Below are 68,108 nucleotides of genomic sequence, written 5' to 3'. Positions count from 1 at the left end.
AGCTGTGATGTTCCCAGGCTGGTTCCATCCACCAGTCAGATGTCCTGGTGTCATCCCCGGTCCCAAAAATAACCAGGAGTGAGCTCGAGACCACAACCCAGAATCCTGGGCTGGGTGGGGCCCACTGTCGGGATGGGAAGTGCCTTGGACAAGTGGCAAGGAAACAGAACTCTGCCTCCTCCCTTTGTCCCCATGGTTGCTGCCCAGGCGGCAGGAAGGGATCCCTGGATGGAGTGTGTCCAGAGCCCCTCCCACAGGATGTCAGGACTCAGAGCTACAGGGCTGGAAATCCTGGGCCTGGCCACAGCAGCAATCTGAGCTAAAGACCTAGCAGGGCAAGGGCTGTCTCAGGGGTCCCTCCCATTTCAGCTCTGCTTGGAGGAGGGAGGGTCTGGGGTGCACCCTGTGCCCACTCCCCACTGCGATGATCTCAGGCCCTGGGCTTACTGAGAGCAGCACAAGCTGTGCTTGGCTGCATAACATCGTCCAGCCACGGCTAGAGGTAGCGGCATCTGTCCAGGTGCCCCAGAACCTGTCCCCACTGGGTTGGCATACAGGGGCAAGTGCAGCCAGGTGGGCAAGGACAGTCTGCAGGCGCTTCCCTGGGTGGCAGGAGCATCCCCTCAGGCACTGAAGGGCCCAGTTCTCACCTTTCTTCTGTGATGTCTGATTCATTATGAGCTTGTAATGGAGATCTGGAAGCAAGCACAGGCTCTGCTCAGCGCTTGTGAAGCCACAGCTGTTCTGAGAACAGCCTGGCCTCGCCGCTGCCGCGCCTGCAGACACTGGCTGGCTGGGCCCTGCCCCCTGGGTCCCACTCTCCACCACACCTTTGCCGTGGGCATCAGGCCAGGAATGCCCCTGCCTGTTCCCGGCAGAGTCCACCCGGCATACCCGCCTCATCCATCTGAGATGACTGGAGGGCATCAACACGGCAGGCAGGGCCTGGGCTTTAGGGGTACAGAAGTGAATTCCAGAACCCCTGGCCCTGGCGGGGTCATGATCCTGTGGGCATCAGGGACTGGGGGGGAAGCTCAAGAAGACATGAGGAAGAGGGGTCCTCAGGCTCAAGAAGACATGGGGAAGGGGGGTCCTCAGGCTCAAGAAGACATGGGGAAGGGGGGTCCTGACAAAACAGACGCCTGCTGATGGGACACTCGGCACTCAGGTGAGGCAGCACTAGGGAGTGGAGCAGGAGAGGCAGCTGCGGGCACTACTGCCCTTGCTGGAGCCCTCCTGAAGCAGAAGCGAGGAGCGAAGCCACATCCTGGCAGACCCTCGTTCTGCTGGGGGAGTGGGGGGGTGGTGGACGGGGGGGGGTGGTCCGTGGGGGTGAGGAGCTGCTAAGGGTGCAGTTGGGAAGGCCTAGCCCGAGGACAGCGTGGGCACAGGCGAAGCGGTGGGGGGCATGCCTGCTCCTGATCCGATGTGTTTAGCTGGAGGAAATTCACTGAGCTGCGCACTCACACTTGGGCACATTTCCCAAGTTTTTGTTTGTTTTTGTTTTGTGTTTTGTTTTTTTGAGACGGAGTCTCGCTCTGTCGCCCAGGCTGGAGGGCAGTGGCGCGATCTCGGCTCACTGCAAGCTCCGCCTCCCGGGTTCAGCCATTCTCCTGCCTCAGCCTCCCGAGTAGCTGGGACTACAGGTGCCGCCACCTCGCCCGGCTAATTTTTTGTATTTTTTTAGTAGAGACGGGGTTTCACCGTGTTCGCCAGGATGGTCTCGATCTCCTGACCTCGTGATCCAACCGCCTCGGCCTCCCAAAGTGCTGGGATTACAAGCCTGAGCCACCGCGCCCAGCCCCCTCTATAAAGTTTTTAACAGGTGGGTCTGACCCTGCCTGGAGAGAAGAGGACTGGCCGGGTCAGCAGCTGAAATGATGCTGCCCCAGGAGACAGGCAGACAGGGTCGGCATTGCCCAGGGCCACGCGGGTCTCCCTGTGGGAGGAGGGGACAGCTCGGCATGGCAGGACCCAGGGCGGACTTGCTGTCCTGTGATCCCCCAAGCCCGGGCGTGTGCTGGGGTCTCTCCTGTGTCTCCCTGAGCCCGGACCTGTGCTGGAGTCTGTCGTGTGTTCCCCCTGAGCCCGGGTGTGTGCTGGAGTCTGTCCTGTGATCCCCCCGAGCCCGGGCATGTGCTGGGGTCTGTCCTGTGTCCCCGAGCCCGGGCGTGTGCTGGAGTCTGTCGTGTGTTCCCCCTGAGCCCGGGCGTGTGCTGGAGTTCATGGCTGTGTCCCCCCGAGCCCGGGCGTGTGCTGGAGTCTGTCCTGTGTCCCCCTGAGCCCGGACCTGTGCTGGAGTCTGTCCTGTGTCCCCCCGAGCCCGGGCGTGTGCTGGAGTCTGTCCTGTGTCCCTGAGCCCGGACCTGTGCTGGAGTTCATGGCTGTGATCCCCTAGCCCGGACCTGTGCTGGAGTCTGTCCTGTGTCCCTGAGCCCGGACCTGTGCTGGAGTCTGTCCTGTTTCCCCCTGAGCCCGGACCTGTGCTGGAGTCTGTCCTGTGTCCCTGAGCCCGGACCTGTGCTGGAGTCTGTCCTGTGTCCCTGAGCCCGGACCTGTGCTGGAGTCTGTCCTGTGTCCCTGAGCCCGGGCCTGTGCTGGAGTTCATGGCTGTGTCCCCTAGCCCGGACCTGTGCTGGAGTCTGTCCTGTGTTCCTGAGCCCGGGCCTGTGCTGGAGTTCATGGCTGTGATCCCCTAGCCCGGACCTGTGCTGGAGTCTGTCCTGTGTCCCTGAGCCCGGACCTGTGCTGGAGTCTGTCCTGTGTCCCTGAGCCCAGGCCTGTGCTGGAGTTCATGGCTGTGATCCCCTAGCCCGGACCTGTGCTGGAGTCTGTCCTGTGTCCCTGAGCCCAGGCCTGTGCTGGAGTTCATGGCTGTTCTGCGCTGCGGGAGCGGCGGCGTTCGGGGTGCTGGGGAGGAAGCGCTGGCCTGGGGTCCCGCCCGGCTCACCCTTGTTCTCCCGCTTCAGGTGCTCGATCTCCTCGTGGAGCTTGGCCAGCATCTCCGAGTGCTGCTGCTGCAGGAACTGCAGGCTCTTCTCCAGGTCCAGGTTCCGTTTCTGCGGGTCGCTGGGCCGGAGCTGCGGGCTCTGCGGCCCCCCGGACTGGACGCCCACGGAGGGGCGCTGGCGCCGGCGCCGGGAGCCCGGGGTGGGCGAGCTGGGGGGACGCGTCCCCGCCACCACCCCCGCAACGCTCATCTCGCCATCGCCGGGACCTTCCCGCGGCCGCTGCACCCGGCTCGGCCAGGCAGCCCGGCCGGGCGCCCGTCACCGTGGAAACCGCGCGGCGGCGGGCGAGGCGGTTGGCGTGGGCGGGGCCTTGGCTGCTCCTACAGGCTGAGGAGCGACTTCCCCGGCGTCCGGGGCCCGGCGGGGGCGCGCCCGTGACCCCCGACCTTGGGGAGGCCGAGGCGGACGGATCACTTGAGGTCAGGAGTTCGTGACCAGCCTGACCAACATGGCGAAACCCCGACTCTACTAAACATACAAAATTTAGCCGGGGTGGAGGCGGCGCCAGCAATCCCAGCTGCTCGGGAGGCTGGGGCAGGAGAATCGCGTGCACCGGGAGGCAGAGGTTGCAGTGAGCGGAGATCGGTGCGCAGCCCTCCAACCTGGAAGCAGAGCGAGACTCTGTCTAAAAATAATTAAGCAAATAATAATAATAAAAGGCACCCAGGCATCCTTTCCAGCCTGGATGGAGAGTGAGACCCCGTCTCTGTAAAAATTAAAAGAAAAAAAAAAACGGGCATGGTGGCTGGCCCCTGTAGTCTCATCTACTCGGGAGGCTGAGGCGGGAGGATCGCTGGAACCCCGGAGGTGGAGGCTGCAGTGAGCTATGATGGCACCACTGAACTCCAGCGTAGGCGACAGAGTGAGATGCTGCCTAAAAATAAAAGGCCGGGCACGGTGGCTCATGCCTGCAATCCCCGCTACTCGGGAGGCTGAGGCAGGAGAATCACTTGAACCCAGGAGGGGCAGATTGCAGTGAGCCAAGATTGCGCCATTGCACTCCGGCCTGGGCGGCAGGGTGAGACTCGATGTCTCAAAATAAATTAATTAAATTAATTTTAAAAACTAAAAATAAAAAGAAATGCGTCTTTTTTTTTTTTTTTTTTTTTTTTAACAAGGCCCCCCCTCAAAAAAAAAAAAAAAAAAGAAAAAAAACACACACACACACAGCCAGGCCAATCGTGATTTTACCAGATACCAACAAACCTGGAGGAAGAGAACATAACCTAACCCCAGCCTGCTCTGGCTACCCTTTCCCACATCTTACTGCCACATCGACAGGGCTCCTGTATAATAACAGGGGATGCAAGCGAAAGAACTGCTCATCTCAGAGCTTATTTGAGAAATCTCTAGGAAACCCTAAAGACAACAGGGAGACAAAAACTAAGACACCAGAGATTTAAGCCTCGGACACCTACAGTTAACAAACAACACACATGGCACAACCCCTAAACCAGACCAACATAAAACTTCACACAGAAAGTCCATTTACCTCTTCCTGGTTCAGCACCACCAGCCGTCAACAAAAACTTGTAAGGCATAATAAAAAACAAAAAACACAGTTTGAAGACACAGCAAACATCAGAGCCAGACTTAAATATGGCAGAGATGTTGGAATTATCAGACCAAGAAATGGAATACAACTATTAATTGATATGCTAAGGGCTCTAATGGAAAAAAGTGGACAACATGAGATCACAGACTGATAATGGGAACAGTAGAGGTAGACACTCTAAGAAATAATCTAAAGAAAATGTGAAGGCTAGGCATAGTGGCTCATGTCTGTATCCCAGCACTTTGGGAGGCCGAGTTGGGCAGATCATTTGAGGTCAGGAGGTCAAGACCAGCCTGGCCAACATGGTGAAACCCCATCTCTACTAAAAAATACAAAAATTAGCTAGTGTAGTGGCATGCACCTGTAATTCCAGCTACTTGGGAGGCTGAGGTGGGAGGATCACTTGAACCTAGGAGGTGGAGGTTGCAGTGAGCCGAGATCATGCCACTGCCCTCAAGCTTGTGCAACAGAGTAAGACTCCGTCTCAAAAAAAGAAAATAAAAGAAAGAAAATGCATGAAGTTGGCTGGGCACAATGGCTCACACCTCTAATCCCAACACTTTGGGAGGCCAAGGTGGGCAACTCACTTGAGGTCAGGAGTTCAAGACCTGCCTGGGCAACATGGTGAAAACCCATCTCTACTAAAAATACAAAAATTACTGGGAGGCCGAGGCGGGCGCATCACAAGGTCAGGAGATCGACATCATCCTGGCTAACATGGTGAAACCCAGTCTCTACTAAAAATACAAAAAATTAGCCGGGCGTGGTGGTGGGCACCTATAGTCCCAGTTACTTGGGAAACTGAGGCAGGAGAATGGCGTGAACCCGGGAGGCAGAGCTTGCAGTGAGCCGAGATCGTGCCACTGCACTCCAGCCTGGGCGACAGAGTGAGACTCCCATTTAAAAAAAAAAAAAATTAGCCAGGCATGGTGGTACATGTCTGTAATCCCAGCTACTCAGGAGGCCGAGGCCAAAGAATTACTTGAACCCAGGAGGTGAAGCAAGCTGAGATCCTGCCACTACACTCCATCCCAAGCAACAGAGTGAGACTCTGTCTCAATAAACAAAAAGAAAATGTAAGAAGTCAAAAACACAACAGAAATCAAGTCAGGTGCATGGCTCATGCCTGTAATCCCAGCACTTTGAGAGGCCAAAGCAGAAGGATCTCTTGAGCCTGAGAGTTGGAGACCAGCCTGGGCAATATAGCCAGACCCTGTCTCCACAAAAAACTAAAAAATTTGCCTGCATGGTGGTGCATGCCTGCAGTCCCACCTACTCAGAAGGCTGAGACTGCAGTGAGCCATGATTGCACCACTGCACTCCAGCTTGGGCAACAGAGAGACCCTGTCTCAAAAAAAGAAGGAAAATGATATAGGAAATTTGGATCTAAAGAAAGGGAAGTGCATTAGAGAAGAAATAAATGAAGATAAAACATAATCTTGTTCTTATTTTTAACAGATGACAGGGTGTTCAAAATAATTATAGCAACATGTATTCAGTAATTCTGGCTTATTGATAGTGGAATGAATGGCAGCAGCATTATTGCTGGGAGTGAGGATCTCCTGAGTGGAGAGAAAGTCATCCAGGCAGGAGTGCAGTGGCACGATTACAGCTCACTTGCAGCCTGGAACTCCTGGACTCAAGCCATCCTCCTGCCTCAGCTTCCCTAGTAACTGGGATTAAAGGCACACACCACCATGCCTGGCTAATTTTTTTTTTGTCTTGCTATGTTGCCCAGACTGGTCTCAAACTCCTGGGCTGAGGCAGTCTTCCTGCCTCAGCCTCCCAAAGTGTTGAAATTACAGGTATGAGCCACTGTGCCTGGTGTATGGTTGCTTTTGAATGTCCTAGTCCTAAACATCTGGTTCCCAAGGAGAAAAGAAAAATGAAGGCAGGAGGAGGTGCTGATCCATAAAAACCTCCTGGAAGGTGTGTCCCCAGGAAGGGGGTGAGGGTTGAGGAGGGAGGTTGCAAACATAGCCGTGGAGATTGCAGCAGTGGCTGCCTGCCTCTCTGGCTGCATTTTCTTTTTTTTTTTTTTTTTTGAGACAGAGTCTCGCTCTGTCGCCCAGGCTGGAGTGCAGTGGCCAGATCTCAGCTCACTGCAAGCTCCGCCTCCCGGGTTCACGCTATTCTCCTGCCTCAGCCTCCCGAGTAGCTGGGACTACAGGCGCCTGCCACAACGCCTGGCTAATTTTTTGTATTTTTAGTAGAGATGGGGTTCCACCGTGTTAGCCAGGATGGTCTCGATCTCCTGACCTCGTGATCCGCCCGTCTCGGCCTCCCAAAGTGCTGGGATTACAGGCTTGAGCCACCGCACCCGGCCTTTGTCTGCATTTTCACAATCAAAAGCAACCATCATCAATCAGAGCACAGATCCCCAGGATTTGGAGGATGGGACTCTTATTGCCCGCTCTGGTTCCTGCAAGCTACAGGGAAGCTGCTCCAGAAATGCACGCATGGCTGCTTGCACCACCAACTTAAATGCTAATTTCTTCTGAAAACACCCTTCCAGACCTGCCAGGAAATACTGTGTAACCAGATATGTGTGCATCCAGTGGCCCAGACAAGTTGACATACAGAATTAACCATCACAAGTCCACCCCTTGTCAACCTGGCACCCATACACATCTCCTTAAACCCTACTTACGCTCCAAATAAACACAGTAACCAAGTGTTACTGTGTTAGCAGTGGAAGGTGTCCGAGTTAATGGTGTTAGCAGTGGAAGGTGTCCGAGTTAATGGTGTTAGCAGTGGAAGGTGTCCAAGTTGCTGGCAGCGAATCCGATGGGTCTTCAGCAACGACAGTTCTTGGCTCCTCAGAAGAAGGAATTCGACTGAGGGGCATAAGGCAGAAAAAGAGACCGAAGCAAGTTTCAGAGCAGGAGTGGAAGTGTATTTTAAAAGGCTTTAAAACAGCAAAGAAAGGAAAGTACGCTTGGAAGAGACCTAAGTGGGCACATGAAGGTCAAGTGTTTAACCTTGATCCTAGGACCTTCTAGACTGGCCCCTTTCCCGTGACCCTTCTCTTAGGGTGGGCTGTCCGTATGTATAGTGCCCTCCTTACCCCTGGGAGGTGAGCGCTCACAGTGTGTTTAGGAAACTGTATGCATGCCATCTGAGGGTTTTGGGTGGGGTGCCCCCAGAAGGTCATACTCCACCACTTTGTCTCCTAATGCACATGCCTGGGAAGTTGCTTCTCCCTCGAATCTGCATTCAATTAACCCTTTAGTGAAATAGGTGTGGCCCATCAGGAAGTGGCCTCTCCCTGGCACCAGCTGCCAATTATCACTTTTATTTTTTATTTATTTTTTAGAAGGAGTCTCTGCCACCCAGGCTGGAGTACAGTGGTGCAATCTCGGCTCACTGCAACCTCTGCATCCCAGGTTCAAGTGATTCTCCTGCCTCAGCCTCCCAAGTAACTGAGATTAGAGGTATGCGCCACACTAGCTAATTTTTGTATTTTTAGTAGAGATGGGATTTCACCATGTTGGCCAGGCTGGTCTCGAACTCTTGACGTCAAGTGATCCTCCTGCCTCAGCCTCCTAAAGTGCTGGGATTACAGGCGTGAGCCACTGCACCCGGCCAAAAGTAGGAATTCTTGACTGGGAAATAATTTGGTATGTTTTGGCACCTTGTGACTTGAGAAAATTATGTTAGGAATTCTGGTTTGGGGAGTCAAGGGAAGCTAGCTTAGCTTTTACAGTGAAGGCTACATGAGAGTCCTCTCTCCAGTGTGGTGGCTCGCACCTGTAACCCCAGCACTTCAGGATGCAGAGGCGGTCCATCACTTGAGCCCAGGAGTTCAAGACCAGCCTGGCAACACAGTGAGACCCCGCCTCTACAAAAAAATTTAAAAATTAGCAGGGTGTGGTGGCGCATGCCTGTAGTCCTGGCTACTTAGGATGCTGAGGCAGGACTGCGTAAGCCCAGGAGTTACAGGCTGCAGTGAGCCGTGACGGTGCGGTGCACTCCAGCCTGGGCAGTATAGCAAGACTTTTGTCTCCAAAAGAGTTCTCGGCCGGGCGCGGTGGCTCACGCCTGCAATCCCAGCACTTTGGGAGGCCGAGGCGGGTGGATCACGAGGTCAGGAGATTGAGACCATCCTGGCTAACACAGTGAAGCCCCGTCTCTACTAAAAATACAAAAAACTAGCCGGGCATGGTGGCGGGCGCCTGTAGTCCCAGCTACTCGGGAGGCTGAGGCAGGAGAATGGCGTGAACCCGGGAGGCGGAGCTTGCAGTGAGCTGAGATCGTGCCACCGTACTGCAGCCTGAGTGACAGAGTGAGATACTCAGTTTAAAAAAAAAAAAAAAGAAGAGTTCTCTCTCATTTATATTGGAAATGTCAGGGTTATTGGTGAGAGCTGGCCTTTAGGGGATCTAACTTGCTCTTGGATGTCCAAGGGGAAAGGTATAGATTTCTCCTGACTGCACAGGGCCTCTGCGTGTGAGTTGCTTGCACAATCAGAATCTGACTTACCTCAGATGACAGGGGCGCTGGCATATCCTAGAGGTGTAATGTGTTGGTCGTGCAAGGGAGTGGGCCATGAATGGGCTCCAGGGAACAGCACTGCCTCGGGGCAAGGAGGACAATGCGGATGTGCAGGGGGCAGGGGTGATGTCAGGACAGCCTGAAGCTCTGCCGCCAGAGGCTCCAGGCCACTTGGTCAGAGAAGCATCTGGATTTGGCCTGTTAGCAGGGGAGTGTGGCCCAATGGCAAAAAGTCCTAGGAGCTGAGGTGGCGGCGGCAGTGGCAGTTAGGGCAGACCACTCTGGAGGCATCCAGGGTTGGAGATGAGAATGTGCAGGCGCTCCTGCCTCCAGCCTGGCGTCCCTCCTCCTTGTGCCCCAGACAGAACTGCTTCCCAAGTTGCTCCAACTACAGGCCTTCCCTGGAAGTCCCCAAGTGCCTCCTGGCCAGGCCCCCCCAACTGCATTTTGCTTCTGCTCTCGTCCCAGCAGTCCCATTTTCTCTAGAGTGAAAGCTCTCGGCAAAATTTAAATCCCAATTTATTGGCGAGGTCCCTACCCCCCACCTGGAAGTGGCTGGAACCTAGTTGCCTGCTGCCATCCTCGCTCCCCAGGCAGGAGCCACTGAGCACCAGCTGGCTTTGTGGCCATCACTGTCCAGGTCCCAGCCACCAAGACCCTGCCCCCTCACTCAGCTTTGCTGTTCTTGGTTCTCAATACGTTTTTGTCTGCACCCCCGCTCCTGGCCAGATAGTTCAGCCCCCAGCAACTCCCGCAATCCTCGGAGCTTCTGGAAGCCATAGACATGGCAGCACATGTTCCTGGAGGTCAGCTTTTGAGAACAGGGTCTCACTCCGTCACCCAGGCTGGAGGATAGTGGCGTGATGAAGGCTCACTGCAGCCTTTACCTCCTGGGTCCTGACGATCCTCCAAACTCGGTGTCCCAAGTAGCTGGGACCACACATGTGAGCCACCATGCCTAACTTTTTGAATCTTTTGTAAAGACGGGGCAAAGTCACTGTGCCTCTGAGAGAGGAAAGAACAGGAAGCCAGAGGCCCAGGCCCGTGGACACTGCAGGGAGGGGCCGACAGGGTGCCCAGCAGTTGTGTCTGCAGCCCCCGTGTGCTCAGGGACTCTGCACAGGTGAAGCTCCTGCAGACTGAGCCCAGGTGCCAGAAGACTCAGAAGCAAGGACAGGTTTATTCAGATCCATGGTCGAGTTACAAGCTTGATTTTTGGTCACAGGCCCTAAAATGCCATTATTCTCAGTTCACATCAAAATACAAAGCCCAACATTTACAATTTGAAAAACATTAAAGCAAACCCCTAAACTCCCACACCAAAAACAAAGGCTTGGTTTGGAAATCGCCACTGAGATGCTGTTGTCCCTGGCGTGTCATCTGTGGGGTGAAGGAAGGTGAAGACCCCGTGCTGGTTTGTCAGAGAATCTGCAGTTGTCGTCATTTTGAATACTTAAGTACCATCAAATGGCTGCCATGTCTTTGAGCACTTGATGCTAGTGAAGCGACAATGCTTCTGACCATCTTTGGCTGCAGAGCAGAAACTGGCAGAATCCGACCCCATGGACCCAGCAGTGTCTGCAACACCTGAGGACCAGCACCCATCTGTGACAAGGCACAGGGGTCCACGTTGGCCACTGCTCTGGGCGATGTGCTTGACGGCTTGGGGTCTGCGGTGAAGCACCTGGGCTCTGGGAGGGTCTTAGGCTCCTGAAACATGGAATTCTACGGCCCAGTCTTGGAACAGCTGGGAGAACATGAAGAATGCCCCTCACAGTGAAGACTCAGAGGAGAGCCACTCTCAATAGTTTTCTCACGACTCTAGAAACTGATTCTTCCCTGGAGTGGAGGCTGAGCCACCGTCCTGGTCCCACACAGGGAGAGGAGGTGCCACAACCCGCTCTGCCCACCTCAAGGCCAGCCAGTCGGGAGGCCAGGCCAGGCGGCTGTTGGCAGGCTGACTCCCAAGCTTAGCGGCAGAGTACCCAAATGGGCGCTGGAAAAAGGCCCCAAGAGCTGGCTGGGCGGAGTCCTTGGCGGAGGGAGGGAGGGGCCGGCGCCGATCTCTGCGCTGTCACTGCGCTGTCACAGAACGTGGTTGTTGAGGCCTGGTAGCCACTCCTTTGCCGGGCCCCGCCTGCCTTCCCTTCTTTTTTTTTTTTTTTTTTGAGACAGAGTCTGGCTCTGTTGCCCAGGCTGGAGTGCTGTGGCCAGATCTCAGCTCACTGCAGGCTCCGCCTCCCGGGTTCCCGCCATTCTCCTCCCGCCATTCTCCTGCCTCAGCCTCCCGAGTAGCTGGGACTACAGGCGCCCGCCACCTCGCCCGGCTAGGTTTTTGTATTTTTTAGTAGAGACGGGGTTTCACCGTGTTAGCCAGGATGGTCTCGATCTCCTGACCTCGTGATCCGCCCGTCTCGGCCTCCCCTGCCTTCCCTTCTTGGTTGCGTTTCCTCCAGATGCCTCTGCGGCTGCAGGAACCCTGCTCCAGAACCCCGAGGATGACCGTGGTCCCTCCCGGAGGGGCTTCCCAGGTCCTCTCAGGCCCAAGGTGGGGCTGTGTGGCAAATCCCCCCAGCCTGCTCTGAAGGCAGCTGACACCCTCAGGGCTGGTGCAGCTTCCCCCGCTCGGTCAGCAAGGTCATGGCAGAGGCGTAGAGGACATAGCCCAGGGTGAGCAGCAGCGCGCACGGGAGGGGCCCGACGCAGAACAGAGAGGCCACCAAGAAGGCCAGCAGCAGCGAGACCAGCGTCCGGTAACTGCCCAGGAAGCGCAGGCTGAGCCTGGGGCCACGGGTGTGGCCAGCCACCTGCCTCCGCACCACGGGGCTCAGCAGGTGCCTGCTAGCCAGCCCGGGTTCTGTGAGGTGGTAGCGACAGAAGCTGCCGAGGAAGTCATCCCGGGAACACAGAGCCGCCATCTGTCCTGCAAACTGAAGCCCAGACAGAGGCATGGGGTGTGGGGTGGTGGCACCACAGGCCTCAGGACAGCAGTGCCCCACCCCCACCAGCCAGCCCGGGACTGCACCCGGGGCAGGAGCATCCAGAACCCTCTCTGAAGAGGCCAGGCCGGTCCTCCTGCCCACTCACTCTGCGGTTGATGGCAGACGACAGCCTGAAGAGCGTGCGGACCAAGCTGGCGATCTCATAGCTGCGGATGGGCTGCAGCTCTGGGTCCCCCTGGTACTCAATTTCAAACCTTCGAAGCCCATTGATGATCTAGAAAGCCAGGCCATAGCCACGGGTCAGAAAACACAGCCCCACATACAACTCAGAGGAGCCTGATGGCCTCTGCTCACGAGGGAGGAGGGAGCTAGGGATGGGGCAGGGCCCAGCCCGTGCTCCTCTGAGACATGGGCCTCTCACCTGGTACCGCCCCAGGGGCGTGAGGATGAGTCCGTCCTCACCCACAATGCAGTCGGGAAGCTGCTTTTTTCCATTCTCATCCTGGGTGGTGCCCAAGGCGAGCGTGAACTGCCTGAGCTGTGCTTCACTGAGCTGCCAGAGAGAAGTGCCTCTGCCCTCAGCGTCAAGATGAAGGGAGGGGACCAGTCTTCACCCCACCAGCCTACAACAGTGCCAACAAGGGGACCCAGATATGATGCTCGAGGTGTGGGCCTGCCTCCCACAACACTGGGTCCGTATGTGTGGGGCCTGGGACTGGTACGTGGCTGAGCACAGGCTACGTGAAGTGGATCTTTCGGGGAAGGGGACCCTGATGGCCGTGGGGCAGGTCCCATAGGTCGTACCCGGAATATCTGGCGCAGGTACTCCAGGGCCTTCTCCAGATATTCATCTGTCTTCCGGATGCTGTCTTGCCCCATCTCGTCTAGATCGTTGGCTTGGTAGGAGCCGTTGGTGTCCATGGAGCTAAAGCCCAGCCACGAGAGGAAGGAGTGGCCAGCCGGGCTCTCCGCACACTGGTCTGAGATGGACTTGGCTGTGTGTTTGGCCTGTGTGATGAGCTGAGCAAGGCGTAAGACCTGCAAGGGAGGTGCGGGCAGGTCACCAGGTCACCAGGTCACCAGCAGGACAGGCCTGTGCTGCCACCCAGACAGGCTGGCCGGGAGCCCCAAGAGCAATGCACAGCCAGACTGCTGAGCGTCGGGAGGAGCAGCTTCCGCCAGAGGACTTTTAAAGACTAAAGGATGATCATCTAAATTTGAAATTTCCCAACAAACACTGCCTTCGTTATCAGGAAAAACTGAGACTTTACTAAAACGGGGGAAGGAGATGTGGTGACAAATCTACACCCAGCCTCCCTCCTTCCTGCCGGATCACAGCTCTTCCCCGGCTCTTCTCAGCCCCATGGCTCCAGGGGCCCTAAAGACAGGCACCGCCGGCCCACTCACCAGGGTGCGGGCTTCAGGCCCAAACATCGGGGTGTACTTGCAGTCCTGGCCCTCCAGGCTGTAGACGTGGTTCTTCACCTTGAAGGAGGCATCAGTGACTGCTGGTGGCCAGGGTGACAGGAAACTCCCAGTGAATGTGGGGGCCGTGAAGAGTCGGTGCTGGCGGTGGGAGATGACCAGCTCTGGCTCCAGGAATAGCTGCTCACCTAGAAGGCAGGAGACGGTCGAACCTGGCACCCACTTCCCGGAGGCAGAGTACCTTAGAATTCTGGGGTGCCTCCGAGGTGTCTGGGGAGCCGTGACCCAGGGGTGTCCTCTGAGGCCCTGCCTGGCAGCATCTCCCACACAGTAGGTGGCTGAGGAGGGCAGGTGGGGGAGCTGGTGGCTCACAGAGCCCCCAGCAGTGTCTGCAGGAGGTAAACAACAGCAGGAGGAACAGAAACCAATGCCCAACCCAGCCAGGATGAATGCACGGCAGAGTCCAGGCTCACCTCTTCAAGTGGCCACCATGAGTCGCTGGGGAGAAACAGCGGGGCCACGGGGCTGCAGCTTGGACCGTGCAGTCCCCCTCTGTGGGCACACCTGCCATCCTCCCCGCGAGTGCCTGGTGGCTGCAGGGCAGGCAGGATCCAGCCGGTTTCAGACTTCACCATACAGATGTGTCCCAGGAGTCTCCACAGCACCCTTTGCTAGGGCCCACTCTGGGCATGTGGGTCCCTCTTAAAGACCGGTCGCCTCCAGCTAAGGGCCTGGCCCTGGTCTGGCTTGGTCGACGTTTACCCGGCTGGCCCAGGCTGATGACTTACCTTTCTGAATCATCTCAGCCAGGTTGGGCTGGGCAAAGACTTTGGCCACTCGGAACACCATGAGCGCGTGCTTGGGGCTGACCAGGTCTGTGCGGAGTGCGCGGTTCAGGAAGCCCACAAACAACTTGGTGTACATCAGTAGGTTCTCCTGGACAAAGGGCGCCCTGGGGACCGACGTGGCAGGTCAGGGCCAGTCTTCCAACTGGAGGCGGGGGCTGTGCTGGTCTATGTCCTTAACGCCCTTGCTCACCCTTGGGCTTTCAGACTCTCCCTGGCCAAGGTGACAAGCTGTCACAGATGACAACTCGGGGGGCATGGGCAGGCAGGGAGGGCAGGACAGAGGCAGGTAAGACCCAGGCCCTCTGAGGACACCACATCCTTAGCAAGGCTGAGGCCCCTTTCCAAGTGAACGGAGGCCACCATGGCAGAGGCCGGCCCAAAGCCTGAGGGGGCTGAGGGAGGATCCCCCAGAGGGTCCAAAGGGGAAGGCCTTGGGTGAGGGGAGGGGTCAGTGGCCATGTGAGGTGCCACAGAAGCCTGGGGGTCTGCTGTAAGAATCAAGCAGGGGATGAGGGGAAGGCGGCCTCCCTCATTCCCTGCTTGATCACCACTGCTCTGCTCTGTGCTGATGAGAGTCAAGGGATAGTTTGGGGATGGCTGAACACTCGTCTGGGACAGAAGGGAGAGGGGACAGGGCAGGATGGGTCACCCACCGCTTCCATAAGAAACCAATTCGAGGGCCTGGCAAAGTTGAGTCTAGGAAGGGCTGGTCTGTGCTCCAGTCGGCAGGGGCTGGGAGAGGACCGTAGGCGGCCACGGGGGCCAGGGCCAGGCTGACCCCAGCACAGGCCTCTGGCCTGGCCTCCACCTACCGGAGCCATATCCAGCTGGGGGAGCCAGTGCATGTCTGTGAGAGGGGCTGAGGCTCACCATTTCTCCGACACACACCGGGGCTGGGAGTCGCTGCCCGGAGCCTGCTTGTCAGGTGCATACCGCCATGGCTGCAGGTAGCTCAGCCACATCTCTAGGACCTGTGGGGGAGGTGTGTGCTGAGGGCTCAGTGGCTGGGAGCCGAATCCTCTGGTGGCCTGGAGCCCAGGTCCCGGGCGGCAGCTGGGTGGGACTGGCTCTTCCCACGTCGCCCAGAGGGCGCAGGAGAGACGTACACAGCCCTGTGGGGTTTGGCTCTCTTGCTGGCCCTCCAGAAGCCAGGGTCATAGGTGGGCTTTTCCCAGCACAGGGGGCACAGTGCTCCCTGGTCAGGTAAGGGTAGGAACCTGCCCTGCACCAGACAGGTGGGACAGGGCAGGGCTTTCCTGAGGGTTGGATTTGGAAACAAACAGAAAGAACAATGCGGCCCTCCAAGACCCCCTCCTTGCCAAGGCCTCTGTGAAAACACTTGCTCTCCTCCTTCAACTGCCCCAGAGGACCGCCCACCTCAGGGCACACAGAGGACACAGGCACATGTGTGACGGGGCCAACACTCACAGCTCTGAACGATGCGTCCAGGGGCCAGTGGCCAAAGCAATGCTGCAGGAATAGGTAGAGTTTCTGCTGGACGAACCTTGGGACAGCGGCCCTGCAGGGGATTGGGAGGGTCACCTGTTGCTTGCCCAGTAAGGAGGCCCTGCTCACAGGTGAGCCCGCGGCTCCCATCAGTGAGGGTCGGCTCTGCCGGGGGAGAGCACTGGGCACCTCCAGGAGGTTCAGCCCCATTCTTCAGAGGAAGAAACCAAGGTTCAGAGAGTTTAGGAAACATCCCAAGGACACACAGCACACAGGCGGCCAAGTCAGTGCTGCTCCTGCACACACCTCACCTCACTCCCATACAAACAGCCCACTCTGCTGGCCCTGATGGGCCTGGCAGTCAGGGCTGCCCCAGCTCTTCTCCTGACAGGGTTGAAGATGATTAGATGTAAGAGATGGAAGCACAATGGGGCCTCTCTGGCCAGTCTGGAGAGAGAGGCTCTGGGAGCCAAGTAGGTGGGGAGAGAAGGCACCTGCCTAGGCCTGGAGAGACCTCACGTGCTCTGTGAGCGGAAAGGGACTCCCCTCACCCTGCCCTCCATGCCCTGGGGACAGGCTGCTGTGGGCGACACCTTAGGAGGGGAAAGCGGGGGAGACAGCAGTGGTGGGAAGCCGCAAGGGACATCTACCGTTTGAACTCCTCCAGGGGACTGGTGGCGTGGGAGTGGGCGGACGGCGAAGCCTGCTCTGGCTTCAGGCTGTTGGCAAAAGCGTGCAGGTGCTTCAGCAGCAGGCGCACCACCAACACATGCTCCTCAGTAGGCGTGAACGACTCCTAGGTGGAGAACGAGGGTGAGGGCCTGGGAAGGAGCGCGGCACCCACAGCACTAGGCCTCCAGGTCTGACCACATCCCACCCTGAGCCAGCTGCTCTGCTTCCCCACAGGAGGCACGAGCCAGGCTGGGAGTGGGGCCACTCCCTGGGGCACCACTGTGCCTGGCACCCAGCAGACGTGCCTTACACTGCTTGGTCTGAACGCTGACCAGCTTGTGGTAGGGAAGTGCTTGGCCCAGCGCCCACAAAGCCCACCCTGGGGAGGCCTCACTAAGACAGACACATCTGCAGAGGGCCCCTCAGCCCTGCTTCTGCACCGCTGCAAGCCCGCAGTGGGTGGCACAGGCTGTGCCCTTGGGCACTGGTGCCTGTCTTGATCCTTAGGGCAGGAGAGAGCCAGCATCACCCCGAGCTCTGGATCCAGGGTCTCCCACCAGCCTCCCAAGTGTGTGCAGAAAGCACGTGGAACCCAGCTGTGGTGCCTCAGACCTGTAATTCCAGCACTTTGGGAGGCAGAGGCAGAAACATCACTAAGAAGTTAGAGATTAGCCTAGACGACACAGGAAGACCAGGTCTCTACGAAAAATTTTAAAAAGTTAGCTGGGTGTGGTGGTGCACACCTATAGTCCTAACGACTCAGGAGGCTAGGGTGGAAGGATCACTTGAGCCCAGGGCTTTGAGGCTGCAGTGAGCTAGGATCGTGCCACTACACTCCAGCCTGGGTGACAGAGTAAGACTTTGTTCAAAAATAAGAACCCCATGGCTTCGCTTTCCTCCCCAGATCCTTCCACCTGCTCATCCTGGACACCGCCAGGTGAGAACTCGGCCCAGCAGAAGCCCCGGGCGTCACTTCCTCTGTTGCCCAGGGACCTGTGGTCAGGAAAACCCCAAGACAAAAGCACAGTCAGGGATATTAGGCCAGACTTTTTTTTTTCCTGAGACAAGGTCTCCCTCTGTCGCCCAGGCTGGAGCACAGCGGCACTATCTCGGCTCACTGAAACCTCCGCATCCAGGTTCAAGCGATTCTCCTGACTCAGCCTCCCGAGTAGCTGGGACTACAAGTGTGTGCCACCATGCCCAGCTAATTTTTACTTTTAGTAGAGACGGGATTTCACCATGTTGGCCAGACCTCAGGTCTCCAAAAGTGCTGGGATTACAGGCATGAGCCACTGTGCCCAGCCTAGGCCAAACTTTGATTTGTAACATACAAGCAGGATCCTGGAGATCTAGCTGGAGAGGAAATCTTTTTGGTGGCCATGTGCTTCCTCCGGTTGCTTAGCATTGGGAGGGCAGGTGGGAGCATCAAGAGTTGACGAGGGCAAGGGAGTTAGGATGCTGAGGGCAGGGCCCTGAGTCTGAGTGGACATGCTCGCTTGTCCCCCAGCCCTTTGGGCCTTCATACATCTGTGCTGGTGCAGGGCCCAGCCTCCGGGTATATCCTGGGATGCTGCAGACCCCGCACGGGCCACTGCCCATATCGCTGCCCACTCAAGTCTCCCCGTCAGAAAACTGTCCCCACAGGTCCAGGTGACACGCCCCAGAGATCAGTGGCTGAGTCTGAAGATGGAGCTACAGGGTGGGAGGCATTTTCTTCTTTTTTTGAGACAGGGTCTCACTCTGTCACCCATGCTGGAGTGTAGTGTCGTGATCTCGGCTCACTGCAGCCTCTGCCTCCAGGGCTCAAGGGATCCTCCCACCTCAGCCTCCCGGGTAGCTGGGAACACAGGCACACACCACCACACCAGGCTAATTTTTGTATTTCTTTGTAGAGACAGGGGTCTCGCCATGTTGCCCAGGCTGGTCTCAAACTCCTGAGTTCAAGCAATCAGCCTGCCTCAACCTCCCAAAGTGCTGGGATTACAAGTGTGAGCCATCGCGGCTGGCTATTTTCCTCTACTATCTGTATCGTTAAGTCTTTGGGCAATGAATTTGCATTGTTTTGGAAGAAAGGTCCAGGTGCAGTGACTCACGCCTATAATCCCAACACTCTGGGAGGCCAAGGCAGGCAGATTACTTGAGGTCGGGAGTTTGAGACCAGCCTGGCCAACATGGTAGAACTATGTCTCTACTAAAAATACAAAAATTAGCCGGGTGGGTGGCACGTGCCTGTAATCCCAGCTACTCAAGAGGCTGAGACAGGATAATTATTTGAATCTGGGAGGTGGAGATTGCAGTGAGTCAAGACCATGCCACTGCACTCCAGCCTGGGCAACAGAGCGAGACACCATCTCAAAAAGAAAAAAAAGACAAGATGGAAGGAGAAAAGTATGAGACATGATACCTGTACCTATACTGCCCAACTAGAAGAGCACCAGTGGGTGGGACGTTAGACCAGGGTCTTTCTCTTCCTCCAATCTTACCCCAGGCCCTCCCCCCAACCCTGGCCTAGGATCGTGAGCCCTAACATCCTCCCTGCAGCTCAGGGGAGGGGACGACCTCCACATGGGAACTGGAAAACTGCCTTCCCCTGCTGGTGCACTTGCTCCACCTCACCCGATCCTTCCGAAGGGTCAGAGGGCCCACTGTCCGCCCCTAACCCCCGGCAGTCACCTGGAACCCTCTCAGGCTATTTTCCCACAGGTGTGCTGAGCCAAACTCCTCCCTCAGCTCGGCACCCCTCCTGGGCCATGTTCCCACATGGAGTCCCTGGCCACAGTCACACCTGCTTGCTTCTTAGGGATGTGTTCCCCAAAGACCCACATTTCCCACTGGGCTGAGACTCACAGCACCTCAGCTCACCCCACCTAGGTCTCGCTGGTCACCCCTCCCACCATGGGGTTTACCAGATGCTTTCTGGACACTGTCCTCCCTCCCTGGCCCAAGCCCTCTGAGGTCCCTCCGCTCCTCTGGAGTGGCTCCTGCGGTATGAGGTGCCCCCGTGTGCTGTGGCCACCAGCCCAGCCCAACGGCGTTCAGGGGCCGACACGTTTTCTCATCTTGTGCTCTAATTCCTGTTCAGTCATGCGTGCTCCTTCCCAGGTGAGCGGGACAGATCACTGGCTGTGAGCAAAGCCTGTCTCCTCTGGCTCTCACAGATTCCTCTGTCATCCCTGAAGTCCCCTACAAGTCTGAACCCTGTTTCACTGACCTCAAATCCATCCACACACTTGTCATTTCTGCCTAGGCAGCTACAACCTCTATGAGGTCACCACCCACTTTAATCCGCCTCTGGAGGTGTGTATGAGTGGCCAGGGCTCCCCAGGTGACGGCTGAGTCCTGGCTGGACTGTCAAGGACGGACAGCTTCTGTGGGCTATAGGGTCAAGCCCTAGGTCCTTCCCACCCCCGCCTCACATGCAGGCTCTGGGTCGCAGCACCTTCAGGCTGGGTGACAGTTCTAAACAAGGCAGAACCCACACCACCCGTAAGTCCCAGGCCTCTGTGTCTTCAGCTCCTTCCTGAGCACCAGACCCTACAGAGTGCAGTGAACCAGGCCACTGCTGAGGCCTGAGGACTCCAGTGTTTCAAACCAGGGCCAAGCACGGGGCCTCCAACACCGGAGAGCTTGTGACACCTCCACTGGCTGGGAGCCTGGACAGCCAGGGCCACACGCCTTGTTCTGCCACACAGCCACCAGCCCCACCCCCAACCAAGCTAGACTACAAAGCCAGGGGCCAGGCCAGACTGGAGGCTGACCCCTGCCTCCCCCAGACACAGGGGCTTCGCTCTGCTTGGAACTAGCCTCTGAGTCACCAGCGGCCGGCCCCGGCAGCCCCTGGCTTTGCCAGGCATGGACATGCACTATGGGCAGGGGAAGGGAACGAATGAGCCAGTACTTGGTAGGCGTGGAGGGCCTGGAGGCTGGGTTGGGCGGGGCTGTAGAGGGCGCTGGAGACACTGAGTCGGTAGTGCAGAACCTCCAGCTGAGACAAGGAACAGAGAGATGCCGGAAGAGGCAGAAGAGCAGAGGACAAGAGGAGGGGGGGGGGAAGGGGAGAGAGAAGACCAGACACGGGAGGGGGAAGCGGAGAGAGAAAGAAAGCAATGAGAACAAGCCCAGGAGTGAGGAGAAAAAAACAAAAACAAAAGCACGGTCAGTGACAATCCAAACAACTGCAGTCCCAGCAGCCGCGGGCCAGCGCAACACCCCCCTCCGAAGCCAGGCCAGGGCTGTGGCCACACTCTCCTCAGCTCTGGAGGCCCGCGCAGATGGACCCTCCAGGTCACCTGGTGGCCCCTCAATACTGCTGGGGCCTAACGGCCTCTCTAGCTCATCGGAAGGGCCCAACTCACTGCCCTTCAGGATGGGACCCATTCTCCCCAGTGACTCTGAGGTCACTCTGTGTGGCACATGCACACCAGAGCCCTCCAAGAGCCCAGGGCCCTCGCTGGGACATGCTGCCCGTCACTGAGACCTCAAGATCCCGAGGCTCAGAAAAACCAGCGGAGCATGTTCCAGGAGGAGGACTCTGCCCAGAAAAGACACGTGGAATTGACTGGATTCCCCTGGGTTGTCTTAAGAAATTTACCAAATTGGTATAAGACATGATCAATTCCCATGTGTTTAAAACTCAATCAGTGTCCCCTCCATGTGGCTCTCTGAAAACTGAGGGCGAAGACAGTTCCCCAAGGGTAGCACAGAGACGAGGAGCACAGGCTCAGGCCACCAGGCAGTACGGAGGTCAGCTAAGGGGGTGTGCACATCAGCTCTGACTCCTGGAGGCAGCCTCTCCTACTGCACCAGAAACTTCCACCCTCCAGACACAGTGGGTTCCCAAGGGTGGGAGCCCCCGAGGATCTGGCCACAGCCACACACACCCAGAGGCAGCAGGAACCTGAGGCTGAGCTGGTTCCTAGCCAGGACCCTCCAACCTACTGCGCCGCAGCACCACGGCCTGCCGAAGCAGCCCTTCAGCCCAGTGCAGCCAGAGCCAGCCTGGTGCACATCCTGCCTCGCCAGCAGCATGCCTCCTGCCCAAGCAGCGCACCCACGGGGCTCCACAAAGGAGAGATCAGAACACTCGCCAGTCGCCATGACACGCAGAGCAGGGAGCGAAGGAGCAGGGCAGGGAGGTGTTGCCCTCCACAGCCTTCCCCTGTGCCAGACCCGGGGCTCAGGGAGGAATCAGACACACAGTTCCCCAGTGTGGCTCTGCCCTTGCTTGCAGGAACACAGTGGCCTGCAGCGCCATGGCCATCCTTACTGCCCACAGGGCCACTGGGGAGCAAGCACGCATCCTGGACTCAACCAGGGTGAGGAGGATGACCCTAGGAGCCTCACTTCCTGCATGTGAAAATAAGGGCTAGTGGGGACAGGCAGGGATTTCTGCACAGCAGTACGTGTAGCACAGGCCTGGGCAAGTGGCAAGAAGCCTTGGGGGACACAGACCTCCATAGCTGCCTTTCTCTGGCTCCCACTCACCAAGTTTTCTTGCGTTTTGTGTTTTGCCTGAACTGGAAGAGGTGAAGAGTGGAGCATCCCTGGGGACTTGGTCCGGCCACTGCAAGGTATTCTGAGCAGGGCCCACCCACCCCAAGGTCTGGCCAAGAGGAAGCGAAAGTGGGGAAGAAGGGAACTGCACCCCCTGCCCTCCACACGGACAGCCCCCTGCCCTTCCTCTGGCACGTGAGGACACAGAATCCTCACAGGTGACAGCCCAGAAGAGTCTTTCTGGCTGACTCTGGGAAGTAGGTGTGCTTCCACTCCCTCAGAAGGCAGAAGGAGCAACCGGAACACAATGCAGTGTGGTGGCCCCTGCCCCTGCCAGGCCACGCCACGCCACACGCACTAGTGCTGAGTGAGGGACCCAGAGCCCCACGGGAGGAGCAGGCCTGGGGAATAACCAGGCCCCCAGGCACCAGCCAGGGACATGCAGCAAGTCTGCTCTGGAAGCAGGAAGGGGACTGCAGGCTCTTTGTGACTCAGGAGGCCCAAGATGGGGTCCTCAGCTTTTCCCCATTCTCCACCCATGTGATTCTGAGGGTGAGGATTTGGGGGACCCTATGCTCTGTGAGAGCCTTCACATGGCAAAGCACAGGGCCCTGGAACTGGCTGTAGAGACTGTGGCAGAAGCAGACCCACAGCTCTTTGCCAGAACCCAAGGAAAAGTGACAGGATGCTCCTCTGAAGTTTAACTCCACCAGCCACATTCTGGAGGAAGCCCTCAGTTTAAATCTGTCAGCGACAAAGCCAGTTTCCCAAGCATACTGATGCACAGACGCCATGGGCACCAGACCACGTGGCTGATGCCACCTCAGGCAAGGGCCCGGATAGGCATGAGTCAAGCGGCTCCACGGAGGGTGACTGACTGGAGATCTAAGGTTCACCTAGCTGCTTTCTCACTCTGACCAGTCCGGGGGGTGGGGGGTGCTAGCTCCAGGAACAGCAACAGCAAGAGCGACCCAGGGCCTCCGCCACCTCCAGGCATCTGCAAGCAGCGTGTTGCCCCGAGAGAGAGCGGGGAGAGGAGAGAGGGAGAGAGAGGAGGCAAGCCAGGCTGCATGCAGGGGGGCACCAGGTGCCACCCACCATGAGAAGGGCTGCTTGCTCATGCTCTGGAGGAGGTGGGGGAGTACAGGGAGCAGGCAAAGGAGGCTCCAAGCCACCCCTTCATGGGAAAGCACAAAGCCACTGCTGATGGTCGAGGAGACAGACGAGAACGTGGCTCCCAGAGCATCAGAGCTCCCCCGCCCTCAGAGCAAGACCACCACAACCTCATCTGTTCCCGCTGCCAGGGAGGGGGCTCACGAAGCTGCACAGGGTGGGCCCCGGAGAGGCCAGACCTCCAGTCCTCAAGTGTCTACATGTCAGGGTGCAACACCCCCTGCCCGCCACCAGGAACTAGAGAACGATGCCCACTTATTCGGCTTCTGAGTGACAAGTGGGTGGTGGGTTTCTGCTTCCCACCGTTCAGTCTGTGAAAACTCACTCAGAGGCAGGATAAGCAGCAGGTTGAGCAGGGTCAGAAGCAGGAGGTGGGAAGAAAAACTGTGGAAACATACCTTGGCGTGAGGGGACTGCATTTTTTGATACATCTCCAAGGAATAGTGATGAAGCCACATTTCAACAAAAACCTGCAAAAAAGCATTAGCTAGTCAACCATTCTCAACAACGGTGCCAGACCGTTCAGTGGGGAAAGGACAGTGCCTCCAACAAGCAGAGCTGGGAACACAAAATATCCACACGCAGAACAGTGAAGCTGGGCCCTTCCTTCACACCATCGCCAAAATATAACTCAAAATGGGTAAGCAACCTGAGGACAAGAACTAAAACCATAAACTCTCAGAAGAAAACATGGGAGAAAACTTCGTAACACTAGATTTGGCAATGGTTAATTAGATATGACGCCCAAAGCACAGGCAACAAAAGGAAAAAAATAGACAGACTTCATCAAAATCAGCACTCTTGAGCATGAAAAGATACTACTGATAGAGTAAAAAGGCAATCAACAGGCACGGTGACTCAGCCCTGTCATCCCAGCACTTTGGGAGGCTGAGGTGGGTGGATTACCTGAGGCCAGGAGTTCAAGACCAGCCTGGCCAACATAGTGAAAATCTGTCTCTACAAAAAATACAAAAATCAGCTGGGTGTGTTGGGGCATCACACCTATAGTCCCAGCAACTTGGGAGTCTGAGGTGGGAGGACTGCTTGAGCCCAGTCTGAGGTGGGAGGATTGCTTGAGCCCAGGAGTTTGAGGCTGCAGTGAGCCAAGACTGCACCACTGCATTCTAGCCTGGCAACAAAGTTAGAACCTGTTAAAAACAAAACAAAAAGGGCTGGGCACAGTGGCTCATGCCTGTAATCCCAACACTTTGGGAGGCCAAGGCAGGTGGATCACCTGAGGTCAGGAGTTCGAGACCAGCCTGACCCAACATGGAGAAACCTCGTCTCTACTAAAAATACAAAACTAGCTGGGCGTGGTGGTGCATGCCTGTAATTCCAGCTCAACTACTTGGGAGGCTGAGGCAGGAGAATCGCTTGAACCTGGGAGGCAGAGGTTGCGGTAAGCCAAAATCGCGGCATTGCACTCCAGCCTGGGCAACAAGAGCAAAACTTGGTCTCTAAAAAAAAAAAGAAGCAACTCAAGTATCTATTGAGAGATAAATAAATAAACACAATGTGGTACATCCACACAATGGAACACTATTCAGTCTTAAAAAGCAAGGAAATTCTGATACATGCCATAACATAGATTAATCTTTAGTCCATTATGCTAAGTGAAGCATGCTAGTCACACACAAATAAGTATTATATGCTACAAATACTCTGGGTATGAGATCTAAGAGTCAAATCCACAGAAACAGAAAGCAGAATAGTGGTTGCCAGGTGCTAGGTGGGGAATTGTTTAATGGTTTGATTTCTTTGTTTTTCACTAAAAGAGATAGGGTCTCACTATGTTGGCCAGGCTGGTCTTGAACTCCTGGCCTTGAGCAATCCTTCCCTGCTTGGCCTCCCAAAGTGCTAAGATTAGAGGTGTGAGGCCCCTGCGCCCGGGCTGATTCAGTTTCAGTTTTGCAAGAAGAAAAGCATTCTGGAGATCGGATGCACAATAACATGAATATATTTAACACTACTGACTGTACACTTGAAAATGGTTAAGACAATAAATTTTATGTTATGTATATCTTATAATTAAAATTTTTTTCTTAATTAAAAAAACAAAAAGGGCTGGGCATGGTGGCTCACGCCTGTAATCTCAACACTTTGGGAGGCTGAGGTAAATGGATCACTTGTGGTCAGGAGTTCAAGACATGGTGAAACCCCATCTCTAGTAAAAATGCAAAAATTAGCTGAGCGTGGCAGCGGGCACCTGGAATCCTAGCTATTTGGGAGGCTGAGGCAGGAGAATCACTTGAACCTGAGAGGTGGAGGCTGCAGTGAGCCAAGATTGTGCCACCACACTCCAGCCTGGACAACAGAGGGAGACTCCATCTCAAAAAAAAAAAAAAAAAACAAAAAAAACCCCAAAGCTTTGGTCCAGGAAACAGCAGTACCTTCCAGTTCTGCCCTATAAGCCCTGTGTCACCATCTCCTGCCCTCTTCATGGCCAGCACAGCCCACAGTCCACACAGCCAAGAGTCAGCTGGGCATCACGGTCCCCTCTGTGAACAGGGGCAACGGCTCTTACCATTCCACCCTGCGAGGATGCTGTGAAATGGTGTGGAGGCTTCAAAAAGCGCAGCACTCCAAATCCTAGGAGTTATATAGAAGGTGAAGACGGAATCCTATCTCATCTACAGGCCAGGCTGTCAACAGCAAGGCTGTGGCTACCAAGTCAGCCCCAGGATCCAGCGTCACAAGCAGCACCTGCTGAAGCTCTCTGATGTGTGCCTAGAAGACACAGCCAGGACCTGGGAGCTGGCCAGCACTCAGTGAGTGAGCCAGGCCATACCATCCTGACAGGCTGGAGCCCCTCTGGGCAGACAAGGAAATCTGTCACCTACTACTTGGATCCCCTGAATCAATGGAAGGCCTGTGAAGGCTGCACAGACCCCTCACCATTCAGTGTCATAAAAATGCTACTGGGGCAGGGCTTAATATCCACATAATGGTAATCACAGGAAACATCTCCAACAACACGGGAGGCAGAAACCAAAAGACCCTGCGACAATCATATCACCGCAGGCAAAACAAAACAAATTCCATGGACGGGGATCCTGGGATGAAAAACACCATCAATGACATGTAAGTTAGAAGGGTGGGTAGATCTATTTTCATGTTTTCTAAATTGTCATAGCAGCAAAATATCAACAATTTAAAATCAGCCCCAGGCTGAGGGGCCATCTCTGGGACTCTGTCCCACATAGTGGAAGGTGGCTAAACAGTTTCTTTTTTCTCTCTCTCTTTTTTTTTTTTGAGATGGAGTCTAGTTCGGTCACCCAGGCTGGAGTGCAGTGGCCGGATCTCAGCTCACTGCAAGCTCCGCCTCCCGGGTTTACGCCATTCTCCTGCCTCAGCCTCCCGAGTAGCTGGGACTGCAGGCATGTGCCACCATGGCTGGCCAATTTTTGTATTTTTAGTAGAGACGTGGTTTCACCATGTTGACCAGGTTGTCTCAAACTCCTGACCTCAGGTGATCTGCCCACCTCGGCCTCCCAAAGTGCTGGGGATTATAGGCGTGAGCCACTGCGCCTGGCTGGCTGAACAGTTTCTTTTGACCAGCTCGACTCTCACCTGGAGCAGAGTTTCTGACCTCCAGATCTCGTGGGAGGCGGGGTCTGCATTCACAGACGTCTGATGAGAGATGTGTCGCTTCAGGAGGCTAGTGTGGTGGAGGCCATAGGAAGCAAAGGGCATGGCTGGTGTCCTGAGGGAGACACAGAAATAGGCCCGAGTTACAGGCTCCTGCTGGCCTAGCCAGGGGCAATCTGGATCTCAAAATCAAGGAGAGCAGGGACAGATTAAAGTTGCTCAATAGCACAATGCCCCTCCCCCCAGCCCCTGATCACACTGATATACCTGAATAAATCAATAACACAGAGAGAAGTCCTCCTTACCACAGTGACCACTGACCCATTAATCAGTGGAGGGATGAAGTTAGAGAACCACCATTTGGTAACTGCCCTATTAATAGCTAATTTGGTCAACCTCAACAGCGAGGTTGGGCATGGGGGCTCACACCTGTAATCCCAGCACCTTGGGAGACCAAGGCAGGAGGATTTCTTGAGGCCAGGCATTTGAGATCAGCCTGGGCAACAAAGTGAGAATCCATCTCCACAAAAACATTGAAACATAAAACAGCAGGGCCTGGTGGCAGGTGCCTGTAGTCCTAGCTACTTAGAACGCTGAGGAGGAAGAATGGTCTGGGCCCACAAGTTGAGGCTATAGTGACAAACGATCATGCCAACTTCATGCCAGCCTGGGGTGACAGAGCAAGACCCTGTTTCTAAAAAATTAAGAAATTTCCAGCCTGAGCAACATGGCAAAACCCTGTCTCCACAAAAAAACAAAAAAAATAGCCAGGAGTGGTATGCCTGCCTGTAGTCCCAGACACTTGGGAGGTTGAGATGGGAGGATAACTTGAGCCCAGGAGGTTGAGGCTGCTGTGAGCAGAGATCGTACCACTGCCCTCCAGCCTGGGGTAAGAGAATAAGACCTTGTCTGCAAATAAAATCAATTTGAAAAAAGGGGAGAATCAAAAGTGGATGTTAATACTAGTGATAATTACATAGTCTCCATACATCTTTCTGGTAAATCCTCGTTATCAAAATTTTTTTTTTTTTTGAGACAGGATCTTATCCTGTTGCCCAGGCTGGAGTGCAGTGATGCAATCACAGCTCACTACAACCTCAACCTCCTAGACTTAGGCCTCCCAAGTAGCTGGGACCAACACCACCATGCCTGGCTGGAGTGCAATGGCACAATCTCAGCTTACTGTAGCCTCCACCTCCTGGATTCAAGCGATTCTCCTGCCTCAGCCTCCCGAGTAGCCGGGACTGCAGGCATGTGCCACCATGGCTGGCCAATTTTTATATTTTTAGTAGAGATGTGGTTTCACAATATTGGCCAGGTTGGTCTCAAACTCCTGACCTCAGGTGATCTGCCCACCTCAGCCTCCCAAGGTGCTGCGGATTATAGGCGTGAGCCACTGTGTCCGACTGGCTAAAACAGTTTTGTGCTATGTTGCCCAGGCTCTCACTACTGATGTTTTTTTGTTTGTTTTTGAGATATGATCTCACTCTGTAGCCCAAGCTGGAGTATACGGGCATGATCTTGGCTCACTGCCACCTCCGCCTCCTGGGTACAAGCAATCCTCCCACCCCAGTCTCTCAAGTAGCTGAGATTACAAGCACACGCCACCGCGCCTGGCTAATTTTTAAATTTTTGGTAGAAATGGGATTTTGCTACATTGCCTGGGCTGATTTCACACTCCTGAGCTCCAGTGATCCGCCCACCTCAGCCTGTCAAAGTGCTGGGATTACAGGTATGAGCCACGGTGCTCAGCCTCATTACTATTTAATCTGGGCACAAAGTAATTATTTTACAGTGGAAAAACCTGACCGACACCTTTTTCACCCGCTGATAAAGGGCACTTGGCAAGGACCAGGTGTCCCACTATGGTGCTCCTGCCAACAAAGCCTGTGCTAGGCCTAGTCATCACCAAATACCAGACAGCCTAAGGGGTGGCCGCATGCTCTGGAGGAGTCAAGGTCAGGAAAGACAGAAAGGCAAGGGACCATTCCTGACTGAAGGGGACTAGAAATATCACTGCATACAGTGGGTGAGCCTGTGAGGCATCACTGCACACAATGTGTGGCCTGGTGGCAATACTAACTTTCTGGTGTGGTTATAGGCACTGTGACTATATAGGATAATGCATTCGCTTCTAGGAAATACACTGAAATATTAAGAGGTCAAGCGGTGTCATATCCTTTAGCTTACTCATATTGGCTTAGAGAAAAAAACACATACAATAGAGGTCGAAAACAACAGATGCAGCACAGTGTTAACAATTTGGAAATCTGGGTGAAGGGTCTATGAAAGTTTCTTTTTTTTTTTTTCTGAGACAGGATCTTGTTCTGTTACCCCAGGCTAGAGTGCAGTGGCACACTCACAGCTCACAGCTCACTGCTCCTGGGCACAAGTGATCCTCCCACCTCAGGCTCCTGAGGTAGCCACCTGAGTAGCTGGGACCATAGCTGCACATCACCACACTTGGCTAATTTTATTTTTTGTAGAAATGAGGTCTCCCGACGTTGCCCACGCTGGTCTCGAATTCCTGGTCCCAAGCGATCCTCCCACGTTGGCCTCCCAAAGTGTTGGGATTACAGGCGTGAGCCACCCTGCTCGGCCTGCAAGTTATTTTTATCATGCATGGAAACTTTTCTGTAAGTCTGAAGTTATTCCAAAATAAAAACTTAGGTGTGGTGGCTTGCACCTGTAATTCCAGCTATTTGGGAAGCTGAGGCAGGAAGACTGCTGAAGCCAGGAGTTCAAGACCAGCCTGGGCAACACAGCGAGGCATCCTCATATCTCTGCAAGAAAAAAAAAATTTTTTTTAATTAGCTGGCTGTGGTGACACGTGCCTGTAGTCACTGAGGTGACAGGCTGGCTTGAGTGATGATTGTGCCACCAAGTGATGACTGTGACACTGTACTCCAGCCTGTGTGACAGAGTAAGACAGTCTTTAAAAATACATAATGGCTAGGCCAGGAGTGGTGGCTCACACCTGTAATCCCAGCACTTTAGGGGGTAAAAGCGGGCAGATCACTTGTGGTCAGGAGTTCAAGACCAGCCTGGTCAATATGGTGAAACCCTGTCTCTACTAAAGATACAAAAATTAGCTGGGCGTGGTGACAGGCACCTGTAGTCCCAGCTACTCGGGAGGCTGAGCCAGGAGAATCACTAGAAGCAGAGACAGGGCCACGGCACTCCAGCCTGGGCAACTAGAGCAAGACCCTGTCAAAAAAAAAAAAAAAAAAAAAGCCCACAATGGACCAGTGTGGTGGTTCATGCCTGTAATCCCTGAACTTTGGAAGGCTGAGGCAGGAGGATGGCTTGAGCCCAGGAGTTCTAGAGCAGCCTGGGCAACATAGCAAGACCCATCTTACAAAAAAATAAAATAAAAGCTGGGTGTGGGGGTGCATGCTTACAGTACCAGCTACTTGGCAGGTTGAAGTGGGAGGATCACTTGAGCTCAGGAGGTCAACATTGCAGTGAGCTGTGATCACAACACTGCACTCCAGCTTGGAAAACCAAGCCAGACACTGTCTCAAAAAAAATTAAATTAAATTAAATTTAAAAAAAGGCAGGGCACAGTAGCTCACACCTGTAATCCCAGCACTTTGTCTGAGGCCGAGGCAGACAGATTGCCTGAGGTCAGGAGTTTGAGGCCAGCCTGGCCAACAGGTGAAACTGTTTCTACAAAAAAATACAAAAAATAACCGGGCATGCTGACCTGTGCTTGTAATCCCAGCTACTCGTGAGGCTGAGGCGGGAGAATCTCTTGAACCCAGGAGGCGGAGGTTGCAGTGAGCCGAGATTGTGCCACTGCACCACTCCAACATGGACAACAGAGTGAGACTCTGTCTCCAAAGAAAAAAAACTCAAACCATACATACACTTTTTTTTTCTTTTTTGTGCAGTGGTGCAACCTCAGCTCACCATAACCTCCGTCTCCTGGGTTCAAGTGATTCTCCCGCCTCCGCCTCCCGAGTAGCTGGGATTACAGGCACCTGCCACCATGCCCAGCTAATTTTTGTACTTTTAGTAGAGACAAGGTTACACCATATTGGCCAGGGAGGTCTCGAATTCCTGATCTCAGGCGATCCCTCCGCCTCGGCCTCCCAAAGTGCTGGGATTACAGGTGTGAGCCACCGCTCCCAGCCTACATATATAATTTCTAAAATAAAAAATTAAATTAAAAAACCCAAAAAGTTAAAACAAGGCATCAAAAACCGCTTGGCAGCTGGACTGTGCATCTGAGAGGGTGTGAATCTGCCTCGCCTCCAAGTCCTCCACAGGATCAGCAACATTTCAGGGTCACTGATCACTGCCGCCAACCGGGCAGCGTCTCCTCCCTGCCGCTCCCTTTCTCCCCTCCACCCTCTGGGGAATCTGTCCACATGTGTGAATTGCAGGTAAAGGCCTGGCCTGCCTTGCATATGCCAGCAGAGCTGGGGTGGGCCAGCACCTGCAGGAAGGGGCCTGCATGCAGCTTCCCAGGGAAGGCGACGGGCCAGTGAGATTAAGGAGGGTCAGAGGTGCATAGGCAGCTGCTGCAGGGGCAAGAGGGTCTCCTGGGAAGTCGGCCAAGAGGCCCTGCGTTAGGGCCCACTGAGGACCCAGGACAGTCAGGCATGAGAGCCCCTGGTTTACACTCCCTACCTGTGCAGGCGGGCATCAGGCTCAGCCTGTTTGGACTGGCACAACAGGCTCTTTGGCCCAGGGCCTCCCCTTCGACCTGCTCCTGGGGCCCGTAGAGATTTCCATGTTTTTTCTCGTAGGACAACCTTTCCGCCCTGCTCCCCAGCTCAGACACTGCCTGTGGGGAGGGCTGCTCCACACACAACACAACACATTCCCATGAAGGCCGGGGAGGCCTCCAGGGACCTGATAGCTTCAGTGATGGCCAAAGACACTGAAAACTAAGGACAGACTGCCCTCCACACCCCCCCCATCTGTGCTAAGACAGCTAGGGGTGGGGAATGAGGCATAAGAAAAATCGGGGAACCCTGGACAAAGGGTGACAACATTGTCCCCGTGGGCGATGCAACTGACCAGGCCACTCCCTTATGGAAGAGCCAGGTCTTAACAAAGGGCAGCCTTACCTGGGAGGTGGTGAGGGGCTGGTCCCGCCTGGGCTGGAGGAGAGTGGCGGGGGCACACTGCCTTCGGTGGGCAGGAACCACGACAGGTACCTGTCCACCAGGATGAAATAGGCACAGTCTGAAGTACGGACGTGGAGGGACACAGGGAGTGGCTGGAAAACCAAGCTAGTTGTTAGCATGGGCTCCGGACGCTGCCTGGCCAACAAGTGCAGGGAAGCCCTGGGTCATGGTCCAACCTCTCCCAGCTAAAGGCATCTCTTCCCTACCTTTTGAGTGATGAGGCTCAGGGCAAAGAAGAATATGTAATACTCGAACGGATCTGAGGGCAGCGTCAGGGGCAAACAAGCAGGGTTGATGAGCAACCCCCACAGTGTCAAGTGCTGGGCCACCCACAGCCTCCCTACCTCAGGGCCACCAAAGGATACTCAGGGCCAGGTTCAGGCCAAGGCCCCCAGTAGGGGTGAACTGGACCTTGTTGTGGTACAGGGGACTGTCAGGGAGGATGCACTCCTGGATGGACGCCTTCACAGGACCCTGCAGAGAGAGGCAGTGAGGCTTGCAGGCAGGTGCTGGTGCGCAGTGCCCGATACGCAGTGCCCCACATGCACAGCAGCACTTTGGGAAGGCCACTGGGGAAGAGACCCACACACAGAACCCATCTGTGGGGACAGTGCCCTGCCTCTCAGCAGTGCCTGAACAAGAGTCTTTGCTTAGAACTTCTCCTACCATCTCATAAAAAGCTACAGACAGCAAGGGTAGCAGCCATGCAATACCCATTTCCTTTGCCTCTCATACCCCAGGAACAAATCACTCCTCAATTTGCCCTCAGAGGACTGGAGGAGATTGCCCATCACCACAGGGCTGTGCAAGGCCCACTGCTCCGAGCACCACTCTCGCCACTGTGGTTTACTTACAGGCAGGTAGGAGACAGGAAAGTCAAACTTATAGTCTTCAGCTTGAAGCTTATAAACCAACTTCATCATTGGGCCACTGAACATGAAATTGAACAAACACACAAAAAAGCAAATGAGCTGCAAATTATCCTGCTTTGATTGCTTCTCAATCATAAAAAATTCAGAGAGTGGTTTAAAGGTGGAATCACCATGAGGAATCACCCAGCCTCTCTCCAGTGACGAATCTACCTACCCAGGGTCAAGAAATTCCATCACGATGCTGTACTCCACAGGATTCACACGCCCTTGTAAGCAGCGGAGGTTCCAGCCAATGAGGACACCATCTAGGCTGCCAAAAATGCTCTCTACCAGCCATGGGAAGATGGTGTGCAGCTCCTGAAACAATGTGTGGTGAGGCTGCGGGCAGGACCAGCACCCACTCCTGCCGCAGCTCTAGTCCTGCACTACCTGCTGCCTAGCTCCCCCTGAGGAGGCCACTCCCTGGCTGAGACCTATGGGATCAGTCCTGCACCCAAAGGAATCCTGGTGCCAACAAGAGCAGCTTTGGGTTCTTCCAGTGGGGTACGTGGCATACCAAGCAGCGCCGCTTTAGACTTGGGCCAGTTAAGTAAGTCAGCCTCTGATCAAAACACATTTTGTGTGTGTGATACAAGACTAAATTAAGAAAAAAACAAAAAATAAACAGAAACAATGAAGAAAATTAAAAATAAAATTAAATAAATAAATAAAATATGTATGTTTTGAGACAAGGTCTCACTCTGTTGCCCTGGCTGGAGTGCAGTGATGCAATCATGGCTCACTGCAGCCTTGACTTCCTGGTTTCCAGCAATCCTCCCACCTCAGCGTCCTGAGTAGGCACACACCACCACACTCAGCTAATTTTTAAATTTCTTGTAGAGATAGGTTCTCAGTATGTTCCTAGACTGGTTTTGAGCTCCTGGGCTTAAGTGATCCTCCCACCTCGGCCTACCAAAGTGTTGAGATTACAGGCATGAGTCACCACCCCAAAAGATTCTTTAGAAAGTGTTGGAAACTTTTGACTTGAAGGACGCTCTATCAGAAAGGAAAGCAACATCCTTCCCAGAGTGAAGCCCCTAAAACCGAACTGACCTATTGCCATTTGGTACGAACTCCTTGCCTAGGCCGGCTTCCTGGGCTTGACAATTCCAGGTGTGATTTAAATACATATTTTTGCATTTACATCAGGGTTTCTCAACCTTGGTGCTATTGACATTTTGGGCTAGATACTTCTTTGCCGCAGGGAGCTGTCCTGTGCTTTGCAGGATGTTTCCAGCAACCCTGGCCTCTACTTCCTAGATGCCAGTAGCACACACTCCCCATCTACCTCCAGATGTGACAACCAAAAATGTCTCTGACATTGCCAAGTGTCCCCTGAGGGACAGGGCACCTGTGGCTGAGAACCCCTGATCTATAAGTTCACATGTTTAAATGCGTCTATAACATAATGGTCATGATAAGGGCCAGCACTCTGTGCCAGGCAGTGCTTGGGGTTGGGGCAGGGAGGGAAATTAGGAATTATAATAAAGTTCTTCAAGGAATGTATAAGACATGCTCCAAAGAGAGACATTAGCAGAGCTGTACCTTTGCTGGAAAATCCTCAATGACTTTAACCAAGTCTTGGCATTGCTGTGCAAAGGGCTTATTTATAGAGTCAGCTTTCAGGCTAGCCTAGGAGATAGAACAAAGCAAAAAAATCACAAGGACATTCACTCTGCAGCTTTTCGTGATACTCTGGCTTGAGTCAAATAGAAATCCAAGCAATAGGTTGAGTCAGACACATAATCACTGGCCTGCTTCCCCAGCCTCTCATGTGCATCAGTGGCCCAAAGAGTCCTACTAGGAGAGGCCACAGTTCGATGCTCTCTGGACCCGGAACTGTCGGGCTTGTTTCCCAGTGCCCCTCAGAGGGCTGCACATGGTCAGAACAGGACTGACTTCTGCCAATCCTTAAGCAGGGCTGGACCCAGAACCGGCCCCAGAGCCAGAAGAGGATCTTGATTGTGTAAGGGGACTGACTTCTGCCAATTCTTAAGCAGGGCTGGCCCCAGAGCCAGTCCCAGAGCCAGAAGAGGATCTTGATTGTGTAAGGGCACCCCTTACAAACCAGAGTACCACTGAGTTTGTACACATCAACTGGAAATTTCCAACCTGATGGACCACCATGATGACACCATTGTGATCACCAATAAGAACGCCCAATAACATTAGGGATATGGCAGAAGCTCTCTTAAATGAGCTGTTCTTTATTCAGCAGACAGTAAATCCACTAAACTAATTATCTTAAAACACAGGGCAGACAAAAATTATAGATGGCTTCAGCCAAGTAGACACTAATCATGAAGGCAATGGAGAGACCAGAAAAGACTCAGGACAAGGACTAATGAAATCTACCTAGTCATGGGATGTGAGGAAAGCACCCTGACTACAAAGAGAAAAAGGGCATCTGTGCAAATAGATTAAGATCAGGAGAAACGGCTAGAATTTCAACCTAGAGAGCTCTGCCAAAGGACATCTAAGGCCTTGTCTACCTCCAAATGAGGGTGGATTTCACAGCACTTGAGAGAGACCTGAGCCATGGGCCAGACCTGCTGACTCTAGTGGGGTACACTGAGGAAGAATGTCCTTCCACATAAATGTTTACAAAAACACCTCCAAAGAACTAAAATTAGGAACTTTCATCGCCAATACTTGCCTCATACCTAACTTCTCACTTCTCAGTATCATTTTTTTTTCTGTTCTTTTTGAGTCTACCATGTTGCCCACGCTGGTCTCAAACTCTTGGGCTCAAGTAATCTTCCTGCATCAGTCTCCTCAGTAGCTGGAACTCCAGGCATGAGCTACTGTAACCAGTTCTCAGCATCATGTTTAATACTTAAAGTGCAACCTAGCAGCCCCCAGCACAACAGTGTCTCCATTTTTCACTGATGACTGTTATGACTGATTATTAGAATGCTTCATATCTATTTAAGAATTTACAGGTCATGAACATTCTGATATGCATCCTTCTCACTTGCTCCTCCTCCTCCTCATACCCTTGGGAAGTAGAGAAAATAGAATTTGAATGAACTTGTCTTGTATGAGAAAACCCAGAGCACAGAGGGTGCGTAACCCCAAGGTCCTGTAGTAATAAGGAAGCACAGTCAAGCTTAAGGAGTCTGGCATGGTTTCCATCACATGCCCCTAAAAAACAACCACTACAGAGTTCTTCAAGTCAGTGGGAAGAACACTCAAGTCCCACAGCTACAGAACTATGGCCACACTGACACTCATGCAAGCAGTTGATACTTACCAGTAGAAAGCTGGGCTGCTGGAGGTGAGGGAACGCCATAGCAGCCTCCAGTGGAAAGTTGAAAACGGGCTTCTTAGCAAGCCACTGTGGAAAAACAAGGACAAAAATCTCAACATCTGCAACACAGCAGAATCTTTTTGTATTAGTTTTTGAGAGACAGGGTCTCATTCTGTTGCCCAGGCTAGAATGCGACAGCACAATCATAGCTGACTGCAACCTCAAACTCCCGGGTTCAAGCAATCCTCCCACCTCAGGCTTCTGAGTACAGGCACATGCCACTATGCCCGGCTAATTTTCTTCTTTTCTCTTTTTAGAGACAGGGTCTCACTATGTTGCCCAGGGTAGTTTGTCAGGCTATGATGCCCAGGATCCTGGCCTCCACTGATCCTCCTGCTTTGGCCTCCTAAGTGTTGGGGTTACAGGTGTGAGTCACTGCACCTGGCCCTAATAAAATATTACATAGTTTCACAATGCCCAGGAGAATATCTGTGTAACGCAACACACATTACGTTACCAATTCTCATGTCTTTTTTTTTTTTTTTTTTGAGACGGAGTCTTGCTCTGTCACCCAGGCTGGAGTGCAGTGGCCGGATCTCAGCTCACTGCAAGCTCCGCCTCCCGGGTTCACGCCATTCTCCTGCCTCAGCCTCCCAAGTAGCTGGGACTACAGGCGCCCGCCACCTCGCCCGGCTAGTTTTTTTGTATTTAATAGAGACGGGGTTTCACCGTGTTAGCCAGGATGGTCTCGATCTCCTGACCTCGTGATCCGCCTGTCTCGGCCTCCCAAAGTGCTGGGATTACAGGCTTGAGCCACCGCGCCCGGCCTCTCATGTCTTATTTATTGATTAGAGACAGGGTCTTGCTTGGTCGCTCAGGCTGCAGTACAGTGGTGTGATCATAGCTCATTGCAACCTCAAATTCCTGAGCTCAAGTAATCCTCCTGCGTCAGCTTCCCAACTAGCAGGGACTGCAGGCAAACATCACCAAGCCCAGCTAATTTTTGTACTTTTTGTAAAGATGGGGGTTTCATCATGTTGCTCAGACTGCTCTTGAACTCCCAGACTCAAGTGCTCTATCCACCTCAGCCTCCCAAAGCGCTGGGATTACAGGTGTGAGCCACCACGCCCGGCCAGCAATTCCCATCTTTTATGGAAACGCTGTTCTCAGCTGGGTGCAGTGGCTCCTGCCTGTAATCCTAGTACTTTGGGAGGCTGAGGCGGGAGGATCACCTGAGGTCAGGAGTTCAAGACCAGCCTGCCCAGCATGGTGAAACCCTGTCTCTACGAAAATACAAAAATTAGCCAGGCATGATGGCAGGTGCCTATAATCCCAGCTATTCAGGAGGCTGAGACCAGAGAATCACTTGAACCCAAGAAAAGGTGGTTGCAGTGAGCTGAGATCACACCACTGCACTCCAGCCTGGAAGGCTGAGCAAGACTCCGTCTCAAAAAAAAAAAAAAAAAGAAACACTGTTCTGCAGCCCACAGTGGCCAGCTTCAGAGCCAAGTTGTGGTGCTGAATTCTTGGTAATGCTCGTACAGCATTTGTCATATACCAGGACTCACTCTAAGTGCTCTCTCTATATCTCCTCATTTAATCCTCAGTGGTAAGCAAAATTCTAAAGATAGCAGCCCAAGATTCCTGACCCGTTTGTTCAATCAAATACTCATCTAGGTGCTGCTGTGACGGCATTTTGCACATACAATTAGAGTCTTAAGTTAGTGGACCTGAAGTTACAGAGTAGTCCCCAGCTGACAGCCAGCAAGGAAACAAAGACCCTAGTTCTACAACTCCAAAGAACTGGATTCTACCAGCAACCCAAATAAACCTGGAAGCAGCTTCTTCCCTAGAGTTTCCAGGTAAGAGCAAAGCTGCCAACACCTTGATTTTAGTCTTGTAATGCACAGCTGAGCCTGCCTGGACTTCTGCATACATAACTATGAGATAATAACGGGTGCTGGTTTAAGCTGCTAAGTTCGTCATACAAGAACAGAAAAACCATCCTCACAACAACCCTATGGGTACAGATGTACTATGACTGCAGGTCAGTACAGATGATGAAGGAGAGGCAGATATGGGATAACTCACTCACCCCCACCCAGCAACTAAGTGGCAGAACCAAGATTCCAATACAAAGACCACCTCACAAAACTCTGAGACAGGGGCAAATCCCCTCCATATTACCTGTGCGCTATGCAATGAATGGAGGCTAAGAGCAAGCTCTGCCAAGGGAGCCTTCGAATGAACCATCAGAAAACTAGGATCAAAGGCTGGGCACCGTGACTCATGCCTGTAATCCCAGCACTTTGGGAGGCCACGGTGGGCACATTACTTGAGGCCAGGAGCTCGAGACAAGTCTGGCCAACATGGCAAAACCCCATCTCTACTAAAAATACAAAAATTAGCCAGGTGTGGTGGTGGGCACCTGTAGTCCCAGCAACTCGGGAGGCTGAGGCATGAGAAATGCTTGAGACCAGGAGGCGGAGGCTGCAGTGAGCCAAGATCGCATCACTGCACCCTAGCCGGGGTGACAGAGGGAAACTCTGTCTCAAAAAATGAAAAAAAAAAGAAAGAAAACTAAGACCAGCTTTCCAAATTCCCACCTCTCAGCCCACTGAGGTCAGAAATGAAAAATGCTCAGATCTAGACTTCACAGACAGGAAGTCTGCCAAGTCCCACTGGTGGGCTAGTTAGTTTTCCTGGCCCAGCTCTGCCCACTGCACAAGTAAAGGCACTGGGGTGGCACCTGGCAGTCTGTGGAGGAAGAAAGGCTGGGTGTAAAGAGGCCATGTAGGCAGTTGCAGAGTGAGAGGAGAGAGGAATCTCTGCCTTTGTGCCACTTGGCAATAGGAATATCTCCCAAGATTTTTCAATTTCTTTTTTTTTTTTTGAGACAGAGTCTCACTCTGTCGCCCAGGCTGTAGTCCAGTGGCCTGATCTCAGCTCACTGCAAGCTCCGCCTCCCGGGTTCTCCCCATTCTCCTGCTTCAGCCTCCTGAGTAGTTGGGACTGCAGGTCCCCGCCACTACGCCCAGCTAATTTTTTTGTATTTTTAGTAGAGACTGGGTTTCACCGTGTTAGCCAGGATGGTCTCAATCTCCTGACCTCATGACCTGCCCCCCTCGGTCTCCCAAAGCGGTGGGATTACAGGCATCAGCCACTGCACCGGCCTTTATTTTATTTTATTTTATTTTTGACAGTCTCACTCCATCATCTCACTGCAACCTCCACCTCCAAAGTTCAAAAGGTTCTAGTGCCTCAGCCTCCCGAGTAGCTGGGATTACAGGAGCCTGCCACCAAGGTTGGCTAATTTTTCTATTTTTAGTAGAGGCGGGTTTCCCTATGGTGGCCAGGTTGATCTCAAATTCCTGACCTCAAGTGATCCACTGCCTCCGCCTCCCAAAGTGCAGGCTTTTTCAATTCTTTTTTGAGATGGAGTCTCGCTCCGTGGCCAAGCTGGAGTCCCCTGGCGTGATCTCGGCTCACTGCAACCTCCAACTCCCTGGTTCAAGCAATTCTCCTGTCTCAGCCTCGAGAGTAGTTGGGATTACAGGCACATGCCATCACACCCAGTTAATTTTTGTATTTTTAGTCAAGACGGGGTTTCACTATGTTGGCCAGACTGGTCTCCAACTCCTGACCTCGTGATCCACCCGCCTTGGCCTCCCAAAGTGCTGGGATTACAGACGTGAGCCACCGTGCCCCGCCGCTTTTTTTCTTTTCTTTTTTTTGTTTTTTTGACACGGAGTCTCCCTCTGCGCTCTGTCACCCAGGCTGGAGTGCAGTGGCGCGATCTCAGCTCACTGCAACCTCCGCCTCCCGGGTTCAAGCAATTCTCTGCCTCAGCCACCCAAGTAGCTGGGATTACAGGCGCCCACTACCACGCCCGGCTAATTTTTGCATTTTTTAGTAGAGACGAGGTTTCACCATCTTGGCCAGGCTGGTCTTGAACTTCTGACCTCGTGATCCACCCGCGTCGGTCTCCCAAAGTGCTGGGATTACAGGTGTGAGCCACTGAGCCCGGCCTCAATTCTTAACCTAGCTATCAATTGCAGTGTTAAAGAAAAAAGCCTCAGTCCTAAGGCACTTGATCAAGAAAACACTGCACTACTGCAAAATGATCAAAGCAGCTGTGGACTGTTGGATAAGCGCGGAGCTCTAGCGGATGATGAAGTGGAGAGCATCTCTGCTCAGAAGAAGCTTTCATGGGCAGCGACTGAAAGAATGAGGCCCAGAAGAATTTCTAGGAAATTTCCAAGAGAGGATATTCCAACCCGGGAATTCCCAAGAAGTGTCTCCCACACCCCTGTTCTCTGACCCTGCCATAGCCACCCTCCCCCGTCACAGGTCTCTGCCTGCCATGCATCTAGCGTCCGCTTCATCGCGCCTCTCCAACACCTATTTTCTCCAGGAGCTGCTTCGGATCCCGTCTTTTTTGTTTTGTTTTCCTGAGAGCGACAACCCTTGGGCAATGCCAATCATTCCAAGCAAATTCTGTCAGGCCAAGATCTCCCTCAGCAGCACGCGCCCACCTGTTTCCAACTCTCCCGCCAACTGGGCTTCGGGACCCTCCGAAACCAAAGCTGGGAGAAGTCGAGCACACATGGGAAGGGTCGAGCTGGGACCCACACCTGGCTGTTCCTCCCACACCACCTGTTAAGCCCAAAGCTCAACTTCAACACAAAGCTCTCCTTCCCTCAATTCCTTCAAGGAAAGTTAACTTTCAACGAACACCTACCGGACTAGGACAGAGTGCAGGAGCCGCGAGGGAAGGTGACACAAAGGCATGGCCAAGGGGGGTGGCAGGAAGACTCAGCCGGGGCTCTCCACTCCCCCGCCTGCCCGGCCTGGGCAAAGCCGCCAGGCCGGCCAGAGTCCTGGGGCTCGCGGAGGAACGGACATGGCCTCCGCAGCGGCTCGGGGAAGGCCCCAGGGCGCCGGACTGTCTCACGCGCGCGTCCCGCCCCACTCACCTGTGACACCCATAGCGTCGCCCGCCTCAGAGGTAGAAGCCGCCATTCCGCCACGGCGCCGAAACTTCGTCATCAAGCTGCGCGCAGAGCCACGCCCCGCAGCCGGGCGGGAAAAGCGCCTCTACCTCTCTGGGCCGTTACCTCACACGGCGCGTGCGCAAAGCGAAGGCCTGCCGGGCGAGGACGGGAAGTGGCGAGGCAGGAGTGCGGGGGGAGGGGGTGGTCCGCAGCTGAATGCGCCTGCGTTGTGGTGGCCTCCGGCGCCTCGAGGTAGGGCTCACGCAATTTCTCCCCCGCAAGGAATGCGCGTGCGCGTAAACAGGTCGTTAATTAGTGCCCCCCCCCCCCCGCCGAGGAGCGACCCCTAGCGGTGCACCGGCGCGGACCAGGAAATTGCACACTTTCTTGTAAGAGGCATTTACTGAGCGCCCAATGTATGCCTAACACTGGGCCGGGTGCTGCCATCTAAGCGAGCACGATCAATTCAGTCCATCGGGGAGGCCCTGACCGCCAAGCAGCGGGCCCCTGCAGTCCGCCATGCCACCCCCGACCCCTAGCGCGCCGCTCAGCACACTTGGAGCGCCCAGTAACTGTTAGATTCCAATGACGCCGCGGAGGCGGCCCCGTCCCCGGCCCGCCCTCCCGCCGCTCCCGCCGCTCCCGCCGGGGCCGCCTGGGAGGCAGGACGCTGGCGCTGCAGGGAGAGCGCAGTGGGCGGAGCCGCTAGGGGGCGCGGCGGGGGCGCACCTTTCCTCGGGCCGCGCGGATGGCGGCGCCGGGCGCAGGGCCTGGGCTAGGGTCCGGGGCGCCCGCGGGGTTGGAGGCGGCCCGGCAGAAGCTGGCGCTGCGGCGGAAGAAGGTGCTGAGCACCGAGGAGATGGAGCTGTACGAGCTGGCGCAGGCGGCGGGCGGCGCCATTGACCCCGACGTGTTCAAGTGAGCGGGGCGGGAGGGGGCCGCATCCTCGCCAGACACCCCGACCTCTGCTCTCCGGGTCCCCCGGTCCCACTCGTCGGGAGGAGCCCCCAGCGCCCCTGTCCCCGTCCTTGTCGGGTCTTCAGGGAGGTGGCCGCGCCAGGCGGAGAGGGCTCACCGGCCCCGCGTCTGTCCCCGCCAGGATCCTGGTGGACCTGCTGAAGCTGAACGTGGCCCCCCTCGCCGTCTTCCAGATGCTCAAGTCCATGTGTGCCGGGCAGAGGCTAGCGAGCGAGCCCCAGGACCCTGCGGCCGTGTCTCTGCCCACGTCGACAGTGCCCGAGACCCGAGGTCAGACCTGGGCCCGCTGTCCCTGCCCCAGTGGCGGGGGTGGCGGGCGGGGAGGGGGCAGGCGCGGCACAGCGGCGGCGTGGCCCTGAGTGGCCAGGCCTGTCTGTCGGTCTCGGCCCAGCACCTGCAGGGCCCATCCGTGGGCTCTGCTCCTGGGCTTCGCTGCCAGCCTTAGGAGGCACGTCCAGGTCAGGTGGACGCAGAGTGCGTGCCCCAGGGTGGTCCAGGCTGGGTAGGGCTCCTCTGCTTAGCTCTTCCCCACCTCTTCACTCAGGCCTTCATCTTACAAAGTCCAGAATCAAGAAGGTTTGGGGCTGGGCGCCGTGGCTCACATCCATAATCCCAGCACTTTGGGACGCCACAGCGGGAGGATCGTTTGCCATGAGTTTGAGACCAGTCTGGGTGACAGGGTGAGATCCTGTCTCTAAATATGTTTTTCAAAAGACAGTCTCGATCCCTGTCCTGTGGTGTACAGCATCCGGGGAAGTGCCCAGGGAGCGGGGCAGGCGGAGGTCTTCCTGCCTGCACCCCACCTAGGCCCAGTTCCTGCGCAGGGGCTTGGCCAGCCCTGGCCAGCTTCCCTCTGATGATTGCAGGAAGGGAGTCAGACGCAGAACTCCCAGGATGCAGAGGCCTGCGGGGTCTGAAGGGCCTCCTCCCTCTCCAGTGTGGTGACTGGGCTGAGCAGATGCTGGGGCTGAGAGTGTCATGGTAGAGCCTCCGTCCCTGCTCATCCTCCCCGCATGTTGCTTCTGCTCCTGATGGCTCTCTCTGAAATGCAGCACAGCGTCCCAGGCCAATGGAAGAAGGCCCAGAGCTGGCTCCCTGCCTGGAAGCGCCAGGATACCCGCGCAGGCATCCTGAGAAGGCGTGGGGAGCAGGCTGCCTTCATGGGGGGAGCGCCAGGGCCTGGGCACCCACGCCCCCTGACCCAAGAGGGCCCAGGCACCTGTGTGCTGGCCTTTTCACTGACCCTCGCTCTGTCTGCTCTCTTTGTGTCTCTCTCTGACCTCCAGAGGCCTCCTTTCTCTCTGCCAGGAACAGTAGCCCCCCAGCAAGTTCCTCCTTTTTCTCCAGCCCGCAGCCTTCGGCCTCTCCCGTTCTGCTCCACAGCCTGGCTGCTGCACACTCGCCTCTCTCTCCAGGCCCCCCGGGTTCCCTCCGCTTCTCTTGCTGCCTGTTCTCTCCTTTTGCAGGTTGCGTTTATTGGCTTATCTCTGGGGGTTGGTGCTCTCCCTTGTTTCCATTTAAACTGCCTGGCCCCAGGAGGCCCAAGCAGCTTTGAGCTGCAAGGGCAGGACCATGCAGGCCACCGCTGCCCTGCCACTTAGCAACAGGGCAGGATTTCTGATTCGGTTTGTTAGAGACATGGTATGACAGTCTCTAGACCCCACAGTCGGGCTGGCATCCGGGGACAGGACCAACACCCCCACACTCCAGAGGCGAACTGTGGTGAGTGTAAAGAGCCCTGCTCCAGGGGAGCACAGCTGGCCAGGGTGCGGTGTGCTGTGCTGGAGAGCACAGCCACGACTGCTGTGCTTGTCACCTCGGCCTCTTAGAAGTTGCCCCCTACCCGGACAGGAAGTCTGGAGGCTGAAACAGAGAGTCCCACCTTCCCCGAGTCTCCTGGGATGCCATCTCACACAGATGCCATGTGCTGGTCCCATGGCCACACTCCAGCACTCAGCCCCTTTGCCCGCCTCACTCCTGAGTTGGGGCCACTTTCCAGGTGTCACCAGGTGTGATCAGGGGCCCAGAGCCAGGGGCCTGTGAGAGCCCAGGGGTCTTTGGTCACACCTCCTGCATGTGCCTCCCGACAGCGCCCACCTCACTGCCACCCAGAGCTCAGGCCCAAGGGAGGGTGGAGGGGGCTGAGGGACAGGCTGGAGTAGGGGTGTAGGGACTGCAGGCTGAGATGAGCAATTGAGGGGCAGGTTTCCAGCAGGAGGGAAACTGGGAACAGAGTCCTTGTCACTCCAGGGGATGTTGCTGCTCACTCAGGGGCCCTGGGTGCCAGGCCCAGGTCTCAGGGCAGAGGGCGTGGCGGGGAAGTGAGATGGTCACACTCAGTTCAGTGAGAGGCAGTGAGGAAAACTGCCAGCAAGACCAGCGTAGTGGCTTACACCTGTAATCCCAGCACTTTGGGAAGTCAAGGCAGGTAGATCCCTTAAGCTCAGGAGTTCAGGACCAGCCTGGGCAACATAACAAGACCCCATCTCTACAAAAAATACAAAAACTAGCCAGGCAGGGCCGGGCGCAGTGGCTCACACTTGTAATCCCAGCACTTTGGGAGGCCGAGGCAGGCGGATCATGAGGTCAGGAGATTGAGACCATCATGGCTAACACGGTGAAACCCCGTCTCTACTAAAAATACAAAAAAAAAAAAAATTAGCTGGGCATGGTAGCGGGTGCCTGTAGTCCCAGCTACTCAGGAGACTGAGGCAGGAGAATGGTGTGAACCCGAGAGGCGGAGCTTGCAGTGAGCCATGATCACACCACTGCACTCCAGCCTGGGCGACAGAGCAAGACTCCTCAAAAAAAAAAAAAAAAAAAACTAGCCAGGCAGGCATGGTGGTGGTGCCCGTCTATAGTCCCAGCTACTTGGGAGGCTGACATGGGAGGATCGCCTGAGCCTGAGGGAGATGTTGCAGTGAGCTAAGAGCTTATAACTGGACTCCAGCCTGGGCAACAGAGCAAGACCCTGTCTCAAAAAAAAAAAAAAAGGAAAGAAAAGAAAAACCGCTAGCAATGGAGATGGGAGGAGGCTTCAGAGCCCAGAGAGCAGCAAGGGTTATACGGGGCGGAGCAGGAGGAGGCGGGGGGGTCAGCAGAGCTCCACAGGTGTGAGCTGTGGCAGTGGGAGGGGGTGGGTGAGGCAGAGTGCTGTGCAGTTGCTGCTAGGCCCAGGGTGGGAGGAGGGAGGTGGGGGGCAGAGTCAAGATGTATGTGGGGGTTGTGGCACTGGAAATGCAGGCATAGAGGGGCCGGGAGGATTGGGGGTGCCATGTGAGTGAGTGAGGGCTCCGAGAATTTACCCAAGGACAGGAGTGGCCTGGAGTGCTGGGCCCCTCGGGGTCTTTTGTTCCTCGAGGGCTCTGTCCTGGAAGCATAGCCCAGGTCCGGTCCTATAGGCTGGGGGCAGAAAGCCAGGACATGAGGGCACGGAGGCCCCTGTGGGGATAGAGTGGAGCCTGAGGAGGGGGTGGAAGGGAATGGGGCCACACCAGGAGTGCTGAGAGGCAGAGGCCACAGATGGAATGCTGAAGCTCTCTGAGGCCCACATGTTACAGCATCTGACCACACAGAGCTCCGGCTGCCCTGATAACGGCAGAATCAGGTGGAGGACATAAGGGGGTTGTCAGAGTGATCCGGCTGGGGGGCATGGAGGCCACGGATTTCCCACAGGACTCGGGTGTGGAGTTCTGCAGGCTGTGGGCCAGGCCCACGCGAGCTTGCCTCTGAGCTGCAGCAGGCACCCTGGGTCCTCTGGATGCCTGTTCCCTAGCCATCCAGACAGCCTGGGGGAACCACCACCACCAGATTCACTGACACCCACAGGGCAGGGGAAACAGAAAACCCCAGAAGCACGGAAGGGTGATGCTTGTCTTGGTAAGAGTCTGGGTGATGCTTGTCTTGGTAAGAGTCTGGAGTCACTGAGGGAAAAATAAATTCAGTCAAGCATTCTATTGAAGTTTAGGGAAACTGTACATTTTAAAAGTTGTCCAGAGCATGCATGTAAGATGACACTTTGGAGTGTGGAAGCCGTGAGTCTCACCTGAGCTGTGCTGCCTGGTACAGGAACCTCAAGCCACACATGGCTGGTGTGGTCATTGCACTGCGTGTGTTATGCACAGCAGATGCCAAAGGACTGGTGCAAAAGGGAATGCAAAAAGCCCACCACACCTTGGGAGGCCGAGGCTGCTGGATCTCTTGAGCTCAGCAGTTCAGGACCAGCCAGGACAACACGGGGAGAGCCAATCTCTACAAAAAATACAAAAATTAGCAGGTCATGGTGGCACACATCTGTAGTTCCAGCTGCTTGGGAGGCTGAGGCTGGAGGATAGCTTGAGCCTGGGAGGTTGAGGTTGCAGTGAGCTATGACTGCACCACCGCACTCCAGCCTGGGTGAGAGAGTGAGACCCTGTCTCAAAAATAAACAAAAAACCCCAGGTGAATGAGCCTGGGCATTGGTTCACACCTGTAATCCCAACACTTTGGGAGGCTGAGGCAGGAGCATCACTTGAAGCTTGGAGTTTGAAACCAGCCTGAGCAACGGCAAGACCCCACCCATCTCTACAAACAAGAAAAAGAACAAAGGTGAATGCCACATCTTATGAATAACTTATGCACTGATTACATATTGAAATAATACGTTGGATATTTTAGATTGATTACAGTATTTGAGCTAATTCTGCATTTTCTTTACTACTTATTTGTTTTTGAGACAGAGTCTCTGTCACCTAGGCTGGAGTGCAGTGGCGCACTCATAGCTCACCGCAGGCTCAACCTCCTGGGTTCAGGCAATCCTCCCACCTCCTCTTGACTAGCTGGGACTACAGGTGCACACTGCCACACCTGGCTAATTTTTTGATTTTTTTGTAGAGACGGAGGTCTCACTGTGTTGGCCCAGCTGGTCTCTAGCTCCTGGCCTCAAAGTACCCGCCTTGGCCTCCCAAAGTACTGGAATTACAGGTGTGAGCCACTGACCCCTGCTGAGCCAGGCTGGTTTTAACATTCAATGGTCATTGACTATCTTTGGGCTTAGGAGGGCCCTCCAGGGACCAGGCCTAGGGGCATCAGTCACCCCGCCCTCACACCCCAACCACAGGCACACTTGGTTCAATCCCACTGTCTAGCCCGTGTGACTTAGCGGCGCCTCCCGAGGGAGCAGGGCTAAGCCAAGCTGGTTTTCCCACTGCACGGCACTGCAGGCCACTCTATGCTGGGCCTTCTCATCCTTCATAAACTGAGGAGGCCTGAACAGGGCTCCCCACTAACCCCGAGAGCACGCAATTCCTGAAGATTTCCAGGATTTTCTTAATATCAATTATGGCTTAAAGTTACGTTGGTTTCACATTTACAGGGTTTATCAACCCTGTCAGATTTAAAGATAAGTATTATTAGCCAGGTGTGGCCCCATGCTTGTCGTCCCAGCTACTTCGCATGAGTTTGGGGCAGCAATGAACTGTGATTGCATCACTGCACTCTAGCCCGGGTGACAGAGCAAGACTCAGTCTCTAAAACCCCTCTCCGCCACCACTTAAAAAAAAAAAAAAACAACAAAACATCATTTGCTCTTTTCTGCTTCCCTCTCATCCTTGTTTCCAGAACGGACCGGGTCATGACTGAGGGGAGGAGAGGAAACTCAGATGGCGGCAAACTGAAGGGAAGGCGGCTCTGAGTCAGGCCCAGGTCTGCAGCCTGCTATGCCGCTGGCTGTGGGGAGCTAGGCATTAGTAACCTCGAGAGCACATGGGCGACTAAGCATCCAGGTTAGGCCGCGGCTACAGAAGATCTGCCTCTGTCTGGCCTGGCCTGCGGAGGGACTGTGGCCTCAGGAGGATGCTGGCCCAGTGGGAGCTGCTGCAGGGTGGCGGGTCCTGTCTGCTCATGGAAGACAGAATCCTCACCCCTTGACCAGTCAGTGGAGACTAGAATAATGGCAGTTTGTACCACAAGAGACGCGTGGTGGCTGTTCTCTGCTTTGTGCCGTTTTCACGAGTCACTGCTGGGCTGAGGTGGCCAAACGTCACCCACCACGTGTTCTTGACTGCGCTCCTCCTTGACTCAGGGCAACCCCGACTCCATCTTTGTTGAGTCAAGTGTGCCAAGCTGTTCCAAGCATGACACTGCTATAACCCTCACCACCACCAGGCAAGAATGAGCAAAGATCTCATTCTCTGAGGAAGAACTGCCCAGAAACTCATAAGGAGGGCTGTCCTATCCCTGCAGGGTATGGGGAGAATTTTGTGGTATTAGCATCGGAAGGCAGCTAGAGGTACCTCTGGAAGAGCCAGGGTCCTCGGCATCTCAGACACAGGAGTCTGCTTGTTCAAGGTGACAGATGGTGAAACAGAAATGACCTAATGGATCCCTAAACACCCAGTTACATCTTTTCTCCAGGAATGCAGTTTCCCATTGCAGGCTATTTGACTACACTTGCTAAGAGGCCAGGGAAGGACCAGGATTGAGGCTGGGCATTCTGTTGGTTGAACCCTTGTCTGGAGTCACCCTAAAGTGGTGGCAGGGCAGTTCCTGCAAGGGACTGCCCCAAACCTTTCCAGGATGAGAGCCAGTTGGGATTCCAAAGGAAGAAACACTTAATGCCAGAGTGGTCAGTCCAAAGCATTTGTTAGGGAACTTACATACAGAGGGGGCTGCAGTGTGCCCTCATGAGGGGCAGCCAGGAAAGAGGTTGTGCCTGGGCACACCGCACTGAGGGGGTGGGGTGTGGAGTTTCTATGAGAGTGCAAGGAATTTGGCTGGGGTGGGACCAGTTTCCACATGCTTAGCAACATGTCAGATAGCAACATGTCAGATCTTTCAGTGTTCCAGGTAACAACCTAAACCTGTGTCAGTGTCTGAGAAGATGCAAGCCCCAGCCAGGGTTCCAGCCTGCAGGGGGAACATGTAGCTGATTAGGTCAGAGTGGTCAAGGCACTCCCTCAGTCAGGACAAAGGAAACGCTGGGGGGACGAAATGGGGGACCCAACACTGAGGCAGGGGACACATGCCCTGTTTTGAGCCCCTGGGGCAGACCCTGCCAGGCCAGAGCAGGGGAAAGCCCTGGCCAAGGCACTCTGCACGGCGAGCCTGCCACCCGGGTACATTTGTACCTTGCAAGGTCCTCTCAGTCTTGCTGATGCTGTCAACACCCTGAGCCCAGGGAAATCCATCCCATTAAAATAAAGCTCTGGCCCAAGTGTGGTTGCAGATCTTTCTTGGCTATCTTAAAGTGTAAAGTAAGCAAATTACAAATCAAAGAATCTCTGAACCAGTGGTCTTCATCCGAGAAAGACACTGGTGGTCAGAAAGTCTCAAGCATTCAGACTGTGGCAGGAACCCTGTCATGGAATCTGGCAGCTAAACCCGAAAGCAAGAGGGTTGACCACTGTTTGTGGAACACTCGGGTAGGTAGGAAACAATGAAAGAGCTTCCAAAATCAAAATCAGAAACCCAATTCCAGGACCTGGTGACTGCAGTACTTCCTGCCCGTCACCATCTGGGGCAGCTCAGATGTACAATCCAGCATGAATGCACCTTGAGGATGAGGCAGCGCGTCCGTGCTGCTGCTGCCGCTGATGGCACCGTCAGGGCAGACTAGATTTGCTGTCCAGGCCAGGTGTGCACCAGCCGCACCTACTTTTCCCTAAATGGACCCGTGGCATGTGTCCTTAAAAAATGTTCCCTTGGCAGTGTGCTCCTTGCATGGCTTTGCTCCTGGGACACATCCTAAAGCGTCCCCTGCACACTGCCAAGGGCTTCTGGGGCATGACCTGTCTTTAGTGGTTCTGAGTCTCAGGACTGGGGCTGATGCAGAGCCTCTAGCTGAAGCAGCCTTGATGGAAATGTGTAGACACAAATGTTGCCCAAGGAGCACGAGTACCACAGGTGCTACAGTTACGGGGCTCACCCATTCCTAATCATTGTGCTTTGTGTCTCCTCAGGGAGAAACAAAGGCAGCACTGCCCTCGGGGGAGCGTTGGCCCTGGCGGAACGCAGCAGCCGCGAAGGATCCAGCCAGAGGATGCCACGCCAGCCCAGCGCTACCAGACTGCCCAAGGGAGGCGGGCCTGGGAAGAGCCCTACGCGGGGCAGCACCTAGGATGGGGCAGAGACTTGTCACATCTTTGTTCCCAGCAAAGGCTACGTGTTATCTCCTTCAGTTGATAATAAACCTTTCTGAGATGCAGAGGGTCCAGGTCAGACGTTCTCTACCTTTTTTTTTTTTTTTTTTTTTTTTTTTAATATTAAGGCACAGACTTAGAATGAGTTTTCTGTGCCAGTCTTAATTGTGCCACAGCAAACTAACGGGATCCCTTCACCATGGGTCAACTTCCTGAACCTAATTTGAGTTCTAAGAAAAGGTATCTGGACTGCCAGGTCTTTTATAAACAGATGTCAACAAGCTTCACTTGAAGTGAAATGTGGGAGGTTGTTGTTTGTTTGTTTGTTTGTTTTCAAGAGACGGAGTCTCTGTAGCCCAGGCTGGAGTGCAGTGGTGTGATCTCAGCTCACTGCAAGCTCCGCCTCCCAGGTTCACGCCTTTCTCCTGCCTCAGCCTCCTGAGTAACTGGGACTACAGGTGCCCGCCACCACGCCTGGCTAATTTTGTTGTATTTTTAGTAGAGATGGGGTTTCACCATGTTAGCCAGGATGGTCTCGATCTCCCACCTCATGGGAGGTTTTCTACCAAGACAGCTGACAGTGCTGAGGGACAGGGTGGTTGTGTGTGTGCAGAGAGGGCGAATGCTGCCCTCCAGGTTACGGTGGAGCACTGGGGTCAGCATGGATGTGTTGTGACCTTCTGTGGGTCATGAATGCTGTGCAGAACTTGGTTAATACCCTTTCCCCCTCTAAAATGTCCTGACCTTACACATTTGACCCACAGCTTTAGAGACTTCACGGACGAGCCCCATCCACAGACCTCCAACACTTCACTTCTAGTGTCTTCCTTTTAGCCAGCATGACCCATTAATAAAGAAGCCCGAAAACTCGCAAATTCAATTGAAAATCCTGACTCTGCTTTCCTAGAATTTAGGAAATCTATACTTTGAACGCTTGGCTTTGAAGAAACACTGTTTTCCCCTGGTCAGTTTACTTCCGTGGCAGCTGCTTAAGTATGTACAGTCCTGCTGCACCCAACCCCACGCCAGCAGGGCAGGCTGGCACCCCACTGCTGTCCATGCAGTCTCTGGGGTCCCACCAGCTCCTGTAAGGCAGAACTAAGCTGCATGACACACAGAGGTCTTGGTTTTGTACAGAACCTTTAATTGCAAACAACTTGAAAGCAGCCATCCTGGGGGTGGCAGGGGAGAACTCACCACACCCTCCCCTCAGTATTCTTCGCCTTCTTCAGCCTCAGCTTCCACAGAATCCACGCCCACCTCTTCATAATCCTTCTCCAGAGCTGCTAGGTCCTCTCGGGCCTCAGAGAACTCTCCCTCTTCCATGCCTTCGCCCACGTACCAGTGCACAAAGGCCCGCTTGGCATACATGAGATCGAACTTATGGTCCAGGCGGGCCCAGGCCTCCGCGATGGCCGTGGTGTTGCTCAGCATGCACACGGCCCGCTGCACCTTGGCCAGGTCTCCCCCGGGGACCACTGTGGGGGGCTGGTAGTTAATGCCCACCTGCCGGAGAAGGGACAGAAAGCAGTCTGTGAAGCTTATATCAAACCTAGAAATGGTAGCTACTTTTCCTCAAACAGAAGACACCCTGTGGGTGACAAGGAGGATACTCAGTTCACCTCCCAAACGTCACTAAGCCCTTCTCTGTGCCAGGCAGGGTGATAGTCCCAGATGGAGAACAGAGACAGGAACCTTGGAGGTAGCCACCCTGGTGGGATCCTAGGCTACCTGAAGGGCTGTGTCCTAGTACCTGTGACATGTGATAGGTGCCCAGGTGAAGACAGTCTTCCCTCTGAAAATGTATGCTGCTTGTCTTCTTTGTAGATTACAATTAAATTCTGTAGCTAAACTTCTTCCACCCGGATAGATTCAGAGTACACAGCTCTTCCCCATGCTATCACAAGGAACATCATACCCACTTCTCACCCACAAAACAAGCCACTGTGGATATGCAAAGGTAGCTGATCATGGGTCAAGAGTCGTATGAATGCTGCTACCGCAGCATCAGGAAGTGGTCGAAGTGGTCCATGTGCCTGCCTAAGTAGGGGGTGGCATTCCAAGGTGGTAACCAAAGGGGAAGCATTCCAAGTTTCAGAACTCAGGATTAACATGACCTGAGGTCCTGGCAGCAGTGCACAGGGTCAACTAGAGCAGGGATCAGCACACTTGTTCTATAAATGACAACATCAGGGCAGGTGTGGTGGCTCAAGCCTGTGACCCCAGCACTTTGGGAGACTGAGGCGGGCAGATCACGTGAGGCCAGAGGTTTGAGACCAGCCTGGCCAACATGGCGAAACCCCATCTCTACTAAAAATACAAATATTAGCTGGGTGCAGTGGCTCATGCCTGTAATCCAGCACTTGGGAGGCTAAGGCAGGTGGATCACCTGAGGCCAGGAGTTCGAGACCAGCCTGGCCAACATGGCAAAATCCCATCTCTACCAAAAATACAAAAATTAGCAGGTGCCTGTAATCCCAGCTACTTGGGAGGCAGAGGCAGAGAAGTTATTGTAACCTGGGAGGTGGAGGATGCAGTGAGCCAAGATCGTGCCACTGTATTCCAACCTGGGTGACAAAGCGAGACTGCCTCAAAAAAAAAAAAAAAAAAATTTCCCGGGCATGGTGGTGCATGTCTGTGGTCCCAGCTACTCAGGAGGCTGAGGTGAGAGAATCACTTGAGCCTGAGGGCAGAGGTTGCAGTGAGCCAGGATCACACTACTGTACTCCAGCCTGGGGTACAAAGCAAGACCCTATCTCAAAAAATAAATAAATAAATAAATAAATCTCACCACAGATATATAGTATGATGACTCAGAAAGAGAGTTCAAAAGACATCACTGGGCTGGGCGCAGTGGCTCACAACTGTAATCCCAGCACTTTGGGAGGCTGAGGTGGGCAGATCGCCTGAGGTCAGGAGTTCAAGACCAACCTGGCCGACATGGTGAAACCCCGTCTCTACTAAAAATACAAAAATTAGCCGGGTGTGGTGGCGGGTACCTGTAATCCCAGCTACTTGGGAAGGTGAGGCCGGAGAATTGCTTGAAACCAGGAGGCAGAGGTTGCAGTGAGCTGAGATCATACCACTGCACTCCAGCCTGGTCAACAGAGCAAGACAGTCTCAAAAAAAAAAAAAAAAAAAAAATTCAGTGAATCAATTATCAATTCTGGTTCACTACTTTATGCCCACATGCCTAGCCCATGGAACAGGGAGAGTCTCCCCAAAGGATGCGGGCCTTCAGGGACAGTGTTATTTTGTGCATCTGCTGCTTGCTGAAAGGCCTACACATCACCCAGTCATACCTTAAATCCAGTCGGGCACCAATCCACAAACTGGATAGTGCGCTTGGTCTTGATGGTGGCGATGGCCGCGTTGACGTCTTTGGGGACCACGTCCCCCCTGTACAACATGCAGCAGGCCATGTACTTGCCATGGCGAGGGTCACACTTGACCATCTGATTGGCTGGCTCGAAGCAGGCATTGGTGATCTCGGCCACGGACAGCTGCTCGTGGTAGGCCTTCTCGGCTGAGATGACCGGGGCGTAGGTGGCCAGGGGGAAGTGGATGCGGGGGTACGGCACTAGGTTGGTCTGGAATTCCGTCAAGTCCACATTCAGGGCCCCATCGAATCGCAGGGAGGCCGTGATGGAGGACACGATCTGCCCAATCAGGCGATTGAGGTTGGTGTACGTGGGACGCTCGATGTCCAGGTTGCGCCGACATATGTCATAGATGGCTTCATTGTCGACCATGAAGGCGCAGTCAGAATGTTCCAGGGTCGTGTGGGTGGTCAGGATGGAGTTGTAGGGCTCCACCACGGCCGTGGAGACCTGGGGGGCTGGGTAAATGGCAAACTCTAGCTTGGACTTCTTGCCGTAATCCACTGAGAGCCGCTCCATGAGCAGAGATGCAAACCCAGAGCCAGTGCCGCCCCCAAAGCTGTGGAAGATGAGGAAGCCCTGCAGTCCCGTGCACAGATCCGCCTGAGAGAAACCAGACAACATGAGTCAATGGCCGTGGAAGCCACACCACCAACCTCCAACAAGCCAAGGCCACTTCTCTTTGCCTCTGAAGACTTGATATGGATTCAAATCATCCATAATAAACACGTAGTACACTTTGAAGCAAAGAAAAGCAGACAAAGATCTACAGACAAATCACCATTGCAGACTCAGTAGGACTCAAGATGCTGGTCTAAGTTTTCGTTTGTTTGCTTGTTTGTGATGGAATCTTGCTCTGTTGCCCAGGCTGGAGTGCAGTGGTGCAATCTCAGCTCACTGCAACCTCTGCCTCCCAGGTTCAAGCAATTCTCCTGCCTCAGCCTCTCAAGTAGCTGGGAGTACGGATGTGCACCACCACACCCAGCTAATTTTTGTATTTTTAGTAGACATAGAGTTTCACCATGTAGGCCAGGCTGGTCTCAAACTCCCGACCTCAGGTGATACACCCACTTCAGCCTCCCAAAGTGCTGGGATTACACGTGTGAGTCACCGTGCCCGGCCAACATGCTGATCTAAATTTTGATAAAATGACCTCCCTTTCACCTTCCAAGAACTACCCTCCCATGCAAGACAATGGCCACATGAAACCTTCTCTTCTTACCAGTTTGCGGATCCGGTCCAGGACTAGGTCAACAATCTCCTTGCCAATGGTGTAATGGCCTCTGGCGTAATTATTGGCTGCATCTTCTTTCCCAGTGATCAGCTGCTCTGGGTGGAAGAGCTGCCTGTAGGTCCCTGTGCGCACTTCATCTACAAAAGAGACAGTGTGTGCTGTGAATCTTTAAGGCCTGTACTCACCAAGATGGACACATTCCAGGACTGTTCACTTCTACAGAGTACATGCTGGTCAAAGTACATGACCTACAAGTCATAGGTCAACAGTGGCAGCATCTGGTAGACAATGTCTCTGTGTGATAAGCAAACTGCATATGCAATTTATGACTTTACGAAGTTACACTCAGCTTGTGGTATACATGTCAGCACGACCAGTTCCTAGTGAAAGGAAATAAGCTCTTGCACTCCTACGCAGGTACATAATTCTTTCCTACGTGTAGCTACATCAAAGCCTATAAGTTAAAAACTCTTACAACCTGGGAAGTCACCAGATCAGTGTGACTTATGCAGGGCAGTCCCATCAGGGCACCCTGGATGACCTGGGTCTCACAGGCTTTCAGGTGATGCTGTCATTTCCTAGGGGGCCACTGAAAGGTGCTGCCTCTTGGCAGCTGTCTTTGGAAACTACCTCAGGCTGCTATTCTGAAGGAAGCAAATGACTGTTCTGTACTTACCTTCTATGCCTAAGATGCAGGTCAAGACTCTCGTGCACCAGCATAAAAGAGTGCAGAGCATTCAGGAGGGAACCAAGGCTACTGCACCCTGCAGGCAGGGCCATCTGAGCAGGGCTGAGGCAGCCACAAGGGAATCCCTCCACAGCCAATCTTACTGCTGGCAAAGCAGCTTTTCCCTGTAGGTCAGGTTTTCCTAGATTAGGAGCCAAGTCTCACAGACACTTTCATCACGAACCTTTCAGTTTCTCTCCTAACAACGCCACGGGCATATGCCTGTCCATCCCATCCTTTCGGCAGGAGGATTCAAAGGAACCCACGCGGGACTTTAACACTGCTCTCCCACCCTCTCAGGAAAGCTGCCATCCAGTGCCCAGGCACCTACCGACCACAGTGGGCTCCAGGTCCACAAACACTGCTCTGGGCACATGCTTGCCAGCCCCAGTCTCACTGAAGAACGTGTTGAAGGAGTCATCCCCGCCACCAATGGTTTTATCACTTGGCATCTGACCATCGGGCTGAATTCCATGTTCAAGGCAGTACAGTTCCCAGCAGGCATTGCCGATCTGGACACCTGCCTGCCCCACGTGGATAGAGATACACTCGCGCTGTGAACCGGAACATAAATGTGAACCCATTCATTTCAAGGCAACTTGAAGCTATATGACATGCAAATATTTTAATTTAATATTTATATAGTGCTTCAGTATCTGGTGCTTTCACAGTTGGTATTTCCTAGGAGGGTTAGGGGACTGATCCCTTCAGCCCTGTGAAAACTAACTTGCTGTAAACCATACCAGCTACTAAGTTCTACAGGTAGCCCTAGAACCTGTTTTCCACTACACAAAAATTAGGTTATTTTAAAACTTGGAAGCCATGTAATGTCAATAATTACCCCACATTATAGCCAGTCACAGTAATTCTCTGAAGAATATATAGCAGTTTTTGATTATGTCCTGATCAAAGGATAAGGTAGTTGGGTTGGGTAAGGAAATACAGAGTAGGTCTCAGGTCCCCATGGTCCAAGCGCAGGTGCTCAGTGTGTGTCCTCTCTCTGCCCCCCAGATCTACCCTCCATCATTCACCATCTGCTCTGTGCTCTCGGAGGCTGACCCTTGAGAACAGCATCAGAGGCCTTCCTTGCCCTCTGGATTCTTGCTGGTTTAGTCAATGGCAGGCAGCAGTGGGATACTGGGGGCTGGAGAAGAGCAACGCCAGGGTACTCCCTCCTTGGCCCCTTCCTGCTCAGCTGCCGTGGGTGACCTGAATCCCTCTTAAGGCCACACTTTTGGCAGGTTGCCCTCTCAATTTCTTGTAACCACTCCCTCTCTCCACCCCTTGAAGCCTACAGGTGTAATGGCTCCCAGACATCATCAGTGCTGGGACACTGCACTGTCCTTTGGTGGTTTCTTTAAACCCTGCCAAGCTGGGTGTGGTGGCTCATTCCTGTAATCCCAGCACTTTAGAAGGCTGAGGCGAGAGGATCGCTTGGGACCAGCTTGAGACCAGCCTGGATAACACAGTGAGACCCTGTCCCTGTGAAAAATTTACAAATTAGCCAGGTGTGGTGGCACACACCTGTAGTACCAGCTATTCGGGAGGCTGAGGCAGGAGAACTGCTGGAACCCAGGGGTTCAAGGCTGCAGGGAGCCGTGATCCCGCAACTGTGCTCCAGCCTGGGCAACAGAGCATCTGTTGAGTGCTGTCAAAAAAAAAAAAAAAAAAAAAAGAAAAGAAAAAAAAAAAAGGATAACTGACAAACCACAGGTATTCAGACTTGGGACTTGGGAATCTATTATGTTAATGGGTTGCTTTTTTTGTTTTTTTGAGGCAGGGTCTCTGTGGCCCAGGCTGGAGTGCAATGGCACCAGCAGGACTCACTGCAGTCTCAAACTTCCAGGCTCGGCTGATCCTCCCACCTCAGCCTCCCGAGTGGCTGGAACCACAGTCCCGCATCACCACGCCCGGGGAATGTTTGTATTTTTTTGTAGAGCCCGGGTTTCGCCATGTTGGGTCAGGCTGGTCTCGAACTCCAGACGTCAGGTGATCCACCCGCCTCCACCTCCCCAAAGGCTGGGATTCCAGGCGTGAGCCACCGCGCCTGGCCTAACATGTTGCCTCTGGGCGAACGAGGCAACGTTTCAGCTGCGTCTGAGCCTTAATTCCTAATCGGACCCACGTCCACGGCCCCAGCCCCGTCAGCGAAGACGCCTGGGGCTCCTCGGTCGTTGCCGGCAGCACAGACTCGTGCACTCCCACGTGGAGACTGGAAAGCGGGCGCAGCGCCCTCCGTCTTCAGCAGGCGACGCCACTATTTGCTCTCTGGGGACGGGACACCGTCCATGGTCCCCGTCCACCGACTGAAGACCGGCAGCTTCATTTAAAACAAAAGCCGCCGTCCCTGCCCTGGGACCTGCAGATCCGGGAGACGATTCCGTGTCCTCCCGTCCCGCACTAGACCCCGCGTCCTTCTCCGGCTTCCTCTCAGCTCAGCGCCCAGGCCCGCAACAACGTCCCTCCGCCCGCCCGAGGCCAGCTTCGTCTGCCTGGGCGTCTGCGGGGCGGGAAGGACCCGGGTCTTACCATGGCGAACTCCGCCGCTTCAGCCCGACGCTGCTTCCAGACCTCAACCGGCTGCCACAGCTGCTGAGGGCCAACTGCAACCGTCTGCCCGCGCGCGCTGCACGGGATTGGCCCGCCGCTGCCAGGCTGCCATTGGCCTGGAGTTCCTGGGAGGCGGGCCGAAGGCCGGGTCCCAGTTCTGATTGGCCATTGCTGAACACGTGGAGTGGGGACGCTCTCTGATTGGACGCAGGATTGGCGGGAAGGCAACGGGGTCATGAAAGGCTTGGCGGGTGCTGAGGCATTTCCGGGGCGTCTTCTGACCGGGGTTGGAACAGCTACTGCACGGCTTTTGTGGGTCACGGAACATTGCCTTGCTCCCAGTGTGCCGCCCCCGCTCCCTGAATGCCCCAAGCCTGCTCCTCTCCAAGCCTTTTTCAGATCTTTGCAAACAAGGCCGCTTCTGAGAGGCCTTCCTGCCATCTACCCAAGTCACAGCAGCGCTGCAATCACCCCGCTCTTCCCGTTCCCACCCAGCACCCGGGAAGTGGCAGGATTCAATCACTTTTGTGACCCAAAAGGAGAAAACGGGCTGGGCGCGATGGCTCAACCCTGCAATCCAGCACTTCGGGAGGCCGAGGCAGGTGGAGCACCCGAGGTCAGCAGTTCCCCCAGACCAGCCTGGCCAACATGGTGAAAACCCGTCTCTACTAAAAATACCAAAATTACCCGGGCTGGTGGTCGGCACCTGTAATCCCAGCTACATGGGAGGCTGAGGTAGGAGAATTGCTTGAACCTGGGAAGCAGATGTTGCAGTGAGCCGAGATTAGGCCACTGCACACTCCAGCCTGGGCAACACAGCCAGAGTCCGTCAAAAAAAAAAAAAAGGAAGAAAGGAGGCAAAATTAGCCTAAGTGGAGAGGTTGGGCCAGGCACAGCGGCTCATGCCTGTAATTCCAGTGCTTTGGGAGGCCACCACAGGAGGATTGCTTCAGGTCAGGAGTTCGAGACCAGCCTGGGCAACGTGGTGAGACCCACCTTGCCCGTTTCTACAAAAAATAAAATAAAATTAGCAAGGCATGGTGGCACGCGCCTGTAATCCCAGCTACTCAGGAGGCTGAGGCAGGAGAATTCCTTGAACCTGGGAGGCAGAGGTTGCAGTGAGCTAAGATCGCACCACTGCACTCAAGCCTGGGTGACGGAGCAAAACACCATCTTGAAAAAAAGAGTTTATTTGTGCCAAGTTTGAGAAGTGCAACCCTGGAGATGCAAGTTGTCTTAATATACACCTCTAATTAGCCGCAGTTACAAGTGGGTTTTTAAAGGAAAAGAAGAGACAGTTCCTAACTTACCAAGAATTTTGAAATTAGAGAGGAAGTCTTGCTGTGTTGCCTAGGCTGGTCTTGAACTCCTGACCTGAAGGGATCCTCCCACCTTGGCTGGCCTGGCCTGAGGAATTTATATTAAAATAACATAAGCTATTTATTGGGCCGGGCGTGGTGGCTCACACCTGTAATCCCAGCACTTTGGGAGGCCGAGGCAGGAGGATCACTTGAAGTCAGGAGTTCAAGACCAGCCTGGCCAACATGATGAAACCCTGTCTCTACCAAAAATACAAAAATGAGCCAGTCATGGTGGTGAGCGCCTATAGTCCCAGCTACTTGAGAGGCTGAAGTAGGATAATCACTTGAACCCAGGAGGTGGAGTTTGCAGTGAGCCAAGATCACACCATTGCAGTCCAGCCTGGGCAACAGAGTGAGACTCCATCTCAAAAAAAAAAAAAAAGCTGTTTATTGTCTCTATATTGTCTACATTGTCACAAATTCCAGGAACAGGAAGATAATGGGTTAAGCTAGTCAGAAACAAAATGCCTTTAAACAGTCACCCTGAGACATGGGTATGAGGGGTGTGACTGAAGTCCATATCCTGTCTTTTTGGGCCTGATAAATTCTGCACACCTCACATAACTGAAAGTGCTGTGAATGCTTTTTCTTTTCGCATCAATTTAGTGGGAAGGAGTGGGTTTATGGCCAACAGGAAAGGGGAAGTCACACCCCTGTTCCAGGAAGAGCAGAGTGGGGACCCAATACCCATTTTGGAGGAGTTTGGAACAATCACCTGATACTTCCTTTTTATTTATTTGTTTTTCTGACACTGGTTCTCACTATGTTGACCAGGCTGGACTCAAATTCCTGGGTTGAAGTGATCCCCAAGCCTCAGCCTTCCTTGTAGGCTGGGACTACAGGCGTGTGATTCTTCGCGGTTTGATTCTTCCATTCCTAAAGATCATCTTAAGAGTGTGCATTCAGTTCTGGGAAAAGCACCAGTAGAGACGTGCTGGCTTACCCCCAGCTCATCACTAGGATGCCGCATCCCATCGTGGCACCTCCCTAGAGGGTGGCCAAGCAGGCCCTTAACTTTCCCTCCTGAGAGGAGAGCAGAGCAGAGACAGGGAGCTCCACCAGTGGGATGGGACTCATGAGGTCCAGGAGTTGAGACTTTTCTGTGGCCTTTGGGGACCTCCGGACAGTGCGATCAGGTCTGCCCTTAGAAGGATGCTTTGGCAGAAGGCGGAGGGGCAGGGACCGAATTCTGCGGACAGCCAGGAAAGTCAGAGGAGTCCACCGGCCCCCGCCTCTTCTCCCCGGGAGGGCGAATCCTTCTGCATTAGTCAGCCCCAGGCACCCTAAAAAAAATACCATTGACTGAGTGGCTTAAACAACAGGGTTTCATTTTCTCACAGTTCTGGAGGCTAAAAGCCCCAGAGGCCTCTTCCTGGTTTGCACACAGCCACCTTCTCACCACGTCCTCCCGTAGGATGGTGGCACCCAAGCTCTCTGGTCTCTTGTAAGGACACGAATCCTACTGGATCAGGACCCGCCCTTATGACCTCACTTAACCTTCACCATCTCCTTACAGGCCTTGTCCCCAAATACAGTCACATTGGGGATTAGCGCTTCAGCGTCTAATATTGGCAGCGGGGGACACCATTCAGTCCATAGCCCTCCCTTTCCTCAGGGCTCCAACCACATCATGCGCAGAACTCAGCTGCAGCCCGCATCACAAGGTGCTCTTCAGTCCAGCCATGTGTCCTTCAGTAGCTGGGATACGTTCTCGACAATGCATCATCAAGTGATTTCACTGATGTGAACATCTTAGAGTATACTTAGACCAAGGAAGGGGGTGCAGCCTACTGCACACCTAGGCCACATGGTATAGCATTTGCCCCTTGGCTACAGATCTGTGCAGCAAGGATTTGTGTATCTAAACACAGAAAAGCTACGGGAAAAATATGGTATTATAATTTTATGGGACCACTGTTATATATATACTGTCTGTTGTTGACCGAAATATCACTATATGCTACATGACTGCAATATTTATTTTTCTGATTATAAAAGTAACACAAATTCCCAGTAGAGGGTGTAGAAAATTAGCAACAAACTATTCTACTGTAAATGACGAAAGAAAAATTGAGCCTTGGACATGCCCATTTTTACTGTAAGTTATGATTCCATAACTGACTTGTAGTAAACAGTGTTTCTGACCCCAAAGTATTGCTGCCTTGTGTATTTTATTTAGTATACAGCACTAAAAAAAAGAGCTTTGTGAATTATTAAATCATTTCAGTAAGTCAGCTAACAACGTTTACATACAGTCGCTACACAGAAAGGAACACAAATTATTTCCTCTTTTGCTCAGATTCAAACAGGCTTGAGTGACAACTTAAGGACAAGGCGGCGCCTCAACAAGATTTCACACAGCGGCTCCGGGGGCCAGAGAAGCAGCACCGCATGGTGCAGCAGGAGAAGGAGGACCTGCACAAGGTAGGCAGCTTGGTTCTGGGTGAGAAAGGCTTAAGAGGCTTTGCTGAGTTTTGTAAGGTTGAGTTCATACAGATGTTTGAAGACCTCCTTGGGATCCCCGCTCATGGACTGTCCCTGCTGCCTGCAGGACACCAGGGCCAAGCCTGGTTCTAGGGCCCCTGCTGTGCCCAGTTGCTACACAGCCCATGTCAGCTGGCTGGGCTTGGCTCCCTGCCATGGGTGCCTTTCAGAGTGCTGCCTGCAGCAGGCACCCACTTCACAGTCATCATCTGCCGTCTCCAGTTCAGCCCCGCAGAGTAAGCAGCAGTTCCCCCACCCCGCCCATTCTGAATGAGGAACGATGTCCAGAGGGTACTGTGTTATCTGCAGTGACACACTGCGCCTGACGCCAGTGACCTCGCCCTTCTCTCTACACCATGCCCCCTGCTCTTAGAAGGGGCATCTTAGCAACGACAGGGAACTGCAAAAGAGGACATTTGTTAAAATGTGGCTGATTTCCCCATAACTCCTTTACAAATTTGGTTTTTAGTAAGATATGTGAACTTTATATTCAAATGCCATTAAGTATATAATAACACAATTAGGTTCTTTTTTCTTTTCTTTTTCTTTCTTTCTTTCTTTTTTTTTTTTTTGAGACAGAGTCTCTCTCTGTCACCAGGCTGCAGTCCTGCAATCTCAGCTTACTGCATGGGCTCTGTTTTCTAAAATACATTCATTTATACACTGAAGTCCTTGGACATGTAGTTTGTGATCTGTCCTCTAAAATGTGCCAGATTTTAAACCCAAATTGCTTTTTAAGATCATCCGTGGTATCATCCCCCTGCATGACTTGTCTGGGAGTGCAGTGCGGGCTGTGCGGCGTCTCATTGCTTGACACAGTCACAGTGACTCTGAGCCAGACCGAGAGAGGCCTGGGGAGCCTTTTCCTCCCCATGTGGTAAGGAAGGAGACCACTACTACTCCTGCTTCCCTCCTCTCCCCACCTTGCCTAGTTCACAAGACAGGAGTAAAGAGAAAGAAACAAAAGTAAGATAGCCAGACAACCTTGGCACCACCACCCAGTCCTAGGAGTTAAACAAAGTAATAATAATAACATCAACCCCTGGCCTAAACTGTTTGTGTTATCTGTAAATTCCAGACATTGTATGAAAAAAGCATTGTAAAACTTTCTGTTCTGTTAGCTGATGCATGTAGCCCCCAGTCACGTTTCCCACGCTTGCTCAATTTATCACGACCCTTTCACATGGACCCCTTAAAGTTGTAAGCCTTTAAAAAGGCCAAGTATTTCTTTCTCAGGGAGCTCGGCTCTTAAGACGCAAGTCTGCCGACGCTCCCGGCCAAATAAAAAACCTCTTCTTTCTTTAATTCGGTGTCTGAGGAGTTTTGTCTGTGGCTCGTCCTGCTACAGTGGGAGCCACCCTGCCAGCTTGCTCCAGGTCTTGTCACCTCCAGTCTTAGTCCGACAGGTGTGACAGTAACTACACAGCCAGATTCTTGGCTAGATCGGCTGCAGGGAGGTCAGAGTCATCAGGGCAGCAAGTGGTGAGGCTGGGTTGTCAGTGCAGCTGAACTCATGGTAAGTCCTACTTGTGGCCCTCCACCCAGGGAGACTTTGATTTAAATCTCTTTCTTCTTAAATTTCTTTTCTTTCTTTTTTAGTTTTTTTAAGAGATGAGGTCTCACTATTTTGCCCAGGCGCTGGTCTTGAACTCCTGGGCTCACGTGATCCTCCCACCTCAGCCTCCCAAAGTGGTGGGATGACAGGCATGAGCCACAGTGCCTGGTCTGATTTAAATCTTCAGCACTTTGCCTACATGTTTTCTTCTGCTTCTGCTAATGTTTAAGTAACTAGATTGAATGCCCAAATGTTTTATTCACCTTTGCAACTGTGTAGATGACATCAGGCAGAGGTTGACGTTACAGAGCCAGCTGTCCTGCTGGAAGCTACTCCATGCAGTGCAGGGTCCTTCTTGGTCTTCCAAGAAGGCCAAGTGGTCTTCCCATTGCCTGCTTGGCTGGGGTGAGGTGAGCACAGGGCTTTTTCCAAGCAGGGGATTTTTCCTGTCTGTGACTTTCATCTGTAACCAGCATCGGCTGTCACTTGTAACTCTTCAATATAGTGTAAGACTAAACGTCCAGCCTTCCAGGCCTTTGTTAAGCAAACATAAAACACGTATACGTTTTTTTTCAGCAATTGGTTGAAGCTTCAGAGAGATTGAAATCCCAGGCCAAAGAACTGAAAGATGCCCATCAGCAGCAGAAGCTGGTCCTACAGGACTTCCGGGAGCTCAGTGAGCTCATTGCAGAGCTCTGCTCCCAGACGCAGACGGTGTGGGACAAGGAGGAGGAGATGGAAGTAGCCACGCAGCAAGTTGACGTGATGTGGCAGGAGATCTGAAGATCCAAGAAGCTCCTCTTTCCAACTCCTCTTTCTGTCCCAGCACTTTGGGAGGTCGAGGCCGGCGGATAGCCTGAGGTCAGGAGTTTGACACCGGCCTGGCCAATTTGGTGAAACCCCATCTCTATTAAAAATGCAAAAATTAACCAAGCATGGTGGTGGGCACCTGTAATCTTAGCTATTGGGAGGCTGAGGGAGGAGAATTGCTTGAACCTGGGAGGCGGAGGTTGCAATGTTGCAATGAGCCAAGATTACGCCACTGCACTCCAGCCTGGGCAACAAGAGCAAAACTCTGTCTCAAAAAAAAAAAAAAGGAGGAAGCTGTTTAGATATTTCAGCGATGGTACTGATTGGACTTTTGTATGACCTTAATAAAACATCTCTGAGAACTTGGGCTGCATTATGTAAATTACTTTAAAATGGATCTTAAGTTTTATGTGAACCCAAGTAAGTTGATCTGCCAAGCATTTATTTTGTGCTCATCCCTCAATATCTATTTGTGAAATTATTAAAAGAGGTTCCTATTCCTAAGTTTTTAAAATTCCTTTTTAAGTAAGTAGAGGGTATTTATGCTAAGCTGTGATATGGCCCGGCTTTTTTTTTTTTTTTGAGACGGAGTCTTGCTCTGTCGCCCAGGCTGGAGGGCAGTGGCCAGATCTCAGCTCACTGCAAGCTCCGCCTCCTGGGTTTACGCCATTCTCCTGCCTCAGCCTCCCGAGTAGCTGGGACTACAGGCGCCTGCCACCACGCCTGGCTAGTTTTTTGTATTTTTTAGTAGAGATGGGGTTTCACCATGTTAGCCAGGATGGTCTCAATCTCCTGACCTCGTGATCCACCCGTCTTGGCCTCCCAAAGTGCTGGGATTACAGGCTTGAGCCACTGCGCCCGGCTGGCCCAGCTTAATTGAATAAGAGAACCTGCAGTCCATAAGGGGCTAATGGCAGTAAAAAGGCAAATCATAGTCTAGGACGCTTCAAGCCACTTGCTTTGGACCAGTGCTACTGAAGTGTCTTGGTTTAAGCACTCCTTTACACTCTTACAAATCACTGAGGATCCCAAAGAGCGTCTACTTACGTAGATTACAGCTCTCAATGTGCACCATGGCAGAAATCAAAACTGAGAATTCTTTCAATACAATAAAAACCCATTACATGTTAACGTAACATTTATAAAGAAAAGTAACTATTTCTTTAAAAATCTAGTGAGAAGAATGGCATTTTTACATTATTTATTTATTTTAAGATGGAGTCTCGCTCTGTCACCTAGGCTGGAGCGCAGTCGTGCAATCTCGGCTCACTGCAGCCTTTACCTCCCAGGTTCAAGCGATTCTTGTGCCTCAGCCTCTTGAGTAGCTGGGAATACAGACATGCACCACCATGCCCGGCTAATGTTTGTATTTTTAGTAGAGACAGGGTTTCACCATGTTGGCCAGGCTGGTCTCAAACTCCCCACCTCAGGTGATTTGCCCTCCTCAGCCTCCCAAAGTGCTAGGATTACAGGCGTGAGCCACTGCACCCAGCCACATTTTTACATTTTTTAGTGTTTCTTTAATATCTGGCTTAATAGAACACATTTGAGTTCTCATGTCTGTTTCTGCATTCCATCTGTTTTGATACACTGTTCTGGATGAAGTACATGAAGAACTCCTGGTTCCCACAGATAACTAATTAATTATTAAAAGAGGTTCCTGGGAGCTAAGTTTTAAAAATTCCCTTTTCAGTAAGTAAAGGGTATTCATTCTCTGACAATGTCTCAGGATCCCAGGGTTCTCAGCCCACACTTTGAGAACTGCTGCCCTGGGTATTCTGAATGTTCTGCTGTTGGTGAGTGACATGTTTTAAGCAATGCTTACTTTAAAATTTGATTAAAGGCCAGGGGCAGTGGCTCACATCTCTAATCCCAGCACTTTGGGAGGCCAAGGTGGGCAGATCGCTTGAGCTCAGGAGTTCAAGACCTGTCTGGGCAACGTAGTGAAAACCCATCTCTACCTGAAATACAAAAAAGTAGCTAAGTGTGGTGGCGTGCACATCTAGCATGAGCTACTCGGGAGGCTGAGTGGGAGGATCGCTTGAGCCTGGAAGGTGGAGGTTGCAGTGAGCTGAGATTGTGCCGCTGTACTCCAGCCTGGGCGACAGAGTGAGAATCTGTCTCAAAAAAATTCTGTTAAAATTTACTTGGCCGGGCGTGGTGGCTCAAGCCTGTAATCCCAGCACTTTGGGAGGCTGAGACGGGCGGATCACGAGGTCAGGAGATCGAGACCATCCTGGCTAACATGGTGAAACCCCATCTCTACTAAAAAATACAAAAAACTAGCCGGGCGAGGTGGCGGGCGCCTGTAGTCCCAGCTACTCGGGAGGCTGAGGCAGGAGAATGGCATGAACCCGGGAGGTGGAGCTTGCAGTGAGCTGAGATGGGGCCACTGCACTCCAGCCCGGGTGACAGAGCGAGACTCCGTCTCAAAAAAAAAAAAAAAAAAAAAATTTACTTAGTGAATCCCACAAATGAGAAGGCCTGGAAGCACATGCTCAAGTTCAGGCCTCTTTGCTGTTTAGCCACAGGATATCTGTTTGTTTTCTTCTTAGTTTATTTTGCAACCCAAATATATTTGAAGTTGTAGCCAGTTACAACTCAAATTAATGAAATCTCTAACTAAGGATTGCCATTCCACATACGGATGCAGTGATGACGTTGCCTGCGATTTGCTCTCAAATGGTTTGTGCGTAGGCAGAGATGAAGCAAGCTCAGCTCAAGTTGCTCGCTGTCAGCCAAATACGGTGGCTTGCCTGTAATCCCAGCAGTTTGGGAGGCTGAGGTGGGCGGATCACCTGAGGTGAGGAGTTTGAGATCAGCCTGGCCAATATGGTGAAACCCCATCTCTACTAAAAAATATACAAAAATTAGCCGGGTGAGGTGGTATGTGCCTGTAATCCCAGCTAAACTGGAGGTTGAGGCATGAGAATCGCTTGAACCCAGGAGGTGGAGGTTGCAGTGAGCTGAGATCACACCACTACACTCCAGCCTGGGCGACAGAGCAAGACTCTTATCTGGGAAAAAAAAAAAAAAAAAAGTCCTCTCCTCACTGTCAAAGCTGGGTGCCAGGCACAGAGGAGGTTCATTACTCTCTCTTCTTCTGTGTGTGTTTGAAATTGTCCATTTAAAACATGAATCAGTGTTCTACAGAAATCAGAAGTACTTGTTTTCACAAATCAGTACTCTTTCTTAAATTAGAATTTAAACTTGTTTTACTACTAACCAACCACTTCGGCTGAGCCCTGCACGGTGCTTACTTTCTGTTAATGACAAGTGCGTCTTCGTTTTGTAGCTGGAAGCTCAGCTCTAGGACGCTGTTCCTGAAGCCTCAGAGGAATGCAGACTTCATGGGCACATGGCAGACTTCGAGCAAACAGAAAGTGAGCCTGAAGCCCTCGAGGTGGTGCTGGGTTAGTCTTTACTCTTAACCCTGAGACAGAAAGCTCATCCTTGCTGATCCCAGCATGTGGACATTGCCTTGTGTAATGTGCTGGTCCTGGCTAAGCACTACCCAAGGCAGTTCCAGACAAGACAGGCATGTGGAGAGGTGGGGAGGGACCCTGCCTTCGTGACTGTTTTCATTTGACCATGTATCTCAAACAAGGGCTGCTCCTTCAGCCTAGTCCCCAGAACGAGCACCTCTCAACTTTCAATGAGACTGATCAGGCAGAGCTGCCTAGATGAGGAGCTACTGCTAATGCGCAAAGCCAAGCCACAAGTATGTGGTTTTGGTTAAGTCACTGGGATTTGGAGGGATTATGACTGCACTGAAGCTGCCTAATGTGATAACCAACACTACATTACCCACAGATGCACGTACAGCTTATTCCTTTTCCTTATAGAAGGTGTAGAAACCCGACATGCCATTGATCAAGTAATTCTAACAAACCCAAACTGCAAAAAGAGGAGCAGAATATCAACAATTTCAAGAGGGATCAAAGACTTATTTATTAAACATTCTTAGTACTC

The 68,108-nt window shown here is 53.4% G+C and overlaps 4 protein-coding genes across 10 annotated transcripts in view; 1 reads left to right on the top strand and 3 right to left on the bottom strand.

Annotated features, from left to right (window-relative positions):
- Positions 1-3,481, bottom strand: part of CCDC74B (coiled-coil domain containing 74B) — a 6,777-nt gene extending 3,296 nt beyond the window's left edge. Inside the window, 2 exon segments of the mRNA XM_025405271.1 lie at positions 651-695; positions 2,951-3,481. Of these exon segments, the coding sequence (XP_025261056.1) occupies positions 651-695; positions 2,951-3,200 (295 nt within the window). The 5' untranslated portion in view covers positions 3,201-3,481.
- A 6,739-nt stretch (positions 3,482-10,220) lies between these two features.
- Positions 10,221-42,163, bottom strand: SMPD4 (sphingomyelin phosphodiesterase 4). 4 transcript variants are annotated; one of them, XM_025404685.1, is made up of 21 exons: positions 40,923-42,163; positions 35,950-36,033; positions 34,242-34,328; positions 32,872-33,014; positions 32,640-32,715; positions 32,151-32,259; positions 31,992-32,044; positions 31,726-31,877; positions 26,630-26,762; positions 23,458-23,529; positions 20,292-20,378; positions 16,372-16,517; positions 15,704-15,794; positions 15,146-15,246; positions 14,216-14,379; positions 13,410-13,615; positions 12,807-13,040; positions 12,424-12,555; positions 12,148-12,276; positions 11,489-11,990; positions 10,221-11,201 (listed from the first exon to the last, which is right to left on the bottom strand). In XM_025404685.1, the coding sequence occupies exons 2-20, from the start codon at positions 35,986-35,988 to the stop codon at positions 11,661-11,663; spliced, it is 2,484 nt and encodes an 827-aa protein (XP_025260470.1). In that variant the 5' UTR covers positions 35,989-36,033; positions 40,923-42,163; the 3' UTR covers positions 10,221-11,201; positions 11,489-11,660. The 4 variants fall into 4 exon arrangements, with proteins under 4 accessions (XP_025260470.1, XP_025260472.1, XP_025260471.1 ...); XM_025404687.1 differs by lacking the exon at positions 32,872-33,014 and having other exon boundaries at positions 10,222-11,201; positions 40,923-41,148; XM_025404688.1 differs by lacking the exon at positions 20,292-20,378 and having other exon boundaries at positions 10,223-11,201; positions 32,872-32,962; positions 40,923-40,995.
- MZT2B (mitotic spindle organizing protein 2B) lies at positions 40,236-50,334 on the top strand. 4 transcript variants are annotated; one of them, XM_025404690.1, is made up of 4 exons: positions 41,318-41,858; positions 42,040-42,188; positions 43,205-43,384; positions 49,856-50,114. In XM_025404690.1, exons 1-4 carry the CDS (start codon positions 41,689-41,691, stop codon positions 50,011-50,013), a joined length of 657 nt encoding a protein of 218 aa, XP_025260475.1. In that variant the 5' UTR covers positions 41,318-41,688; the 3' UTR covers positions 50,014-50,114. The 4 variants fall into 4 exon arrangements, with proteins under 4 accessions (XP_025260476.1, XP_025260475.1, XP_025260477.1 ...); XM_025404692.1 differs by lacking the exon at positions 43,205-43,384; XM_025404691.1 differs by lacking the exons at positions 42,040-42,188; positions 43,205-43,384 and having other exon boundaries at positions 40,236-41,336; positions 49,856-50,334.
- An 822-nt stretch (positions 50,335-51,156) lies between these two features.
- Positions 51,157-58,093, bottom strand: TUBA3E (tubulin alpha 3e). The gene is made up of 5 exons (XM_025404689.1): positions 57,906-58,093; positions 55,708-55,930; positions 54,638-54,786; positions 53,338-54,018; positions 51,157-51,541 (listed from the first exon to the last, which is right to left on the bottom strand). Exons 1-5 carry the CDS (start codon positions 57,906-57,908, stop codon positions 51,245-51,247), a joined length of 1,353 nt encoding a protein of 450 aa, XP_025260474.1. The 5' UTR covers positions 57,909-58,093; the 3' UTR covers positions 51,157-51,244.
- Between the last annotated feature and the right edge of the window lie 10,015 nt (positions 58,094-68,108).

This window comes from Theropithecus gelada, chromosome 12 (genome assembly GCF_003255815.1).
Source record: "Theropithecus gelada isolate Dixy chromosome 12, Tgel_1.0, whole genome shotgun sequence".
In the NCBI taxonomy this organism is placed as follows: domain Eukaryota; kingdom Metazoa; phylum Chordata; class Mammalia; order Primates; family Cercopithecidae; genus Theropithecus; species Theropithecus gelada.
This window is presented reverse-complemented; position numbering and strand designations above follow the sequence as displayed.

Excerpts from the sequence above, each read along its gene's own strand:
- SMPD4 (XM_025404685.1), bottom strand. The coding sequence starts at position 35,988 with ATGGCGTTCCCTCACCTCCAGCAGCCCAGCTTTCTACTG. Across the intron at positions 16,518-20,291 it reads AGGCCCTCCACGCCTACCAA|GAGTCGTTCACGCCTACTGA; the intron begins GTACTGGCTCAT and ends TTCTCCACCTAG. Across the intron at positions 15,795-16,371 it reads CCCCTGGAGGAGTTCAAACG|GGCCGCTGTCCCAAGGTTCG; the intron begins GTAGATGTCCCT and ends AATCCCCTGCAG.
- MZT2B (XM_025404690.1), top strand. The coding sequence starts at position 41,689 with ATGGCGGCGCCGGGCGCAGGGCCTGGGCTAGGGTCCGGGGCGCCCGCG. Across the intron at positions 42,189-43,204 it reads GACAGTGCCCGAGACCCGAG|AGGCCTCCTTTCTCTCTGCC; the intron begins GTCAGACCTGGG and ends TCTGACCTCCAG. Across the intron at positions 43,385-49,855 it reads CCTGTTCTCTCCTTTTGCAG|GGAGAAACAAAGGCAGCACT; the intron begins GTTGCGTTTATT and ends GTGTCTCCTCAG.
- TUBA3E (XM_025404689.1), bottom strand. Across the intron at positions 54,019-54,637 it reads TGGACCGGATCCGCAAACTG|GCGGATCTGTGCACGGGACT; the intron begins GTAAGAAGAGAA and ends GGTTTCTCTCAG. Across the intron at positions 51,542-53,337 it reads GGTGCCCGACTGGATTTAAG|GTGGGCATTAACTACCAGCC; the intron begins GTATGACTGGGT and ends CTTCTCCGGCAG.